Source organism: Lactuca virosa, chromosome 3 (genome assembly GCF_052849685.1).
Source record: "Lactuca virosa cultivar CGN04683 chromosome 3, Lactuca_virosa_CGN04683_v6, whole genome shotgun sequence".
Taxonomy (NCBI): domain Eukaryota; kingdom Viridiplantae; phylum Streptophyta; class Magnoliopsida; order Asterales; family Asteraceae; genus Lactuca; species Lactuca virosa.
This window is the reverse complement of record NC_136428.1, coordinates 90,344,065-90,416,153: the sequence shown is the minus strand read 5'-3', so window position 1 is coordinate 90,416,153 and position 72,089 is coordinate 90,344,065. Positions and strand designations below refer to the sequence as shown.

At 35.9% G+C, this 72,089-nt stretch overlaps 3 protein-coding genes and 1 pseudogene across 6 annotated transcripts; 2 read left to right on the top strand and 2 right to left on the bottom strand.

Annotated features, from left to right (window-relative positions):
• Window positions 1–26,352: 26,352 nt before the first annotated feature.
• On the bottom strand, window positions 26,353–37,121 carry LOC145166163 (frataxin, mitochondrial-like). Of its 4 annotated transcripts, none has more exons than XM_079085088.1 (6): window positions 37,020–37,121; window positions 27,638–27,948; window positions 27,258–27,330; window positions 27,097–27,144; window positions 26,908–27,002; window positions 26,353–26,671 (listed from the first exon to the last, which is right to left on the bottom strand). In XM_079085088.1, exons 2-6 carry the CDS (start codon window positions 27,886–27,888, stop codon window positions 26,542–26,544), a joined length of 597 nt encoding a protein of 198 aa, XP_078941214.1. In that variant the 5' UTR covers window positions 27,889–27,948; window positions 37,020–37,121; the 3' UTR covers window positions 26,353–26,541. The 4 variants fall into 4 exon arrangements, with proteins under 4 accessions (XP_078941214.1, XP_078941215.1, XP_078941212.1 ...); XM_079085089.1 differs by lacking the exon at window positions 37,020–37,121 and adding an exon at window positions 29,090–29,202; XM_079085086.1 differs by lacking the exon at window positions 37,020–37,121 and adding an exon at window positions 28,356–28,591.
• LOC145163812 (frataxin, mitochondrial-like) lies at window positions 35,091–36,531 on the bottom strand (annotated as a pseudogene).
• Window positions 37,122–39,065: 1,944 nt separating the features above from the next.
• LOC145166162 (uncharacterized) lies at window positions 39,066–43,176 on the top strand. Its single transcript, XM_079085085.1, has 5 exons — window positions 39,066–39,374; window positions 39,943–40,428; window positions 41,001–42,108; window positions 42,186–42,332; window positions 42,409–43,176. Exons 2-5 carry the CDS (start codon window positions 40,378–40,380, stop codon window positions 42,969–42,971), a joined length of 1,869 nt encoding a protein of 622 aa, XP_078941211.1. The 5' UTR covers window positions 39,066–39,374; window positions 39,943–40,377; the 3' UTR covers window positions 42,972–43,176.
• Window positions 43,177–48,723: 5,547 nt separating this feature from the next.
• LOC145162477 (DNA repair metallo-beta-lactamase family protein) lies at window positions 48,724–51,082 on the top strand. The gene is made up of 4 exons (XM_079081612.1): window positions 48,724–49,134; window positions 49,675–49,883; window positions 50,162–50,269; window positions 50,357–51,082. Exons 1-4 carry the CDS (start codon window positions 48,843–48,845, stop codon window positions 50,975–50,977), a joined length of 1,230 nt encoding a protein of 409 aa, XP_078937738.1. The 5' UTR covers window positions 48,724–48,842; the 3' UTR covers window positions 50,978–51,082.
• Window positions 51,083–72,089: the final 21,007 nt, after the last annotated feature.

The window sequence follows — 72,089 nt, the reverse complement described above, 5'->3', positions numbered from 1 at the left end:
CGATGCTCCAATAGCCCTGAAATTTTGCCCTCAACTCTTTTTAACCTCCTAAAGCAAGATCCAACCTCCAAAAGTCCCTGAAATATTACAAAAGTGTGTGAATGGAATTGCATCATGAAAAATCCCGAAAATATGCAAAATGCATGAGTTTAAACCTAAATGCAATGTACTTTTATGGATTAAAACTACAAAATGAATGCATGAAATGCATGTAACAGTGAACCATCCTTTTTCTTGACAAAAAGGATCGGCGCCCCCCACGGCGAGCTACTTGGCCGAATAAACCCCTTCCCCAACAGCTCCTGCAGCTGTGAGGATAACTCCTGCATCTCTGGTGGCGCAAGGCGATAGGGCGCCTTGGCGATAGGCGCTTGTTGGATTAATGTCTAAGTCCATAACTATAATTGGTAAGACTTGACCCGACCCGGCATGGTCCATTTGGGTTGCATGGCATCATGCATTTGGATAGACTATAATGAGAGAAATAACACTTAAGGTTGGTTAATATATTATAAGTTCTAATATATTAATAAGGTTATTTAATTAGTATTGATCAAGAATTAATTTGGAATTAATTAAGTGATCAAAAGGAGACTAATTAAATATATGGGTTGATTGTGTAAATCATTCATTCTTATATATGTGGGCTTATGATCCAAGATTCCTTATGTTGGACTAAGTCCATGGGGTGACCCATAGATACTCCATGGAGGTTAAAATCCATGGAGCATAAGGAATGGGTAAAGTTATGAGTTACATGGTGTAACCCTAATAGCCACCATATAAAAGAATCCCATGGCTCAAGAAATCGTGCACTAATGTGTGAATATGAGGGCTAGACGATTTCAAGGAGTGTTCCATTTTCTCTCAAGTCATTCCATGTGCATTTGGTGTTGTGTGAACCATTTGAGGTGTCACACTTGGGGCACTAGGCACTCAAGCTTCATGGAGACAAGCTACATCAAACAAAGGTATGTATTCTATCCATTTGATTACCCAAGTATCAAGTATTGTATGCTAGATAGGGTAATACCTTGGAAAGTTCATAATTGCATGTATAATAGAGAAAACATAGATCCAAGGTATTTAGGGTTGCATGTACACTTAGGAGTGTTAGAATGCTCAAAACCCATCAGTGGTATCATAGCCAAGGCTTGTTTTCTTGTTATACTTGCAAAATTAGCTGAAAAATCGAATTGTATTAGTTTAAAAGTTATGCTAATTACTTGAAAAAAAAATTGATGTGAATTATCTTTGTTCATATGAGTTTATTAGATTACTAGAAAAGTTAATTGATTATGTGTTTTCAATCCATTTTAATCTAAGAGTTGATTCTAAAATGTGTTTTTGTAACTTGTCCTCAAGTTATATGAAAAGTCACATTTAAGTTTCATAAAACTCATAAAAAGTTGGCAATGGTTACAAAAATGAAGAGTCTTGTCCTCATTAAATGGTTTTATGACTCCATAACTTATCCTCAAGTTATGGAGGTTCAAGAGTCACTTCATTAAATGATAAAATGTGTAACCTTAATTAGTTCCATAAGTTACAAAAATAAAGAAAAGTTACATTCTTTTATTAGGTTAAAGTCTTCCATAACTTGTCCTCAAGTTATGGAACTTGAAGAGTTTTTTTTTAATTAAAACTACTTTAAACGCATAAGTTATGGAATTAAGTAGTTTTGAATATTTTCAAAACTTGCCCTCAAGTTTTGGAATTTGTAAAGTTTTCCCCATGAATACTTTAATTCCAAGTTAGCCCTTAGAATTTTAAAAGTTAAAATTCAACCCTTATACTTTATAGTATTATAAGTTAATAATAAATATATGTATAAGAGCAAGTCAGTCTTACCGTTAGTAGGCCTCATTCACGAAGCCGGTCTATAAGGGGGGTATAAGGTTACTGCCGATAAAATGGCAGTTTAATGGGTGTCCACTCTCACCCACCGCTTCCTTGACTGGTGGAGGGTCGTTAGCCGAACGGGTAGGATGTTGGATTAATGTCTAAGTCCATAACTATAATTGGTAAGACTTGACCCGACCCGGCATGGTCCATTTGGGTTGCATGGCATCATGCATTTGGATAGACTATAATGAGAGAAATAACACTTAAGGTTGGTTAATATATTATAAGTTCTAATATATTAATAAGGTTATTTAATTAGTATTGATCAAGAATTAATTTGGAATTAATTAAGTGATCAAAAGGAGACTAATTAAATATATGGGTTGATTGTGTAAATCATTCATTCTTATATATGTGGGCTTGTGATCCAAGATTCCTTATGTTGGACTAAGTCCATGGGGTGACCCATGGATACTCCATGGGGGTTAAAATCCATGGAGCATAAGGAATGGGTAAAGTTATGAGTTACATGGTGTAACCCTAATAGCCACCATATAAAAGAATCCCATGGCTCAAGAAATCGTGCACTAATGTGTGAGTGTGAGGGCTAGACTATTTCAAGGACTGTTCAAGTTTCTCTCAAGTTATTCCAAGTGTATTTGGTGTTGTGTGAACCATTTGAGGTGTCACACTTGGGGCACTAGGCACTCAAGCTTCATGAAGACATTCTACATCAAAGAGGTATGTATTCTATCTTGTTATATTTATTATTTTGTATGCTAGATTAGGATAATACCTTGGATGTTCATAATTGTATGTATAATAGAGAAAAGATAGATCCAAGGTATTTAGGGTTGCATGTACACTTAGGAGTGTTAGAATGCTCATAACCCAACAGTGGTATCAGAGCCTAGGCTTGTTTTCTTATTATACTTGCAAAAGTAGCTGAAAAATCGAGTTGGATGCATATATTCGATTGTTTTGGCTGGAATTGGACTAGGAACATTACCCTAAGATGTTTTTGGACTTATAAAATTGTTTTTGATGTGGTAATGTTCATGCTAATCCAATTTCTAAGATAATTGTCATAATTTCAAGATTTCTATTAGTTTGTATGTTCATGCTAATTTCTTGAAGATTGATGATTTGAATTATCTTGTTCTTATGAGGTTCTTAGATTAATAGAAAAGTTGTGTGAAATAGTTGTTTTCAATCCATTTTAATCTAAGAGTTGATTCCAAAGTGTGTTTTTGTAACTTGTCCTCAAGTTATATGAAAAGTCACATTTAAGAATCATAAAACTCATAAAAGTTGGCAAAGGTTACAAAATGAAGTGTCTCTTCATTAAATTAAAAAAAAGTATAACCTTAATTAGTTCCATAAGTTACAATAAAAAAGGGTTATTTTTTGTATTAATTAGTTTAAAGTCTTCCATAACTTGTCCTCAAGTTATGGAACTTGAAGAGTTTTTTTTTGTTTTGTTTTTTTTTTAATTAAAACTACTTTAAACTCATAAGTTATGGAATTAATTAGTTTTGAATAGTTTCAAAACTTGCCCTCAAGTTTTGGAATTTGAAAAGTTTTCACTTATGAATACTTTAATTCCAAGTTAGCCCTTAGAATTTTAAAAGTTAAAATTCAACCCTTATACTTTATAATATTATAAGTTAATAATATTTATATATATGTATAAGAGTAAAGTCAGTCTTACCGTTAGTAGGCCTCATTCATGAAGCCGGTCTATAAAGGGGGTATAAGGTTACTGCCTATAAAATGACAGTTTAATGGGTGTCCACTCTCACCCACCGCTTCCTTGACTGGTGGAGGGTCGTTAGCCGAACGGGTAGGACAAGGACTATAATTCTCCTTTCATTAAAAGTATTAATGATAAATACTAAGTAACTAAACTCTTATTAATACCCAATCTTAGTTACTTAGGAAAATGTGAATTTGGTGCTAACCCATGAAATTACACTTTGCACTTTGCTTAAGTCGTTAGTGGAGCGTGTGTGGTTAACCGGCACACTAACCTGGACTTAACAAGGTAGGCAAAGGGTAACTTAATATTTATCATAGTATCGGTGGAGCGTGTGTGGTTAACCGGCACACTGATTAAGGGGTAAATATTAAGGGTACCAAGTATATTTGCATGGTTATTCACACCTTGTTTTGTGATCCTCGGCATCCCAGTCACAAAACCTGAAGGGCACACTCGAGATTGAAACATGCCTTTGAACAGTTCAATGAATCTCAAAGATCTAGGACTTTCAAATCCAATTAAAACCAAATAAATTATTTCGTTTTTCATGGTGGAAATTGGTGAATCGTCATTCACCTACCTTCAAATATTTTATAGCTTGGATTATGGCATCCCTCTTCTAAGTTATAAAATAGTTTGTTGGGTCCTAGCCTTCATATTTCATATTGGGTGTCATATTAAGGACTTTAAATCAACTATCTTGAATATCTCCCAAAAAGATGTCTGGTCTAGACATTTATGATCTTCCCAAATCTCTTGAAACAAGCTTTCCTAAATGAAGATGATGTCCCATGGATATCATACTTCTTTCACCTCCTCCAATTATTCTCCCTAACCCACAAGTTCCTAAAAAGTTTAAGGTCACTCAAGCCCTATTGGCAAGGCAAGGTCTAGGTGTGATCACATCTTGGAGATGTAGTCACATATTGACAAGCCGGGAGAGTTGGGTGTCAAAGTCTTGAGAAAGTTGGTGGCTCAGCTACTTTCTAAGTCACATAGTGAGTTCTTTTGGGAATCCTATGAAACAGACTAAGACAAGACCCTTAATGATCTTATCTATTTGCTAAGATCAACTTCCTAAAACGCTATGGACATTGACAATGATGTCATTGGATATCCAGTAAAGCTCTCTCTTCCCAATGGAAAGGGATCGGCCATAGTCAACTTTGTTGACCCAATGGTAAAGAGAGAGGCGAAGTCTGAGATAGTCCCATTATCAAGGATCCATAGGTAACTATTGCCAAAGGAAGGGGCATTGGTTACGAAGCTGCCAAATTTACCTAAGGATGTTAAAGTCAATAAGTTTGGCTCTACTTCAGGTAAAGTCCATTGTCTAACTCTATTAAGTACATGCTGATTCTGATCGCGAAGATGGATTTCAATCGCATGGTTCGGTGATCAGAATTTTGGGCTATTACTTAAGAGTTATGATATTTATATTGCTTAGGAATAGATAACAACAAGGTTTTCATATGGATTGTAAGGATAAGTTTTTCCGCAAAGTTTTAAAATAAAAGAAAAAAGGTTTTGATTTTATTTATTTTAAGTATCCTTACAATGGCATTTGTGAAAAGTTGTTGCTTATAAGATTTCATTGATAGCAATATTGGAAAAATGGATTTGATTCTTTCGGTTGTGGTAGTGTCTAATATTACCAAATAAGGAAAGATTCTCATCACCCAAGGTTCAATTGGACCGAAACTTGGAATCATGCAAGTTGTATAGTATGATGAATGAGAACTTTCAGCTTGGAAAATTAAGACTAATTCCTTATGTGAATAAGGAAAGGACTAAGGGATCGAGTACACATTCTTGTGCACTGGTCAAGTCCACCACAAAAGATCAAGAAGACTATTCGTCATGATTTACTTAAGTTCAGTAAATATGATTATACTTATAAGTTTAAGTATAAGTCTGTAGCATTGGAGAAGTTTCAATGTGAGACAGAACGAATAAGAAGAATCAAAGTATGGCAGAAAGATAAAAGTTTCTCAAATCTGAAAAGATGGGAGAGTACTTTAGTATCATGTTTATGATCATCTTAATGATTAAGATACCATATCACAATTGGTCCTCTAAAGTCAAGAAGAGGAGTCATGAATTGTTGAAATGGTTAAATCAAAAAGATGAGTCATACTTCGTTCCAAAACAATTCTTAGATTCATACTCCAAGATTGTAACTTGAGTGACATATCTTAAAGAGGGTTTGTTAACACTAGTCAAATGTAAGAGTAAAAGGTTATCTACTCTTGTACATTTGAAATTGGTAAGTTGTGATGTTTTGGATAAAACAGAGACCAACTTAGGCCAATTGTGTAAAGTGTTAGTCTTGATAAAGAATCTGCACTATCTCTTGAATATTTGACAAGGGAGTCTTATATGTCAAGAGGACAGTGGGAGTCTTAAAGCTCTTGAAAGTTTCAAGACTTAATCAAGAATAAAACCTAAAGTCCTTCAATAGCACACGACTTGAGGTTTATAACCTATCATGTTGAAATTTTTGTGCCTATTCAAGTTGGCTCTGCATAGGAGTTCTGAGAGTTCTCAATTGGTTGCACAACTACGTGGAAGCAATGGCAGGCACCTGAGCTGCCAAATGGCAAGAATTTAAGATTGCACAAGTTTAATCAATATGAGTTTGGATTTGTCACTAACCTTGTCTTGTGATTATGGTTTTGACAAATTCACATGGATAAGAACACATACACTATTAAATCTAAGTGTCATAAGGTTTCTCTCCGATTCATGAAAATGATGGTGAGGAAACACTTTCACTAAGTAGATTTTAGCTAGATAGCAATTGTGATATTTGCATTCTCAAAGTCGTTAGTGGAGTGTGTGTGGTTTACCGGCACACTAACATGGACTTGTGAGAAGTGGCAAAGGTCTAAACAATTGAGACTATGATTATGGCATCCCTTTTCATAGTTCTAAAATTGTTTAGACACACATGTGAGCTATCTAAGAGAGGTGTATGATTTTGATAAAGTTTTATCAAAACAATCTAGTATCAGAAATCTGAACTTTGGTAAGAAAGTCAGCTGATTTCTGAGTACATGTCAAAGCTAGTGGGAGCATAAGTGTTATGCTAATAATCATCATGTTAGTGGGAGCATGATAATTATGACAAAGGTTGCAAGTTAGCAATGTTAATTATAGAAAACAAAAGTTTCAATTCGTGAGGTTGCAGGGGTTGAAAAAGTTGTTTTGCTATAATTAAGGGAGAGGAAATTATACTTCATTTCAATTCTAAAAAGCTTAGATTGAGATTTTAATCATATTTAATCAAGGATATATATATGAATTTCATGTTGGAATGGCTCAACATAAGGAAATTCTATATATGGGTCCATTATTTGCGTTCTAAAATTCGATTATGATTACGGCATCCCTTTTCATAATCTGAATTTTGAGAACTTTGCAAATTGAAATGGAAATATTATAGCAAAAGACTGGTTTTGTCTTTATGTGAGACATCATGAATCGTGTCCCATATGCTTCGGATATAGGATCGATTACATGTGCTATATTCATCCTTTCTAAAATTTTCCAAATGCCTGGGGCATTATGAAGGGAAAAGGTCTAGAATTGGATATGACTAAAATGATTAAGCAATTGTCGAGGACAATCTAAGGTTTACCAAAGATTGGTTGCTCAAGGACAGTTGGAAGTATAATGTTAATTCTGGAAGGACCATATTGACATAATCTGTAAGGAAGCAACTCTTGTTCAGAAGTGATAGTCAAAATGGAATATGGAAATGTTTCAAAGTTAGAAATTATTCAATCTGTGTAAGATTAGGAAACTTAATGAAAGAATGATGTTTCCAAGGAGCTGATCTCCTTTGGAATGCTCTGTAATGATTGTTGTCAAGTCTTTCTGACTTTGTGCATAATCATTAAGAGGATCAATGCATATAAGTTTAGAATCTAACAGATTTCAGTAAATGGCATGAATTTGGAATTCTTGCATTTGCAGTAAGGATTTGGGACTGTGAAAAGAGGATCATTGGAGTGATGTTCAATTGATCTATTTTACAAAGTAAAGATCATAGACAAACATAGTATGCATACTTGGTGTATGGCATGACTAGTGTTTAGAAAACATAGTGTACATGCTTGGAGCATGGGACAACTATTGTTTTAAATTCAAGTATAAAGTTGATAAAACCGAAACAATGAATAATGAGTAATCAGTATGGTGATAAATAAAAGTGTTTATTTATATTCATAGGGTTTGATACCATATTTGATTCATTTATTCTTGTGTTTCACTTTGCATGTTTTGACATCCAGAATAACTAAGTCGCTCTTCCTGAATGATTAAGTTATTCAAACCATCCACAGTCGGTCATATGTTGGAAGTAGATATGAATCAAGACTGTCATGGGTTGGTTTGTAGAGGTCCAAGTTGGTGGACAAAGTGGTGCTACAACACTCATGAGTGCTCATAAGTTCTGAGTATTGGATTCAACCCGCGCTCATTTGAATCACTTCATGGATTTTATCACGAGTGATCATGAGACGATAATATCTTATATTCTTCAAACCTAGAGATATGAGTTGTTACTATGAGTTGGTTATACATTGATTGCACGAAAACGCATTTGGTAACTCGATGTTATAAAACGTGCCTTTGTGTATGATTCAACAAGTAGTAGAACAAGCCATATGAGTCGAAGTTTATCCATTCCTTTTACCTTCGGGATAAAAGCGATATTTGTGGGCCCCTCGATGATTTAAAGATGATACATGTGAGTGCTTGGCCAAGCCAGGACTGATTTGATTTGTTCAATCAGTCAGTCATCATGAATCGGAAATCGGGAAACAACAAATGGACAGAGAGAATGATTGATAATCCATGTCTCAGTCCATATGATATCTAGAATGGAGGAATATATGATCCCTTATCTAATGGACAAGTCATTAACAAAGGTCAGAGTTCATCGACAAGGTCAGAGTTCGACAGAAGCTTTTGAGAGCTACGATTGCTGATCGTTTCCTGAAGTCATACGCAATAATAGTTTTAGACTTATCCAAGTGGGAGACTGTTGGATTAATGTCTAAGTCCATAACTATAATTGGTAAGACTTGACCCGACCCGGCATGGTCCATTTGGGTTGCATGGCATCATGCATTTGGATAGACTATAATGAGAGAAATAACACTTAAGGTTGGTTAATATATTATAAGTTCTAATATATTAATAAGGTTATTTAATTAGTATTGATCAAGAATTAATTTGGAATTAATTAAGTGATCAAAAGGAGACTAATTAAATATATGGGTTGATTGTGTAAATCATTCATTCTTATATATATGGGCTTGTGATCCAAGATTCCTTATGTTGGACTAAGTCCATGGGGTGACCCATGGATACTCCATGGAGGTTAAAATCCATGGAGCATAAGGAATGGGTAAAGTTATGAGTTACATGGTGTAACCCTAATAGCCACCATATAAAAGAATCCCATGGCTCAAGAAATCGTGCACTAATGTGTGAGTGTGAGGGCTAGACGATTTCAAGGACTGTTCAAGTTTCTCTCAAGTTATTCCAAGTGTATTTGGTGTTGTGTGAACCATTTGAGGTGTCACACTTGGGGCACTAGGCACTCAAGCTTCATGAAGACATTCTACATCAAAGAGGTATGTATTCTATCTTGTTATATTTATTATTTTGTATGCTAGATTAGGATAATACCTTGGATGTTCATAATTGTATGTATAATAGAGAAAAGATAGATCCAAGGTATTTAGGGTTGCATGTACACTTAGGAGTGTTAGAATGCTCATAACCCAACATAGGACAAGGACTATAATTCTCCCTTCATTAAAAGTATTAATGATAAATACTAAGTAACTAAACACTTATAAATTCCCAATCTTAGTTACTTAGGAAAATGTGAATAAGGTGCTAATCCATGAAATTACACTTTGCACTTTGTTTAAACCGTTAGTGGAGCGTGTGTGGTTAACCGGCACACTAACCTGGATTTAACAAAGTAGGCAAAGGGTAACTTAATATTTATCATAGTATCGGTGGAGCTCGTGTGGTTAACCGGCACATCGATTGAGGGGTAAATATTAAGGGTACTAAGTATATTTGCATGGTTACTTCACACCTTGTTTTGTGATCCTCGGCATCCCAGTCACAAAACCCGAAGGGCACACTCGAGATTGAAACATGCCATTGAAAAGTTCAATGAATCTCAAAAGAATCTAGGAGTTTCAAAACCAATTAAAACCTAATAATACATTTCGTTTATCTTGGTGGAAATTGGTGAATCGTCATTCACCTACCTTCAAATATTTTATAGCTTGGATTACGATATCCCTCTTCCAAGTTATAAAATAGTTTGTTGGGTCCTAGCCTTAATATATCATATTGGGTGTTATATTAACGACTTAAATCAACTTTACATGAATTTCTCCCATTGTTGATGTCTGGTTTAGACAACAATGATCTTCCCAAACCAAGATTTCCTAATGAATATTACTTCCCGAGTTTGGCTCATGGAAGTCATACTTCTCTTACTCCACCTCCTCCAATTATTCTCCCTAACCCATAAGTTCAAGGTCACTCAAGCCCTAATGGCAAGCAAGGTCTATGTGTGATCACATCTTAGAGATGAAGTCACATATTGACAAGCCCGGAGAGTTGGGTGTTAAAGTCTTGAGAAAGTTGGATGTTCAATCACTTTCTAAGTCACATAGTGAATTCCTTTGGGACTACTATGAAACAGACTATGACATGAACCTTAATGATCATATCTATTTGCTTGGTGCTGCTGAATCAGCAATGATTTGGAACGATAGTAAAGCAAATTTGATTAGAAGATCAACTTCCCAAAAAATTTATGGACAGTGACAATGGTGATACTGGAAATCCTGAAAAAGCATTTTCTTCCCAATGGAAAGGGATTGGCCATAGTCAACCCGGTTGACCAAATGGTAAAGAGAAAGGCTAAGTCTGAGATAGTCCCATTACCAAAGGGTCCATATGTTTATTTTGCCAAAGGAAGGGGCGCTGATTGCAAAGCTGCCAAATTTACCTAAGGATGTTAAAGTCAATAAGTTTGACTCTACATCATGTAGAGCCCATTATCTAACTCTGTTAAGTTCTATTCTGAGATCCTAATTACATGATGTGACTGGGTCACATGTTGATGTTTTAAGAATCAAAGAATAGAGAGAAATCTTAAAGGAAGTATATGCTGATTCTGATCGCGAAGGTGGATTTCGATCGCATCGGAATTTTGAGCAGTTGCTTAAGAAGTTATGATATATTGCTAAGGAATAGATAACAACAATTTTCCATGTGGATTGTAAGGATAAGTTTTTCCGCAAAGTTTTAAAATAAAAGAAAATTGTTTAATTTTATTTATTTGAAGTATCCTTACAATGGCATTTATGGAAAACTGTTGCTTATATGATTCCACTGACAGCAATATTGGAAAATGGATTTGATTCTTTCATTTGTGGTAGTGTCTAAATTTACCAAATCAGGAAAGTTCCTCATTACCCAAGTTTCAATTGGACCGAAACTTGGAATCATGCAAGTTGAATAGTATGATGAATGAGAACTTTCAAGCATTGGAAAATCAAGACTAATTACTTGTTCACATGAATGTGTGAGTCAAGTGAAGGACTAAAGGGATCGAGTACACATTCTTGTGCACTGGTCATGTCCACCACAAAGCTCGTTAAGACTATTTGATTTACTAAAGTTTAGTAAATATGGTTATACTTACAAGTTTAAGTATAATTCTGAAACATTGGAAAAGTCTCAATGTATGGCAGAACGAATGGGAAGAATCAAATTAGGCAGAAAGATAAAAGTTTCTCAAATCTGAAAAGATGGGAGAGTAATTAGTATCATGTTTGTGATCATCTTAATGATTTAGAAATCATATCACAATTAGTCCTCTAAAGGTCATCTTAGTGCATTCTTATGACTAAGAAGAGGAGTCATGAATTGTTGAAATGGTTAGATCAGGAAGATGAGCCATACTTCATTCCAAAACAATTCTTAGAGTCATACTCCAAGATTGTAACTTGAGTGACATATCTTAAAGAAAGGTTTAAAACACTTGTCAAATGTAAGAGTAAAAGTGTCCTACTCTTGTACATTTGAAATTGGTAAGTTGTGATATTTTGGATAAAACAAAGACCAACTAAGGCCAATTGTGTGAAGTGTTTGTCTTGATAAAGAATCCGCACTATCTCTTGAATATTTGGCAAGATAGTCTTATATGTCAAGAGGATAGTGGGAGTCTTAAAGATCCTAAAAAGAATTTCAAGAACTAATCAAGAATAAAACCTGAGGTTCTTCACTAGCACACGACTTGAGGTTTATAGCCTATCGTGTTGACATATTCTGTGCCCATTCCAGTTTAAGTTGGCTTTGCATAGGAGTTCTGAAAGTTCTCAAATTGGTTACATAACAACTTGGAAGCAATGGCAGGCCCTGTACTGCCAGGTGGCAAGAAGTTAAGATTGCATAAGTTCAGTCCATATGAGTTTGGATTTGTCATTATCCTTGTCTTGTGACTATGGTTTTGACGATTCACATGGATAAGAACACATACACGATAAAATCTAAGGGTCATAAGGTTTCTCTCCGATTCATGAAAATGATGGTGAGGAAACACTTCCACCAAGTAGATTTGAAGCAGATGGCAAAAGGTCTAAACAATTGAGACTATGATTACGGCATCCCTTTTCATAGTTCTGAAATTGTTTAGACACACATGCATGCTATCTAAGGAAAGGTGTATGATTTTGATAAAGTTTTATCAAAGCATCTCGTATCAGAAATCTGAACTTTGGTAAGAAAGTCAATAAAGTATTGATTTCTAGAAGTCCAGCTGATTTCTGAGTACATGTCAAAGCTAGTGGGAGCATAAGTGTTATGCTAATAATCATCATGTTAGTGGGAGCATGATAATTATTGTTAGTGTTGCAAGTTAGCAATGTTAATTATAGAAAACAAAAGTTTTAATTCGTGAGGCTGCAGGGATTGAAAAAGTTGTTTTGCTATAATTAAGGGAGAGGATATACTTCATTTCAGTTCTAAAGGCTTAGATTGAGACCTTAATCATCCTTAGTCAAGAATATATATATGAATTTCATGTTGGATTGGTTCAAATTAAGGAAATTCTATATATTGCGTTCTCAAAATTCGATTATGATTACGGCATCCCTCTTCATAGTCAAATTTTGAAAACATGGCAAATAAAAAATATTGTAGCAAAAGACTGGTCTAGAATCATGTCTTTATGTGAGACATCATGAATCGTGTACCATTTGCTTTGGGTACAGGATCGATTGCATGTGCTATAATATTTGTCATTTCTAAATTTTTCCAAATGCCCAGAGGCATTAAGAAGGGACAAGGTCTAGAATTGGATATGACTAAAATGATTAACCAATTGTCGAGGACAATCTGAGGTTTACCAAAGATTGGTTGCTCAGGGACAGTTGGAAGTATAATGCTAATTTTGGAAGGACCATATTGACATATTCTGAAAAGAGGCATCTCTTATTCAGAAGTGATAGTCAAAATGAGAATATGGAGTTGTCTCCATAGGTGGAAGTTATATGTGTAAGATTAGAAAACTTAATGCAAGAAGCATGTCCAAAGCAATGTACTTTGAATATGAGACTTAGTTTCCATGGAGTTGATCTCCATTGGAATACCTTATAATGACTGTTGACAAGTCTTTGTAACTTTGTACATATTCATTATAGGAGGGTCAGTGCATATAAATTTAAAATCTAAACAGATTTCGATAAATGATAGGAATTTGAAATTCTCACATTTTTCGATAAGGATTTGGGAGTGTGAAATTAGAATCATTGAAATTATGTTCAATTGGTTTATTTCACAAAGTAAGGATCATAGAAAAACATAGAGTGCATACTTGGTGTATGGCAAAGCTATTGTTTAAGAAAAACATAGTGTACATGCTTGGAGCATGGGACAACTAGTGTTTTTAATTCAAGTATAAAGTTGATAAAACCGAAACAATGAATAATGAGTAATCAGTATGGTGATAAATAAAAGTGTTTATTTATATTCATAGGGTTTGATACCATATTTGATTCATTTATTCTTGTGTTTCACTTTGCATGTTTTGACTTCCAGAATAACTAAGTCGCTCTTCCTGAATGATTAAGTTATTCAAACCATCCACAGTCGGTCATATGTTGGAAGTAGATATGAATCAAGACTGTCATGGGTTGGTTTGTAGAGGTCCAAGTTGGTGGACAAAGTGGTGCTACAACACTCATGAGTGCTCATAAGTTCTGAGTATTGGATTCAACCCGCGCTCATTTGAATCACTTCATGGATTTTATCACGAGTGATCATGAGACGATAATATCTTATATTCTTCAAACCTAGAGATATGAGTTGTTACTATGAGTTGGTTATACATTGATTGCACGAAAACGCATTTGGTAACTCGATGTTATAAAACGTGCCTTTGTGTATGATTCAACAAGTAGTAGAACAAGCCATATGAGTCGAAGTTTATCCATTCCTTTTACCTTCAGGATAAAAGCGATATATGTGGGCCCCTCGATGATTTAAAGATGATACATGTGAGTGCTTGGCCAAGCCAGGACTGATTTGATTTGTTCAATCAGTCAGTCATCATGAATCGGAAATCGGGAAACAACAAATGGACAGAGAGAATGATTGATAATCCATGTCTCAGTCCATATGATATCTAGAATGGAGGAATATATGATCCCTTATCTAATGGACAAGTCATTGACAAAGGTCAGAGTTCATCGACAAGGTCAGAGTTCGACAGAAGCTTTTGAGAGCTACGATTGCTGATCGTTTCCTGAAGTCATACGCAATAATAGTTTTAGACTTATCCAAGTGGGAGACTGTTGGATTAATGTCTAAGTCCATAACTATAATTGGTAAGACTTGACCCGACCCGGCATGGTCCATTTGGGTTGCATGGCATCATGCATTTGGATAGACTATAATGAGAGAAATAACACTTAAGGTTGGTTAATATATTATAAGTTCTAATATATTAATAAGGTTATTTAATTAGTATTGATCAAGAATTAATTTGGAATTAATTAAGTGATCAAAAGGAGACTAATTAAATATATGGGTTGATTGTGTAAATCATTCATTCTTATATATGTGGGCTTATGATCCAAGATTCCTTATGTTGGACTAAGTCCATGGGGTGACCCATGGATACTCCATGGAGGTTAAAATCCATGGAGCATAAGGAATGGGTAAAGTTATGAGTTACATGGTGTAACCCTAATAGCCACCATATAAAAGAATCCCATGGCTCAAGAAATCGTGCACTAATGTGTGAATATGAGGGCTAGACGATTTCAAGGAGTGTTCCATTTTCTCTCAAGTCATTCCATGTGCATTTGGTGTTGTGTGAACCATTTGAGGTGTCACACTTGGGGCACTAGGCACTCAAGCTTCATGGAGACAAGCTACATCAAACAAAGGTATGTATTCTATCCATTTGATTACCCAAGTATCAAGTATTGTATGCTAGATAGGGTAATACCTTGGAAAGTTCATAATTGCATGTATAATAGAGAAAACATAGATCCAAGGTATTTAGGGTTGCATGTACACTTAGGAGTGTTAGAATGCTCAAAAACCATCAGCGCTGCCCCCGGAACCAAATCGATAGGGAACTCTACCTGCCTCTCGGGAGGCACTCTCGGCAACTCCTCAGGAAAAACGTTTGGGAACTCACGCACTATCGGGACCTCATCGACCGACCTCGGCCTCTCTGTATCTACTCTTGTATCCACCACATAAGCCACAAACCCACTACAGCCCTGCTGTAGGCTCTGCCTCGCTCTAGCGGCCGAACAGAATGCTGACCCAGAACGGGTACCCTCGCCATAAACCGTAAGAACTCCCCCACTAGGGTCTCGTATGGTCACCAGCTGTCGCTCGCAGTCAATAACCGCTCCAAACCTGCTCAACCAGTCCATGCCCACGATGACACAGACATCTCCCATCGCAATCGGGACCAAATCAAACGGAAACTCAATGCCGAAGATCTCGACTACACATCCTCGAATCACATCTGTGGCATACACCGATCTCTCGTCAGCTATGGAAACTCGCAGAGGTCGACTCAACGCCTCTCGACGGATACTGATGTGCTGACTAAAGGCTAATGATACAAAAGATCGACTCGCACCCGAGTCAAATAACACCAAGGCAGGTACAGAAATCACAAGAAATGTACCTAAGCATAACATAATATAAGCACAATATCTCAAACTCAAAATAAATACATGAAAGAATACATACCGGCCACGACATCGGGCGCTGCGCGGACCTCCTCCGCTGTCAACTGGAAGGCTCTCCCGCGAGCCTTTGGCGTTTCAGCCTTCACTGGCCTACTCTCAGCAGCTCGTACTGGAGCAGGGGCAGATCCCTGCGATGCTCCCTGTGCTGACCCCCGCAGCTGCGGACACTCGGCCTTCCGGTGTCCGGTCTGGTTGCAGTGGAAACAGACTGCAAACCCCTTGGGGCAATCATTGGCCATGTGCCCCTCCTTGCCACACTTGTAGCAAGACCCTGGTCTACAAATCCCCTCATGACCCTTGCCGCACTTGCCACAAGTGCGGACCTTCTGGTTCCCTGATCTCGTATCGGCGGGCTTGGCCCGCTTGGCTGCCAGCTGGGACTGTGCCGGTCGCCGATCCCTCCCCTAAGACTCCGCCTCCTCCCTAGCAGCAGTCTCAAGCTCTATCTCCCTCTTCCGAGCATTCGCCTGAAGCTCAGCAAATGTCTGGTACGACGAGTTCGCCACGAACTCGCGGATGTCTCTCCTCAAAATGCTCAGATACCGACTCATGCGTGCCTGCTCGGAAGACACGTGCTCAGGGCAGAACATCGCCCTCTCATGGAACATCCTGGTGATCACAGTAACAGTCTCAGTACCCTACTTGAGGGTCAAGAACTCTTGGGCCAACCGTTCCCTTTCCACCGGGGGAACGTACTCATCACGAAACATAGCGGTGAACCTCTCCCAGGTCACCGCGGAAAGCTCTGCAGAAGAATAGTGTGCTGTCACAAACTTCCACCACTCCTTCGCTCCCAAGCGAAGCTGGTTCAGCGTGAACCGAACTCTCAGATGCTCCGGACAAGAACACGTGTAGAAGCATCCCTCGATGTCAGAAACCCATCTCATCGCATCAATCGGATCCTGCGTCCCGTCAAACTCTGGTGGCTTTGTGTTGCTGAACTTCCGGAACAGCAACACATCACCACCCTGAGGTCTAGCAGCAGCAACAGCTGCGGTAGCTGCAGCGGCTGCAGCCTCAGTAACCGCTACGTATCTCTCATCAAAGGTCTCAATCAATGTGGTCTTAATAGACCCAAACATCTCCGGAATCTCTGCGCGGATAGCCGCAGCCACCTCCTCGTGGATCATCTGACGAAGCTCCTCGTCACTCACACCGCTGGTCTCTGGTCTGTGGCGTGTCCCAACCATGATGTCTCTCTGAAATACAACATAAAAATATCAGAGACCCGCTCGAGCATACTCGTACTCGATAACTCAACTCTACTTGCTCTTCAGTACCCTAAGGATTCTTACTTGGACTGCGCGCTGATCCGATGTCTTCAGTAGTACGGGCCCAATACTACTGTCCACACCGCATCAGTATTCACCTCATGTCCTCCTCCTAGGATCCCAAATCCCAAGTACTCTACTCTCACTATGCATAGGCTACTCTCTAGCAGACCTCTCATAAGCTCCTCGCTGCTATCTACTCAATCTCAAGCATCTCTCAGCAGCAAAACCCCTAGGCTAAGGCATCACGAATCAGGCCACTCTAGTCCTAATAAGAATACCTAGCCTACTCTAGCATGCATAACATATCATATCATATCTCATAACACATAATATAAGGGTATTTTGGGAAATCACCGTTCGGGCGCTGGCTGATCGTACACACTGTTCTGCTCTGCTCTTTTCAAAATCTTTTATTCCTTTAGAAAAATTTTGTTTTATTTCGAAAGATTTCTCAAATCCTCAGTTTGAGTGCAAAAGTCCCTGAAGGTGCATCCGAATCTCTCAAACCAAGGCTCTGATACCAATTTGTAACACCGTAAATTTTAAAACAATTTTTCACTTTTAAAAGTGTAATTTCATTCATAAATATTCTCAAATCTCAATGTATCACATATCAAATCCATAAAAACACATCCCAAGATCAAATGTATAAAAACTCCAATAGTGTGTACTAATCATGCCGGCGCCTTCCCGCGATCCTCACTGGTACCTGAAACACACAACACAAAACACTGTAAGCACAAATGCTTAGTGAGTTCCCCAAAATACCACATATAACACATATTAGCCACTCGAGGCTATAACTCTGTGGGCCTACTGGCCCTAACTCTGTGGACCCTCTGGTCCTAGCTCTGTGGACCTTCCGGTCCTAACTCTGTAAACTCTGGAATACACACAGCATAAATCACATAGAATAATGTAGTGCAACACATCACATACATAGCATACAAGATACTCTGTCACATAACTCTAATTACCACTCAAGGTAAAGTATAGTGAGAAGACTCACCTCGGGTAACTCGGTAAATCTCGGTCTCGGAAATATGGATCTAGCCTCCGCCTAATCACATAAAATAATTACTCTAATTAATACGACTCTCAAAGACTAGTCTATTCTCTCTCTAAGTTCTCTCAAGAGGGTAAAAGATCATTTTACCCCTCCAATGGCTCAATAGTCCAAACATTGACTAGACTCTAAAAGTCAACGAAAGTCAATGGTCAACTTTGACCAGACTCGTCGAGTGCACCTAGGCGACTCGGCGAGTCCAAGCGTGTCCTCTGGGTCTTTCTAAACCTCACTCGACTCGTCGAGCAAACCTTCCACTCGACGAGTTACCACTGGTCATGAATCGTGGGGTAACCCGACTCGACTCGTCGAGTCCCCTTATGGACTCGGCGAGTCTCTTCCACGGCAACACTCAAACGACCTTCTGAGGTCAGATCTGCTCCTCCAACTAGTAGATCTAACCTCCTAGCACTCAAAAGTCACGTAAAGGTTCAAACTTTACGTTCATGCAACACATACAAAGCCATGAATGGAGAAATATCCCTTAAAATGATAACCTACTCTCAAAACCCTCATGAAACAGCATAAAGCTGGAAGGTTAGGACTTTTTGGACCTCTCATGGTCCAGATCTAACATCTACACCACTTTGGGGCATCACATGCTTCAAGATTCAACTAAAAAAGGTGCAAGGAACCCTAGATTCAAGAAATACATCAAATACACGAAATGGGAAAGGGTTTGTACCTCCAGAAGCGAGTCTTAGTCTGAACAACACAGATCCAAGCTCCACAATCGATCTAGCTTGGTCTTTCCCACTCCTTCTTGCAAGATTACACCAAAAGGATGAAGAATTAGCCTTTCCCTTGCTCTCTAAGCTCTCTTCGCTCTCTAGGGTTTCTCAGGGGAGTAAGTGGCCGCAAATGGAGGCCATAAGGACCTTTAAATAGGGCACAGGCCCAAAGATTTAGGGTTTTTGTCCACAGCGTGGACTCGTCGAGTCCAGCCATCGACTCGTCGAGTCCCTTCATTTATCCAGTCAGCGAATCGCGACCCTACTCGACGAGTCTAGGCGTCAACTCGTCGAGTCCCTCCCTTTAACTAAAAATAAATGATTAAAATAAAATACCTGGGCATCCGGATGTTACAATAATGTCTCATGAGCTACGTGAGTTTGTGATCCAAAAACATTTATCACATTTTACTAAAAAAACCCTTTCATTCATACCATAAAACATTTTCAATCTTTTTCATATCATAAAGCATTTTCAATCATTTTCATACCTTAAAGCATTTTCAATCATTTTCATACATAACATATCATTTCATATCGTATGTGTCATTTCTTATCATAAAGCTTCTTTTTTCCATTTCCATTTCCAAGACCAATGTGGAAAGAACAAAAATCATTCCACCAAGGAATCATTTCCAAGACCAAGGTGGGAAGAACAAATCAACCCACCAAGGCATCATTTCCAAGACCAAGGTAAAAAGAACAAAATCAATCCACCATGGCATTATGCTTATTCGCGACAGGGAGGTACCAACCCAATAGATTCATCTAGACCTCTTTATGAGGCATCATGGCCCGGTCAGTTTTCTTTTCATTACTTTCCAATTCTTTTCATTACTTGCCATTTATTGTCATTACTTTACAAGCTTTACACATTCATATGTTAGTATCAAAGTACTCATATCAAAAGTAAAGCATCTATATTTCAAAATATTTCAAACACCTTTTCAAAACATTCGATCTTCCAAAATATTCTTTGCTTTCAAAAACATTCTTGCCTTCACGACATTCTTTTAAATTATCCTTTCTAAAAACATTTGAAACTTTCATTTCAAAATATTTCATATATCAAACATTAGTGTTTTATTATCATAAAATCATTTTTCCATGTAATCCAAAGTGGGAAAATGCCAACATGTACTCACCTCAATCACACGAAGGTTAGCTAGTCCTCTTCTAGTTCATTTCCTTAAAGCAACACTCTCAAATACCACTTATACGACAAGTAAGTAAAGGTCAATCAAAATGACCAAAATACCCTTCAAATGTTCCATTACTAAATTTTATTGGTTTATCTCATTCCTTATGTAAAAATATGAACGTAGTTGAAAACCGCACGTAAATCCGAGTCCATATGCAAAAGTTACGCAAAATTTATGTGTCACTGATCAAATAATTACACGGCCCGTGTAATGAGGTCTGTACAAACAAAAATCTCGAATTTTCTCAATATAACACTCTACTTTGCATAGTTCTTAAAGACTCTTTTCTCATTCACTTTGTACCATTTGTTTAGGTTCTCACACATGACTAAGAGGCGTTTTATCATCCTAAGACACCCCACTTAATTCATTAAGTGCTCACTGAAACCATTTAAGAACATATAAATCCTCAAGTTCCACAAGAAGGTTTACTAGTCTATTGTTTACTTGAACATTCCAAAGATCACAAAGCTTGTTACCAACTTATTGAACACTCTTATAAATGTGGTCAAGCATATAAAACAATAATAAATCCCATTGTGAGTGTTTAATTTAACCATGGAATCTGCAATTCCATCACTACACTTCAATGCTTATAAACACTCCATTGAAATGGTTAAGAGCTCAAATTTCCCAATAACATTCTTCAACCTGTATGACTTATTCCCAAATCATTTATTGCATCATTGGGTGTTGTCTAATGCATAAAACTTGTTATAACACAATCTACTCCTATATTAAGCTCATAACAACAAAGGGATTGTTCAATTCCGTAGTAAATTCCCAAAATGCCCTTATGGTCAAATACTCCATAAATTCAACTGCATATATTATTCAGGTCTTCATGTTTTTGCATTCAAATCATGTTTATGATTATCATATACTCATCAAATTCTCACATACAAAGGATTTCATTGTTGTCATCATATTTTCTCCCAAAATCCATACAAATCCATGTTTATACTTGATTCTACCATTATGGATGAATTTGAACATTTCAATTGGATTTGTTGCTACCAAATACCATCTAGGTCATAGAATCCAATCCCATTTCATCATCAGTTTCAATATCCTTAATTTTTGGGTTTTCAAGGGTTCAAACTTTTTACCCAAATCAGCAAAACTATCAATGAAACGATTAGTTTAAGATTGAAATCATTGAAATCACTCAAGGGAGGTTAGAAACCAAAACCCTAATCATTAGTTCAACCCAAATTTAACATTGGGGTTCAACCCCAATCATGAACTCGGAAATAGAGTTAGAGGATGAGAAGTTATACCTAAAAAGCCTTTGATTCCTCTTTCTTTTGCTTGGACATTCAAATCTCTAGTTGCATCGATCCTAGAAGCTCTTGAGGCTCAAAATTGCCATTAGCTCTCTCCCTTTCTCTTAATTACATTCTTCCCAATCAAATGGGAGAGAAGACCCATTAACTAGCTTTGAACTTTCCTAAATTGTCACTTTTGGTCCCTCCTTGCAAAAAGGTCTTTCAAAGTAACTCCAATCTAACTTAGAAGCTTCAACTAACTTCCAAAATGTTCCTTCTCCATCCTAATCTTCACAAAATTAGTTCAAGTTATTAATTTGGTCAAATCTCTAGTTAAACCTAAGTTTCACTTGATTGTCATAAATAGCCCTTTAACTTTTAATATGTTATTATTTTCACTTATAATTTTCTAAACTTCATATAAATTTATGATATAATTATTCCTTGGTGATTTATCTATATAAATCATCTTTCATTTATTTACTTTGTTAATTTAAGAACCCGGTCTTAAATTTTAGGATGTTACAAACGTTTTATATATAAAATTGTAAGTAAAAAGATATCACTTTTAATGGGAGTAATCTAAAAGAAAGTTGTAATATCTGGTCTGCCAACACTATTTCCACAATAGATGTGATATGCCATCTAAAACCCTACATATTTCTCTCATCTATCTTCTCTCGGTTAAACTGTCAACAACCGTCACCACCCATAAATTGATTTGTGTGTGTATGTATTTTTGTTTCTGGAAATCGATTTATGTATGGGTGATCATTCCCATAAATCAATTTGTTAGCGTGTTCACCGATGTCACCTTCACAACAGTTACGACAAGGACAAAATCAAGTATTTTGTGACATTTATCCAACTATTCTAACGACGAGAAAGAGGAGGCTAGTGATGAGGTGGTGGGGCGTTAGAGTTTTTGTAGGTGGGTCAATTTTTAATAACAAAAACATTAATTTAAATTAGTAAAAAGAAATAAAAACTAATAAAACAATCAAAAAGGAAAAAAAATAGTAATTTCAGATTATCTATGAAACAAATGAAACCACAAGAACCAACCACACAAGAAATAAATATATGTGGATTAAACATGTAGTAACTTTGATAGTTGTGTTAAATCAATCTGTTTTGGCAAAACCACATAGAACAACTGCATAATTTTGTCTATAAACAAAGTTCTAACAATTTCATTTAGAATTATATAAGTATTTATCTTTAAAAGTTTCTAAAATTAATAATTTTTTAGCTTTAATTCTACACATTATTAGTTGTTTTAAAATTAAATGTTCCATTTTATTTGCTAATAAAGTAGTTTTAATTCTTTAGAAATAGATCAACATTGATTTTTCACATTAACATTGCTCATTAGCTCGTTATTTGTTTTGACCTTGTAAGTTGGAGGGTGAATGGTTGAGACTCCATGATAGTTGATAGCTATGGTTTGGGTCCTTTGTATATGGTTTTTGGTGGTGTTGAAATGAAGCTCTAATGGTTAACTATAGAGTTGTAGACTAAGATTATATTTGTATTCACAATTTCACATTGAAAAATTAAACACCCTTTTATTTTCTTTCTACTTATCTTCCTATTTATGTTAAAATGGTAACAAATGTTTTAAAATATTATTAATTTTATTAAATATGACATTTGTCATCATTCAACAATGATAGGAACATGGATGAAAATATAAAAGATAAGAGGATATTTTATTTCTCTTTGACATTTACATGTCATGTCATCATCGATATGTATTTTTTTTACTACACTTATTTTCTAGCATTAAGATCGAACAATTTATCTCTTGGTTGCCGATTTTTGTCAAATGATGTTGGTGATTTTGTTTCACTAATTGTTTTTAGTTGTAATTGATTGACTTGTTGACCAAAATAAATCTTGAAGAACATTGGAGTACACAGCTGTTTAAGTTTATACAAGATTCAAATTAAGGACAAAATAATTTCGGAATTGAAAATAATTTCAGAGCTGAATATGATTTCGTAATGGAGATAGCTTCCAATTTTCGAAATGGAGATGGATTTCGATTTTCGGAATAGAAATAACTCTGATGAGCTCCAATGAATCAGAACTAGTTTGAACGGTAATGTTCACTTCCGATGAATCGAAACACATCGGAATAACACTATTCATTTCCAACGAGTTGCGATGATCAAAACGTGTTGGAATAAGCTTGTATCGGAATGCGTACAGTTCGTTGTTTTACCCGTCGGTTTGGTGTTTTATCTTGTAGTTAAAACAACTGTTTTGTGTCAGGTTTGACTGTTGGTGACAGTTTTGGGACACCCTTCGTTTATGCTTTTATCCGGTGATTAAATGCCCAGTTTTTTTGTGTCATTTATGAATGTAGCAACTGTCTTGTGACAGCTTTAGACATGAGGCATATTTAAGCTTTCTTTGGTCAAAATAAGGATACGAACGAAAAACATACTTCTCATTCTCTTTTCTTGTTCTCAAACTTCAGAGTATTATCCAATTGAGTATTTAGGAGTATCATCCAAATATTTCGATTTAAAAATGTATAACACGTTTCTCAAAGTTTTAAAGTGCTTTTAACCCCAAATATCTAAAAGATGATTGTCAAACCTACATCGTGGTAGGACAATTTGGATGCTACACATCTTGTAGCCATTCTTTTGTTTCGTCAGATGAGATACATTGAGATTGACACATCTTTTATATGTTTCTATACATTGAGATTGACATGTCTTCTAGCGTGTCCTAACCAAGGAACTTCCTATTCTCCGGTTCCAATATATTCATGTAAAGTTGTGTGTCTATATCGTGTTCAACTTTAACGAAAAACAACAAGCTTGGTTTCTTCGATAGGGTTTTGGCTCACTCAGTCAGTTAGGATTCGCTCAATGTGAGTTGACATGATCCAATATTAATTACAAGATATTACCATAGACTAAATCATATATGTTCTTATTTGGTTGGTAAAGTTATTCAAAAAAAAACATTGACATGAAAGGACTTACGACTTTTTTGTAAAGAAGGAGAAGTAGAAAAGAAAAAGAAGAATGAGTGGAGAAAGATTGGTTAGATGTATGTGTGGCCATAAAATCAACAGATTCTCTCACCTCTCAACAACTTCTATAAAGAAACAAAAAGAATTTAAGACTTTATTAATTGAAATTTTCCTTTCCTACATATAACGACAACTTGTGTTCAAACCCATCTACATCTTCCTCTTGATCCACAAATATATATTTTTTTTTAAAACATGCAATATAATATTTTAATATTAACAGAATATATATTATTAAATTGTATATCAAAATCAAAACTTGTCATTCTAAAATATATTTTATTTTTGTTAAGATAACCAATATTTTGCCAAAAAATGAATAATTAGCGATGACATATATTAAAAAAAAGGATAATTGGTTAAGGCGGATGGAGTCGTTCATTTTACGTAGCGGATAGGGACGCTATCGTTGGTATTAAATAAGGCGGATGGAGTCGTGCAACGGCTCTGTGTCTCAGGAATTTGCAGAGTTACATATCATTTTTTTAGTGATGTTTTTATTATTATTTTATATGTATAATTAAAATTTATAAAACATAAGAAAAACAATTTATAAGTTTATTGAATTTTGATATTAAATAAGTTAATTCAAATATTTTTCTAGTTTTTTGTGATGTTGCATAAGCTAAGAGCATAACTAATGATAATTTCTTTAAAATATTTTTACTATTTGAAAATCATTTTGTAGTTCTTGTCCATTCTGGTTTTTATATTTCATAACAATTTATTTTACACCATAGTTATAATTATATATTATTTTAATCTATTTGACTAAATATACAAACTAGTGTCTCAGGAATTTGCAGAGTTACATATCATTTTTTTAGTGATGTTTTTATTATTATTTTATATGTATAATTAAAATTTATAAAACATAAGAAAAACAATTTATAAGTTTATTGAATTTTGATATTAAATAAGTTAATTCAAATATTTTTCTTTTAGTTTTTTGTGATGTTGCATAAGCTAAGAGCATAACTAATGATAATTTCTTTAAAATATTTTTACTATTTGAAAATCATTTTGTAGTTCTTGTCCATTCTGGTTTTTATATTTCATAACAATTTATTTTACACCATAGTTATAATTATATATTATTTTAATCTATTTGACTAAATATACAAACTAGTTTGAATATTTTGTAGACATTTTATCATAAAATCTAATTGTTAACTTTTTTCAAAATGATAAAAAAAATAAAGATTAAAAAACATTATTACACATACTATTTAATCGTTTTCTTATATGTTATAATATTAATATTAATACGACCTAACATTATTTTCAAAAAAAGTATGTCGTAGACTAAAAAATTTAGAAAATCATATAAGGATAGTTTAAATAACATATGAAAAAGATAAAGATACGTTAATAAGTACCTTAATTTTTAACCATTGGCACAAATTTATAACAAAAAGTTTTTGATTAGTAAAAGGTTTGTGCACATCTGATGTGACAAAAATAAAGTTTTTGAAATGTTAACCATTGAAAATAACATAATAAAAACTTACATAAAAAAAAATCATAAAATGTTTTAAATAAGCAATCCCAAACACCTCCTAAATATTCATAATATTACAACCAGAGGAACAATCATATAACACCATGTTATCTAATGATTAGATAATGGTATCATGAATTCCAATTTCGTCAAACCATTTAAAAGTTGCTTACATTTATTCTTATTAATAAAATTTCACATTAATTATCAGCATATGAAATTAAATTATTTAAACTATGTAACTATTTTGACATTTTTCAAATCTAAAATAAAATTGATTTTCCCTTTCTTTGAATTGTCCACTCACTTCCAATTTTCAAAAGAATCCGTCTTGACCTAATGTCTCTTCAATGGTAGTAATACATTTCTTTCAAAGTATTTAACTTTAAGTATATAGTCAACAAATCCACAGCAATGTACAACTTTTATTGCATGCGATACAAATAGATACTAGGAACAATAGCAGAAGAAGATTGACTTCAAAACTGTAAACCTATAACATTAACATGCCACGTGGCATTCAAGAAAGTCTTATAGGCTCACCACATAATTGATGTATCTCATTTTCAAGTGTTTCTAGAAGTTTAGCCTTTGTCCTCCTGTATATCCAACCTTCATCATTTTGATCCCAGTCAAACCTCGAAGGACCACTGCATTCATATTAAGTCAACACATGTTAAAAGACAAAAAAACCCTGCCCAAAGGTAACCCTCATCTTCACTACTAGATATTCAATTATAATTATAGGAGAAACTCAAATATATATATAATCTATGTAGTATATGTTCCAACTTCCAACTAAATATTCAATTGTATGCCATTTCTTAAACCAAGGGTATTTTGGTCTTTTAATAAAACACAGAAGAATATGGGAGTTGGTAGGTACCTGACAGGTGAAGACATCCAAATCTGTCTATTTGGCGTCTGTTTGTTCAGCACATATGTTCCCAAATCACCAAACTTTACAGTTAAAACTTGGTTCTGTAAATTAAAATTCAAAACAATTTTTTTTTATCATAAATAATTGATCAACATATTAAAGAAAATTAATTTATTATCATAAGTCATAACTAACCCCATAGTCTATGTCAAAACCATCAATGTCAACAGAATCACCATATTCCTGTTATGTTAAATAAGGTTGAAAAACACTCAGATTATCAAAATGCATGATTTTTAATTCTTGCAAATTTGAACATGGGAATTTTTTTAATGACTTTACACCAAAAATATTACCTCTATCTTCTCTAATAAATCATGAATTGTTGCATCGGCTAGTTTGTGAAATTCATCCTCCTGTAGCAAAGAACTGCATGCATATAGGTATTATTATTAGCCTAATACAAATTTTTTAAATGTATCAGGTTACAAAATGCAAGTCATTTGATTGATTTGTTTAGTATATCTTCCCTATTAATTAGATGCATATAAAAAAAGTAAATTTTAAGTCAATGGTTTAAGATGTAGCAGTTTCATGAACTAAATATCACTTTTTTTTTCTAGTATACTCCATCCACACTAGGATTATATTAAGCAAGAAGTAGGATTACAATTACATTAAGAAGTTCAAATATATAGCTGATCACATGTATGTAAAATAAGCTAAAATTACGAACCTGTAATCAATGGCAGCAGGTCCTTGAGAAAGAACTTGGTTCAAATTAGAAGTCTGAGAGCAGAAATCTCTACTACCAATACGACTATGGTTATCATTATATGAAAGGGAAGAAGAAGGATGAAGAGCAAAACTCAAATGTTCAAGAACTATTCTAGAATTTGAAGAAGACGATAAGAAACGTGAGTGGTTCTGTATGGAATTGAGAGATGTGGATAACCTTCTCAGGAACTTTGAAGAAGAAGAAGCCATTTTTGCTTTTTGGTGGTTTTGAATTCAAGCCTCAAGGTGTATATGCACCAACACCTGATTCTGATAATGGAAGCAGATTAAACATATCAGAAGAGATGCATGTCTCATTAGAAAGAGGATTAAATTTGAGACACTAATGCGATAATGGATAAACAGAAGCCACAATAATCGACAATCAATTGCCATCCATGTTCAACATGGATAAACAGAAAATTTTGGTAAACCAAACATAAACATTCATGGAATTTAATTATTTTTATACCCACCAAAACAAAATATATCATAACAAAAAACCTTCAACTCATCCAAAAGGTCCAAAACCATAACTGATGTTCTTGGGTTCTAATATCCCATAGGGTTTTTAATCAACAACAACCTCTAGGGCTTTAAGCAACGTAACAACAAACTGGGAGCACGCTCGGAGCAACCTATCGATTTTCATGGGAAAAAAAGAAGAATCGATGTACCTACAACATAAGTCGGAGTCGTTGGCGGAGGCAAGAGGAAGTTGTCGGCGGCTCGTCTATGGCGGAGGATGTCGGTGGCTTCGTCTGTGGCGGAGGCTGTCGGCGAACCAGTGGAGCCGCTTGTTGCAGAAGAAATCGAGAGGTAGGAGAAGGAATGAGGATCGATGGAGTAGAAACTAGAAAGGGGAAAAAAGAAGCGGATGAAATATTGAGGAAGGGCACACGCGTACTTTTTTTTTTTATTCAGATCCATCTCAATGTCTGACCGAATAGGTGACAAAATTAAGGTTCAGATGTCAAAATAAAATTTAAACAAACGCTCTTAATCGGACAGATTCATATTTGCCTTTTGTTAAGAGGCGATAAGAGCTAAACAAACAGCCCTAAGTCTATTAAATGTATCAGAAGACTTTTCGGTTCTCTCCAGGGAGAAATTTGATGATATGAGAGTCACCTACAACAATAACTTTGAAAATCTAGATATTCTTGTCCTAATCCAATCTACTCAACAATGCAATATTGCTTAATAGAATCGAATGGCTTATCCAACTAATAGAAATGAGAGAGTAACATAAGCCATGAGGAAATACCAAGTAATTTTTCTGAACCTAAAGTCACTCGGTGATTTATGATGTAATGTTATGAGCCTCAAGTTTGTAATAAATTTGTTAGATTGAGATTCAGATGGATTTGCAAAGATAAAATAGTAACTGCTGGGGTTGGAATGTGTATACCTTAAAAGTTAAACCGGTGAATCCAACACCTCTCCAGTCGCTAGTGCCTTCATGCCGACGCCTAATAACGGAGCTGGTTCGCTGGAGAGTGGAGAAGGGAGACAAGAGCTACAGAAAGGTATTCGATTGTTGACAGTAAAGATTAAAGAATTAGGGCTGAACAATTTAGTTTTGGGGATTTTACTCATTTTAGAATATAAAATAGAAAATGAAATTAAAAGCTCCATAAGTTGGGCTTCTATTATGTAAAACTAAAAACAAAACAATCCGTTTTTATTTTATGCATTTTCACAAATATTTTTCTTACGATATTAATTCACTAGCTGTATAGTGTTTCATTAAAATAAAATGTTAAATACAAATAATTAAACGGAAAATTTTTTTGAATTTGAAATTTAAAATAAGTAAAAATTATGAGAAAAATAAAAAATTAGGGCTGAACAATTTGAAATTATTGACGGTAAAGATTAAAGAATTAGGGCTGAACAATTTAGTTTTGGGGATTTTACTCATTTTAGAATATAAAATAGAAAATGAAATTAAAAGCTCCATAAGTTGGGCTTCTATTATGTAAAACTAAAAACAAAACAATCCGTTTTTATTTTATGCATTTTCACAAACATTTTTCTTACGTATTAATTCACTAGCTGTATAGGGTTTCATTAAAATAAAATGTTAAATACAAATAATTAAACGGAAAATTTTTTTAAATTTGAAATTTAAGTAAAATTATGAGAAAAATAAAAAATTAGGGCTGAACAATTTGAAATTGTTGACGGTAAAGATTAAAGAATTAGGGCTGAACAATTTAGTTTTGAGGATTTTACTCATTTTAGAATATAAAATAGAAAATGAAATTAAAAGCTCCATAAGTTGGGCTTCTATTATGTAAAACTAAAAACAAAACAATCCGTTTTTATTTTATGCATTTTCACAAACATTTTTCTTACGATATTAATTCACTAGCTGTATAGGGTTTCATTAAAATAAAATGTTAAATACAAATAATTAAACGAAAATTTTTTTGAATTTGAAATTTGAAATAAGTAAAAATTATGAGAAAAATAAAAAATTAGGGCCGAACAATTTGAAATTGTTGACGGTAAAGATTAAAGAATTAGGGCTGAACAATTTAGTTTTGAGGATTTTACTCATTTTAGAATATAAAATAGAAAATGAAATTAAAAGCTCCATAAGTTGGGCTTCTATTATGTAAAACTAAAAACAAAACAATCCGTTTTTATTTTATGCATTTTCACAATCATTTTTCTTACGTATTAATTCACTAGCTGTATAGGGTTTCATTAAAATAAAATGTTAAACACAAATAATTAAATGGAAAATTTTTTTGAATTTGAAATTTAAGTAAAAATTATGAGAAAAATAAAAAATTAGGGCCGAACAATTTGAAATTGTTGACGGTAAAGATTAAAGAATTAGGGCTGAACAATTTAGTTTTGGGGATTTTACTCATTTTAGAATATAAAATAGAAAATGAAATTAAAAGCTCCATAAGTTGGGCTTCTATTATGTAAAACTAAAAACAAAACAATCCGTTTTTATTTTATGCATTTTCACAAACATTTTTCTTACGATATTAATTCACTAGTTGTATAGGGTTTCATTAAAATAAAATGTTAAATACAAATAATTAAACGGAAATTTTTATTGAATTTGAAATTTGAAATAAGTAAAAAATATGAGAAAAATAAAAAATTAGGGCTGAACAATTTGAAATTGTTGACGGTAAAGATTAAAGAATTAGGGCCGAACAATTTAGTTTTGGGGATTTTACTCATTTTAGAATATAAAATAGAAAAATGAAATTAAAAGCTCCGAGCTTCTATTATGTAAAACTAAAAACAAAACAATCCGTTTTTACTGCATTTTCACAAACATTTTTCTTACGTATTAATTCACTAGTTGTATAGGGTTTCATTAAAATAAAATGTTAAATACAAATAATTAAACGGAAATTTTTTTTGAATTTGAAATTTGAAATAAGTAAAAAGTATGAGAAAAATAAAAAGCATGCAAAAAATAAAATAAAATTATGTGTTTAGTTGTCAGACCCGTGTAATAAATATATTAATTACTAGGTTTAAACCCGTGGAAATCCACGGTTATAACAAAAAAAATACTATATGTAGTTTGCAACTGCTATAAAATAAAATAAACGAAAGGACTTATTGTAATGGGAGGAAATGAAAGACAAATGCTATAATAAGAAAAAACAACATACTTTCAATTTTTTTATTATTACAATATCGCACTTTCATTTCGATCTATAATACCCATTGCTAATAAGTAATAACAAATTTATAAACATCAAGCACCAATGGTCAATTTACAAATTATAACATTCCTAAATTCAGAAAGACAGAAATAAAGTAAGTTGATATTAACCTGCATATTTATCAAAAGTAGATTACTACTACTTGTAATTTCTTCCTTATCATACAACTTGAAAAAAAATCAGTGGGCGAAAAAGATCATCCTTGTCAAAAAATTTACATGGTTTTCAAATTACCAATTATACCATTTTTAAATACAAAAGGAAAGAAAGAAAGTAAGATGCTAATAACCTGCATATTAAAAAATAGGTTGCTATTAATAAACACCATTGTTATCTTTACGTTAATAAACAAATAGAAAAAACTTGGTAGAAATATGTTAAGATACTTCAAATTCATCTTGGATTACAACCCTTAATTTGAGGTCAGGAGGGAATATCTGGCAAATTGAAGACAAACAACCATCTGCTGCAACTAAATAATCACCAAGAATCTCAGCCATTTTTCCCATTTGAGGTTCTTTACATTGAACTTTAAAAGATTTATTGTCATCATATACATGTAATGATAGAAACAAATGACTCCAGAGGAATATATCTACAGGGAGTGCCTTGTATAAGAGACCATGAAGATCAGACCAATATGAAACCATGCAATTGAAGCTCTCATCTCTTGTCAACATTCGACTGATTTTCTGTTCTATATCGGTAGCTTAGTTCTGTAATAAAATAGTATCAAAAGAGGTAGAAATTACCAGCTTTATTTTACCCAATATCAAAGATTGATGTTGATTTTGAAGTTACATATTGGTATATTTCACTTCAATGGTAACTCATGTGTGCAACAATCAACTCTTTAAAAGCAATATAGATTAATTTAAAACTTATGTGTTCTTAACTTGTAATCAATTTAAATTAGAAACAAATTTGGGAGGAATATATACATACCTCATCGATTATGAGGTGTAAGGTATGATTGTTGAGAAGATAATCAGATTATTGTTGTGGAGGCCTTCACCTTTTGTAGTCTCTGACTTATTGACTTTATATTCTTCCATTCTTCATTGGAACTCTTCTTTGATTTAGGAGAGGACACAAGTTTCTTTTTATTGGTTTTATTTTCTTTATTAATATATTTAGATTTTTCTCCACAATCCTTCTTGAAACTCTTTTTTAAAGAACTTTTTTCACTTGTGGGTTGTTTTTTTATTCATCTTTATGTTCTTCATGTTCTATCTGTTCATCTTGTTCTTCATTAGTTACAGTAACATCAACCTACTTTTTTTTAATAAAAAGAGAGAAAAAGAAAGAAAAAAGAGTATCTGATCACCTTTTGTCACACCCCAAAACAGGAACGACGGAAACGTTCGGGGGTGGAGGACGTCATGTTTAGTATCACAAGACATGTATCATAGTAAGCAAGTAATGAACAACCATTTTATTTAGAAAGAAAGTGTTTACAAAGTATGTGTTCACAAAACATAGAGTACATAAGCACATAACAAAACAAGACTTGAAGCTAAACTGCTCCATCTTCTGAATTCCCAGCGCGAGTACCTGTCTACTAGTTTCCTGAGAATACAAGTTATTTGAAAGAGTTTATCAGCAATTAAGCTGGTGAGTTCATAAGATTTTAGTGATGTAAGTAAGTTGTAGAAAGTTGTTGAAAAGTGAAGTTGAAATGTAGTAAGTTATACGTTTTTTAGAAAAGTTCGTCTGTTCCTCTAGAAAATCCTATATTTCCTAATTTGATGAAAGATACATAAAAATGATTCTACAATCCTTTCTATGAGTACTAAATGGATACAAGTTATATAAAACTCAGAGTAAACAAACAATTGATTGTGTGCATCTGCCCTAAGTCCACAACCAAACAAGGAACAGGAGGTAAGGCGGATAACACACATCCCATTGTTTGTTAGGTCCTCGTTGTATATAACCTTGGTGTATTCACTTGTTACTCATGGAGTTAATTGTAATAGTTCCTTTATATTTAATGAAAAGATCCTTTAAGAAAACCCTTATTTCTTATAATAAAATAGTGACTACTTCTATAATCACTTAGTTTATACTGACTATATATAATCTAATATCGAATAGATAGTTGATTGGATGAATCTGCCCTAAGCCCGCAACCAAACAAGGAACAGGAAATAAGGCGGAAAGCACACATCCAACTACCTGTTGTGTATTAATGATATATAACCGTGATGTATAAACTAAGGTATTATAGAGTCAAACACCTAAAGTCCTTTAAGTCTACACTGGTTTAATAAAATGGATTAAACCCTTTACTGGTGAGTTTCTAGCTTTGAGTACCAAAAGTTCTGTTTTGAAAAGTATGCTTTGTATTAGAAGACTGTGCATTGAATTAGTGTCCTATGACTTGACCCATACCTGGTACCCTTTATGATGACTTAATGTGTACGGAACATATATATAATTAAAATCGAATAGATAATAGGTTGGGTGAATCTGTTGTAAGCCCACAACCAAACAAGGAACATGAAATGAAGCGGAAAGCACACATCCTATTACCTGTTGGATCCTATTTATATATATCTCTTGATGTATACATTAAGGAATCATAAGGTTAGCATTATGGTCCTTTTCTACTGAATGTACTAGACCCGACTGCTCTATTTGTCGTTTGTAAAATGTAAGTACTGTAGTATTGTATAAAGTGACTACTATTGTACTAATTGCCTTAAATTGAGTATTAAGGTATAATGTGATGGCTAGATCCCATACTAAACGCTCTCCCTGTCAAAAGATTATGGGATCCACATGCGACCTCTGCAATCAATTGCAAGCCGTGAACATCCACATTAAAATTATATGTATACCCAATATAACTATCACCTTTTGTTTAGAACAACGCGTTAGTGATTCATTGGTATAATTAGATCCTGTAAGTGTTCCATGCTATAGCATCTTAGTATGTTCGTTCTGTTATAGTATCTTAGTACTTTCTCTTGTTATAGTATCTTAGTACTTTCTCTTGTTATAGTATCTTAGTATGTTCTTTCTGTTATCGTGTATTGTATCTAGTATGAAATGAACCTCTAAACTATACCTATTATAGTTTACTAGTATTCTACTTGAACTGTTATTGAAAAGACTCATTTTACTACTCAGTTATGTGTGTACTTTAAAAACGGAGTTTTGTTAAACTATAAAGCAACATAACTGTAAAATAGCTTTTGAAATGTTTTGACCACTTATTGAAGACATAAGTAACATTTTGAAAGATGTTTATAACAAACAATTACACAATTAACATTCTGTTCAACTTGTATTCCCCCCTCCCCCCCCCCCCCTTAAAAGCATTTAAAACAGTTAAAAGATTCATTACGGGGTATGAACTCACCTGATGTGGGTGATTCAAACGGGTATGCGTGTAAGGATGAGAAGTTGCACGAATGAAGTCCCGAGACACAACAAGTCCTAAATGACATATAATGACACATAATAACATAATAAAAACTTACAGAAAAAAATCATAAATTGTTTTAAATATGAAATTAAATTATTTAAACTATGTAACTATTTTGACAATTTTCTAATCTAAAAACCAAATTTATTTTCTCTTCTTTGAATTGTCCACTCACTTCCAATTTTCAAAAGAATCCGTCTTGACCTAATGTCTCTTCAATGGTAGTAATACATTTCTTTCAAAGTATTTAACTTTAAGTATATAGTCAACAAAACCACAACAATGTACAACTTTTATTGCATGCGATACAATTGGATACTAGGAACAATAGCAGAAGAAGATTGACTTCAAAACTGTAAACCTATAACATTAACATACCACGTGGCATTCAAGAAAGTCTTATGGGCTCACCACATAATTGATGTATTTCATTTTCAAGTGTTTCTAGAAGTTTAGCCTTTGTCCTCCTGTATATCCAACCTTCACCATTTTGATCCCAGTCAAACCTCGAAGGACCACTGCATTCATATTAAGTCAACACATGTTAAAAGACAAAAAAGACCCTGCCCAAAAGTAACCCTCATCTTCACTACTAGATATTCAATTATAATTATAGGAGAAACTCAAACATATATATAATCTATGTAGTATATGTTCCAACTTCCAACTAAATATTCAATTGTATACCATTTCTTAAACCAAGGGTATTTTGGTCTTTTAATAAAACACAGATGAATATGGGAGTTGGTAGGTACCTGACAGGTGAAGACATCCAAATCTATCTATTTGGCGTCTGTTTGTTCAACACATATGTTCCCAAATCACCAAATTTCACAGTTAAAACTTGGTTCTGTAAATTAAAATTCAAAACAATTTTTTTTAATCATAAATAATTGATCAACATATTAAAGAAAATTAATTTATTATCATAAGTCATATCTAACCCCATGGTCTATGTCAAAACCATCAATGTCAACAGAATCACCATATTCATGTTATGTTAAATAAGGTTGAAAAACACTCGATTATCAAAATGCATGATTTTTAATTCTTGCAAATTTGAACATGAGAATTTTTTTAAGGACTTTACACCAAAAATATTACCTCTATCTTCTCTAATAAATCATGAATTGTTGCATCGGCTAGTTTGTGAACTGCATGCACATAGCTATTATTATTAGCCTATTACTAATTTTTTAAATGTATCAGGTTACAAAATGCAAGTCATTTGATTGATTTGTTTATTATATCTTCCCTATTAATTAGATGCATATAAAAAAAGTAAATTTTAAATAAATGGTTTAAGATGTAGCAGTTTCATGAACTAAATATCACTTTTTTTTTCTAGTATTACTCCATCCACACTAGGATTATATTAAGCAAGAAGTAGGATTACAATTACATTAAGAAGTTCAAATATATAGCTGATCACACGTATGTAAAATAAGCTAAAATTACGAACATGTAATCAATGGCAGCAGGTCCTTGAGAAAGAACTTGGTTCAAATTAGAAGTCTGAGAGCAAAAATCTCTACTACCAATACGACTATGGTTATCATTATATGAAAGGGAAGAAGAAGGATGAAGATCAAAACTCAAATGTTCAAGAACTATTCTAGAATTTGAAGAAGACGATAAGAAACGTGAGTGGTTCTGTATGGAATTGAGAGATGTGGATAACCTTCTCAGGAACTTTGAAGAAGAAGAAGTCATTTTTGCTTTTTGGTGGTTTTGAACTCAAGCCTCAAGGTGTATATGCACCAACACCTGATGATTCTGATAATGGAAGCAGATTAAACATATCAGAAGAGATGCATGTCTCATTAGAAAGAGGATTAAATTTGAGACACTAATGCGATAATGGGAACAGATTAAGTCTATTAAACATAACAGAAGACTTTTCGGTTCTCTCCAGGGAGAAATTTGATGATATGAGAGTCACCTACAACAATAATTTTGAAAATCTAGATATTCTTGTCATAATCCAATCTACTCAACAATGCAATATTGCTTAATAGAATCGAATGGCTTATCCAACTAATAGAAAGGAGAGAGTAACATAAGCCATGAGGAAATACCAAGTAATTTTTCTGAACCTAAAGTTACTCAATGATCTAATGTTATGAGCCTCAAGTTTAGATTGAGATTCAGATGGATTTGCAAAGATAAAATAGTAACTACTGGGTTTGGAATGTGTATACCTTAAAAGTTAAACCGGTGAATCCAACGCCTCTCCAGTCGCTAGTGCCTTCCTGCCGACGCCTAATAACGTAGCTGGTTCGCCGGAGAGTGGAGAAGGGAGACAAGAGCTATAGAAAGGTATTCGATTGTTGACAATAAAGATTAAAGAATTAGGGCAGAACAATTTAGTTTTGGGGATTTTACTCATTTTAGAATATAAAATAGAAAATGAAATTAAAAGCTCCATAAGTTGGGCTTCTATTATGTAAAACTAAAAACGAAACAATCCGTTTTTAAAACTAAAAACAAAACAATCCGTTTTTATTTTATGCATTTTCACAAACATTTTTCTTATCTTATTAATCCACTAGCTGTATAGGGTTTCATTAAAATAAAATGTTAAATACAAATGATCAAACGAAAAATTTATTTGAATTATAAATTTGAAATAAGTAAAAATTGTGAGAAAAATAAAAAAACATGCAAAAAATAAAATAAAATTATGTGTTTAGTTGTCAGTTAAATATATTAATTATAACAAAATGTTAAATATGAAGGTTTAAACTGTAAATTTATTTAAAATTGAAATTGAAGTTTGAAATTTAAAATTTAAAATTTGAAATTAATAATCATTATGGTATGTAATTTATAGAAACTAAATTAATGATATACTGAAAAATGAAAAATGAAATAAATGACAAGTAAAAAATAAATATCTCTAAATTATGACAAAATAACATGTGACATAATGCATAAGAGAATGAAATGTGGCAATACCGGAGGATTATACTTTTATATTTCTTTATTAAGCAATAGTAAAACGTATTCTTCTTTCTTTATTTCCTCTTTCTGTTTTCTGCACACTACTTCTTTATCTTTTGTTTTCTCTTCAAGAACTTTATGTGAACGGATTACAATTTTAAAATTAAAAAAAATAATATTTTTTAATTTTATTTTTTAGGTATTCATTAAAATGATCATATTTGGTTAGTGTTAGTATACCAATATGACCAATTGATCTAATCCAATTAGTTATGATTAATCGAATCGAACCGATTAATTTAACATAATATTGGTTCAATTTAAATCACCAAATAATTATTACTGGTTGTCTAACACGTATCTAGTTGGATTCATCCAATTCCATCCAAATATAAATTTAATTATAACTAACAAACATACCGTAAATATTTTAAAAAATTACAAATTTCAAAATTTACTATTCAAAGATTCAAAATAAGCAAAAACAAAAAATGCTCGAAAAAAAAGTAAATTTGTTTGGCAACAAAAGTTTTAACTTTTAGTTTTAAAAAAAAGGCTCTCAAATTCAAAAACTACTTTAGTGTTTAACAAACACATTTTTTAATTTTTTTGCAAATTGAATTGATTAACTTTTTTTTTTAAATTATGTTTCATTTTATATTTTACAAATATATTTTTTTTACATGTATTAAAAGTTTACAGTTATTTTTGTCGATCTATCAACTACCACATTTCAACTAGTTTTATCTCGTATCCTTATTCATAGCATTTTTGGGTTAAATATGGGTATGCAAAAATCAAACCCAAACAAAGGAAAAAATATTATATGACCGAAAAAACAATCTAGAAAATATACATATAGAAAACAAATTAATGATTAAATGTATTTAAAGAAAAAAAATTAGTAACTCAATATATACATAAAAACTTTCACCAACTGATTATAATAATGTTTTTTGAACGAAGTCCAATGATAATTTTTTATCGATTATATTTTTATTTTCATTTTAAAATCTCAAACAAACTTTATTTTATCATTCATATATTTATTTGTAAAAAGTAATAACATTCTTCAGTTATTTATAAATAATGAAATAAATATTTTATGACATACACGAAGACCTTTAGATAAAAGTTATTCCAAAGTTTTTATTAATATGAAAAATAATGAACATGTTTTAAATATATTTAATCAACGATCTACAAGAAAATGGGCATGGAAGCATCCTAGATTTTTGACTTTGGTAACAAATTTAATGAATTTCTATCGTAATCACATTGCGTCGAATCTGATGCTCTTATTCTAACAAACTCACTCATCGCCGTACATCTTCCCTGCAAATCTCAGCCAACCATTGCCAAACCCTTTTTCCTCTCATAATCAAAACTCTATCTTTCCTTCAGCCTTCACCGCTGCTATTTATTTTTTCATATTCGTATTCCATTCTTTATCTGCAAAAAGCTTAATCACATATCTTCAAAATCATCGATCTAACACCCTTCTCCCATAATCTTTCACCTTTTTCTATCACCCAGCCTTTTTATAAGAACACCAGACCAACTTTAGAGGAAAAAAGAACTTGAGCTTTTACGACAAATCTGGCTATAAAGAGGTTAGATCTTCAAATATAATTTCTCGGTTTTCTTCAAATTCTAGATTGCTACATGCTTTTTTATTACGTTATAATTGTATTCGAATTCGACGCGGTTTCCCCAAATTCTGGATTGTTCATGGATTTATTTCAATTGATTCTATTTCAAAATTGTGTGTTTAGGTCATGTTGTTATTGTATATATCCTATGTTTTCTTCATATTTTAGATTGTTTTTAAGTTTCCTTCAAATTTTGTAATCCAAAACTGTGTGCTCTGATTACGTTGTTATCTTATATAAACATCATCTCCAAAATTCCATCTTTCTTTATTCCGATTATCAGGGTTTCTTACTTTTTAATCATACATGTGGATAACGTATCCAAATTGTGTTTTTAATTACCAAAAAAGATCGATAACATGTTGATGAATCATGTACCTAACATGATTTTGCTTGCATAGGGAGATTCTCTAATTTTTACGAAATGCATGTTTTGTTTCTATATGGTATGTTTCACATTTTGATTACATGATTCATGGAATTAGATGGTTATGGTTCATATATCGGTATTAACCATCGTTTTTGTCAGGCATTTGTTGTCTCTTACGCATGTCAAAAAGTGGGATCCAATAGGACCCAAAGGAGTCATTTCAGTCTGGCAGCTACAACAAGTTCAAACAGTTCTCGCACCACTAAACAGGTGTGGGTTGAAAATAACAATGAAGGAGGAGTGATTCCACTTTGCGTTTTGAGAAGATCAAGATCATCACACATCTGGAGATTGAGGCGTGTTTCAGTTGGCTTATCACTTGACTACGGCTAACACCACTCACTATTTCTCAATCTCAACTCAACTACTTATATAAACCATCTTACCTTTGTTTCAGCCTTTTCATTCCATCTTCATCTTCTAGATGTAGTTGATCACTGAGTTCGTTGTCTGTGGCTATACATTTGACATATAACTCAGTATAATCCAAATCAACCCAACCCAACCCAATCTAACCTAACCAGTTCCAACAAGATGTTTCGGTTTTCATGCTTTCATTCTCCCACTCATGCTCAGAAACCCAAGGTGAGCTTCCCAATCTTTTTGTAACTCTAATTACTTCAATTAGAGGCCCCATGACATAACATAACAGATTGTACTGTGTTGTGTTTGGCGTGCATTGGACTGGGACTGGAACTGATGTCAGTAGGACAAAATTTGCAGCCTTTTGTCCTACCCAAAAAAGTGGGACATGGACTCGCTCTCCATCTCTCGTTTGTGCAAAAGACGAAAACACCCTCATCATCCTCATTATCAAAAATAGCCTTAGAAAGTTTGTCCAGTCCAATAGCATCCTGTCTGGTCCCGTGTAACAAACGCAGTCTTTGGCTGCGTTTGTTACAATAGACGGGACCAGACAGTATGGGATAGGACATGACTCGACAAGCTTTTTAAGATTATTTTCGACAATGAGGGCAATGAGGGCGTTTTCGTCTTTTGCACAGACGGGAGATGGAGAGCGGGTCCATGTCCCACCTTTTTGGGTAGGACAAAAAGCTGCAAATTTTTTCCTATTGACATCAGTTCCACTCCCAGTCTAATGCATGCCAAACATAGTACAGTTTGTATTGACCATTGTATCTTTATATATTATGTAGAAAACGGTTCAATTGCCTACGGAAGCAATGCAAAAAACATTGGAAGATTACCATGTAAAGCAACCCAAGAAAGATCCTGTCTCTTTAAAAGAATCTCCCGAAGGCAAAAATGCTACTTCATCTCCCTCTTCCATGGTTCAAGATTGGAAATCCGAAGGACTTAAAAGCACAAATGACAACTACAGTGAAGATGGACACCAAATAAAAACAATGAGGAAGAGTGTGTCTCTAGGAACCGGCCTAGCACACTATCAAGACATGCCACCTGGCGATGAGTCATCATCTTCTCATAACAATCATAGTGATTCCGGAGGTCAAAATGACGAAAAAGAAGAGTATCATAATGCTCAGGCTTCAATTTCTCCTCAGATAAGTTCAAATTTGGTTAACCACACATCGGAACTTTCGCCGGAAAATTCCGAGATTCGGTTTTCCGGCGAAGGTACCGCCGGTTCTGGCAGCCAGACACCACCGTGTACTACTCCACATGCTATTGTGAAATCAAATTCATTGCCATATTTGCATTCGGATCACTCAAATGTTGTTCATCAATCTCAATCTTCTGAGGACTTGAAGGCATTCGATTCAAGACCAGATAATTCCGATAACAATTCCGGCGAAATCTCGCCGGAAAATGACAGTGAAGGTCATGATGATAAAATTGATGGCGATGATGGTTATGACTATGTGGATTCTGCAAAAGACTGGATTGTCCCTGCGGTGGATGAACTAGGGAAGGGTAAAAGCGTCCAAGAAGATTATTCAGATTGTCGGTGGGAGGAATTGCCTAATGAGGATTTCAAGATTAAACGTATTGAGAAATGGGTTTTGGATCTTCAACATTGTTCTTCTTTGGAAGAAACAAATGTTGTTTCCGACATTATTGATCAACATGGGCAAAATGGTAAAAGTGTCGTCTTGGATCCCATGGCAGCTTCGAAAAATGACGCAAAAGCCCTTTTGGGTATGGATGCTGCTAAGAGATATATTTCTAGTTTGGGTGCTTCGGCCACATCAGCACAGCTTTCAAACCATGGATTAGTTGTTATCCCTTTTCTCAGTGCTTTCACAAGCCTTCGCGCGCTTAATTTGTCAGGAAATTCAATAGGTTTGAATCCCATCATTTTCTTTTTGATAATATGTTGTCTAATTTCATTAATTAATGATATTATTTGTTTTTTTTAGTGAGGATAACTTCAGGTGCACTTCCTCGTGGACTCCATATTTTAAATATTTCAAAGAACAGTATTTCCACCATTGAAGGTCTTCGAGAACTCACTAGACTACGTGTACTTGATCTTAGCTACAATCGTATTCTTAGAATTGGACATGGTATGTACTTTTAAATTATTTTTATTAGAATATTATAAGACAATGGCCTAATTGTGTAAGTATGTGTGTTTGGAAGGTCTTGCATCATGTTCTTCATTAAAAGAACTGTACTTAGCTGGAAACAAGATAAGTGAGGTGGAGGGTCTACATCGTCTCCTAAAACTGAACGTCTTGGATCTTCGTTTCAACAAGCTGTCCACCACAAAAAGCCTGGGCCAGCTTGCAGCCAATTACAACTCCTTACAAGCAATCAGTCTAGAAGGCAACCCTGCTCAGAAAAACATAGGAGATGAACAGCTGAAGAAGTTTCTACTTGGTCTTCTTCCTCATCTTGCTTACTTCAACAGACAATCAATCAAATCTGGTACCATGAAAGACTCGGCTGACCGAGCTGCCCGGCTTGGGATTTCTGCTCATCAGATTGAGCGTGGGGTAAGGGCGGAATCGAAAAAGTCAACACATGGAAGGAAAAGTCAACCGGCGGCTGGTCGTGGGCGGCATGGGCGGTTGCCGCCTAGTGGGGTGAAGGTGACGGGTGATAGGCAGCAGTTTCATGATGCGAGTACGAGTCTTTTGAGCTTTATGCCGGATCTTGCGATGAGAAGAGCTCATAGTGAAGGGTTGTTGAGAGCTGTTTGAGATTGGAGAATAATGGAAGTTTGATGATTTGAGTGTGTTTTTTTGTTTTGGATTTGGAGTTTGGAGTTTGCATTTGTGGTTGTTTATTGTGATATGATTGTTTTCATTCTGTTAGTTTGGGAAAACATTGTTGTTTTATTTGGATTGGATGATTGTTTATTTATTTGATACTTCTGATTGGAAATCAAGCATTGAAAATTCTAAATATATTTGTTTAGAGATATTATGACTAATTAGGGATATTTAAAAAAAATGAATATATTATATTTTGAAATAAAAGTATTTGATCCACTTTTCATGTGTTTATTGAAATGACTGTTGGGTCCAGATTAGATTAGATTTATGTGTTCTGGACTACAATTTAGGGCATGTTCGGCAAAACTAGCGGGTAGCTTGTAGCGTTTTGTTAAACGCTATATGAAATAGCATTTGGATTTGAAGCGTTTTGATTAAACTAACGCTAGAAGCTTGTAGTGCCAAACGAGGCTTTCTGTTTTAAACAGAGTGTTTTGTCAAACGCTAGAAGCTAGAAGCTCTCAAACGCTCTAAAACGCTACGTGCCGAACACGCCCTCAATCATGTTGGAGGCAACATATTATATGACAAGATGCGACAAAATGATTTTGGAGTTCTGGACTGAGAAGTGTATTTCAGGACCGTTGCTATTTTGTAGTCCTATTTGTGTCCACATAAATGTTGGTTAAGGTTTACACATGCTATATTTACCACCATGAATAGAAATGATCTAAAACTAAAAATGAATTCATCCAAGCAAATCCATGAAGAAAGTTTTGTTAACTTTCTTTTCTAGTGTTGTAATCTTGAAAAAACCAATCCTGAAACATGTACACATATCAAGAAAGACAACCCCGTCCGGTTTAAGTTATTTGTTGTCATAGGGTGTGTGGTAAGATTCAACTTTCTAAATTGCTTGTAATTCAAGTTTCATTAATATTGTTATGATTGATTATCAAATAATTTGTAGATTCACACATTTCTAAATTGCATGTGACCATTGAATTTCATAGTCAGTCCCTTTGTCCTCTTAAAGGGAACTACTTAGGCAAAATCTCTTTAGCGGTTTTCATGAAAGGAAACAACTAAATTCTGCCCCTAGAGCCTAGATTACAACAGACTGGACATAATATAGTGTATGAAATCATGGTTCTAGATTTTAATGAGGCCAAGGAATGTATTGGCGTGCTGGAATGAAAATAGTGTTCTCAATCTACAATATTTTATGTGAAAAACAGTAACATTCTGATATACTATGTGGTCATACAATAAAGGCAGTGCAATCGTAAAATTTTAGGCAGTCACCATTTCGTTTATATTTTTTTTCATGTATACCGAATAGAAATAATGCATCATATACCAACTCCCGGAAACATCAAATGAAGCGAAGGTCGTTAAACCCCCTCCGATGGAGTGTGAGAACATAAGAACCATTATTAACTATTGGATTAAGGATTTAGATGGCCAAGATTATTCTATCGTGTGTGTGTGTGTATATATATATATATATATATATATATATATATATATATATATATATATATATATATATATATATATACACACACATAAAATCAAAACATATACAAAAGGGTATATTCGTCTTATTGGGTTGTATAAACTTTGAAAATAATGATATGTCTAACCCGTAAGCCAGATTCTTCATCGTTGTCATCTCAAACTACCACGCAAGCGGTTAACGAAAAACTTTAGGAATATTTCAAGAATCTTCAAGCATTACAACGCATGATATTTATTTCAAAATACATGTTATACTATTACTCAATTATATTGAAGAACTTGAATACATATAAAAAATAAAATAACATAATTATAATTTTATATCAAATATATCAAGTTAAAAAAATATTTTATCAATAACTAATAATAAAAAGTTATCAGTCTCATGCTCGATGAAAAAAAAACGCATTGAAAAAAATAACCCATATCATAACGCCCATGGCACGTCTTTACCAACTTTTGCACCCACCACTCCTAACATCATCACCATAGTTGTTTTCGAGATTTCAGAGTCGAATCTTTCCTCAATGGCACGCTTGATGCGTTTTTTTTTCGAACCGTGATTATATGCCAGCTATGTTTAATCTTAATTAAGTTTTCTTATATTAACGTCTAGTTCACGTGTTTTAGCAAAGAAAAGAAAAGAAGGAGAAAGAAAGTAAAGAAAGAAAAAAAGAGAAAAAAAAAAGAAAAAAAAATTATATTTTATGTTTCCGAGTTAAAAAGAAATAAAAGAAAAGTTAAACATTTTGTTCATTTTCTTCAAATCCTTCCAAATTAGAAAGAAAATTAGGAGATAATTTTTTCTTTCAATTTCTTTCCACTTCCATCTTTTAATAAAACTCCATCAATTTTTGTTTTTATTTTTTCTTACTTCCATCTATTCTTTTATTTCATATGGTTAAATTGAGCTCGGGAACAAGATACATGAGATTTGATTAAAACGAAATAAAATGTTAATAATTATAAGACTTAAGAGTATTAATTACAACATTCAAGGATAATTTTGTTTTACTTTTATTAAGAAACTAGTTGTGAGACCCATGTATTACATGAGTTAATTTAAAAAAAAAATTAAATATAAATGTCAAATATTTGAGAACTTTGAATTTATAAGAAAATCAGAAAAACAATGAATTATTATAATGAAAATGTTTTTATCTTTTAAGTTTAAACAGATAATTTAAATAAATAAACAAAAGAAACTAATGAACTTTAATTTTGAGAATTTTGAAATTAAAAGGTAAGTTGATTAATGAATTTGATATTCATTTATTACTACATTTATTGCAATTATTACATTAAAATATTATGTGATATTTAATAAAATAGAAAAACTAATAAAATGACATGTGGAAAAAAATTTAATTCAAAACAACCACAAAATGATATTTGACATATTCAATGAGAATGTGACAAATGGTAAAAAAACCTTCATTTTGGGAATAATCTTACATCAAATATATCAAGTTAAAATACATTTTATCAAAAACTAATAATAAAAAGTTATCAGTCTCATGCTCGATGAAAGAAGCAAAAAAAAAAAAAAAAAAAAAAAAAACACACGTTGAAAAAAAACTCATGTCATAACGACCATGACACGTGTTTACCAACTTTTGCACCCACCACTCCTAACATCATCACCATAGCAGTTTTCGAGATTTCAGAGTCGAATCTTGCCTCAATGGCACGCTTGATGCACTTTTTTTCGAACCGTGATTATATGTCATGTATGTTTAATCTTAATTGAGTTTTCTTTTATTAACGTCTAGTTCACGAGTTTTAGCAAACCGTGCTTATTTTGTTCATTTTCTTCAAATCATTCCAAATTAGAAAGAAAATTAGGAGATAATTTTTTTCTTTCAATTTATTTCCACTTTTGTCTTTTAATAAAACTCCATCAAATTTTTATTTTTATTTTTTCTTACTTCCATCTATTCTTTTATTTCATATGGTTAAATTGAACTCGTAAACAAGATACATGAGATTTGATTAAAAAGAAATAAAATATTAATAATTATAAGACTTAAGAGTATTAATTACAACATTCATGGATAATTTTGTTTTACTTTTATGAAGATAGTAGTTGTAAGACCAATGTATTATATGAGTTAATTTAAAAAAAATTAAATATAAAGGTCAAAATATTTGAGAACTTTGAATTTATAATAAAATAAAAAAAATAATAAATTATTATAATGGAAATATTTTTTATCTTTTAAATTTAAACCGATAATTTAAATAAATAGAAAAAAGAAACTAATAAGCTTTAATTTTGGGAATTTTGAAATTAAAAGGTAAGTTGATTAATGAAATTGATATTTATTTATTATTATATTTATTGTAATTATTACATTAAAATATTATACGAAATCTAATAAAATAGAAGAACCGATAAAATGATATGTGGTAAAAAAAATTAATTCAAAATAACCACAAAATGATATTTGAAAAAACATCATAAATGGTCCCTGTAGTTACCCAAAATCAGAAGTTTAATCCCCATGGTTTAAAAACCTCATAGATGGTCCCTGTGTTTTCAAAACTTTTGACGATTGGTCCTTATTACTAACTCCGTTAACTTTTGTCCGTTAATTGAGGGGCATTTTCGTCATTTCACACCACAGGGACCATTTATGATCTTTTCAGTTATTTTTTTAAAAAAAGAAAAAACTAAATATAATTATTTAATATATAAAATCTCTCTCTCTCTCTCTCTCTCTCTCTCTAAAATTTGGTTACGTCTGCACAAGAAAAAATCACCTCAAAAATAAGATCTTTCACTTCTTCAATTCAATAACCTATTTACAAAATTAACAAAAAATAAATGCAGAAGATTCACGCTCATTCCACCATTGACCATCTTTATCTCGAGCTCCTCTCTCAAGATTCAAAGGTTTCACCATCTCTGTTACTTACTCTCTCAGGTTATTCAACTCACAAGATTTGTCTCCATATTATTTATTAACCCCAATTCAGATTATAATCATTCATCACCGCCTTATATTTTTCCAAACAATTTAGGGTTCAACAGTTAGGTATGGTCCAGAGAGGTATCATGATTACTGTTTTTGGCTCTGTTCTTCATAGATCTTGTTCCAGCGACAACATTTTCAAGCAACAGTTGGATGTGGGTCTATAACCACTATGTTTGGCCTCCAACAACATCAAGATAAAAGAGAATGAGAGGTGTTGTGATCGAGTTTTTATTCCAACCGGTGACCAATGTAAGAAATTTGGAGAGGTAGAGAGCGAGAGAGGGATGAACCTGGGAAATCCTTGGCCAGTTGTGGTAAGTACATGGCCAAATATCTTTGCTCTTTCTTCATTTACTCCTCTAATTGCTGCTTTAGCCAACATACTTCTTAAGCTATCTTTCTGCTACAAATCATGGGATAAAATAGTTAGTTTATGGCAGGATCTCATGGTTTGGCACATATTATCAAACAGTTGGTGTGCATTCCTTTTGTGTGACAAATACTGCATACCGTATGTTTATACAGCTTACACTTGGCCGTATCAAACTACCTAGAATGTGGTCGTAACAAATACTGAAAGAATCGGCTTTATCTCCTAATCGATTTAGAATCGATATCAAACCTTTGAGACTTTATCTCCTAATCTGAAACTTTAAGCCTTTGATCAGAACCAAGGATGAGAAACAAAAGAAAATCAGAGGCTTTCATCAAACCTTTATCTCCTAGTGGATTCAGAAATTAGTTTCAGAATACTTTGCAAGAGAATCGAGCGTGAGAAGCATCTGTGAAGCAACGAAGGTTGAAAATCAAAATTGGGTGTAGATGGCGTCTGAAGATGAGATTTTAGCTTTGATTTAGAGGAATCAAGGGCTATTATTGATGGTTGTAACATTTAGATGTTGACGGGAGGGAAAGAAAGGCGATGATCGGAGAAGAGACCAAGTCGCCACTTGAGAGAGAGAGAGAGAGATTTTATATATTAAATAATTATATTTACTTTTGAAAATATCATAAATGGTCCCTGTGGTGTGAAATGACGAAAATGCCCTTCAATTAACGGACAAAAGTTAACGGAGTTAGCAATAAGGACCAATTGTCAAAAGTTTTAAAAACACATGGACCATCTATAAGGTTTTTAAACCATGGGGATTAAACTTCAGATTTTGGGTAACCATAGGACCATTTATAATGTTTTTTCTTAAATAAAACTCGGTGGAGAATGGAGGTGCCAACTCGGAAACACAATTCCTTCGAAATTTGGATGTCCAAAACCCGCCAAAGTGAACTTTAAGCATCTCAACGACTCAACCTTTAAACCCTAGTTTTCGCAGAAAAAATTAATTCTAAACATTCTTGAATGGTGAGGGGAATGATATCAGTCGATCGTTGGGCTGAAGGCAGTCAGGTTTATTTCTTAACTCATCTTCACGCCGATCATACCGCTGGCTTGTCGTCTCGTTGGAAGAAAGGTCCACTATTCTGTTCTTCCATCACTGCTAAGCTTTTCTCTCCCAAATTCCCCGGTTTCGACCTTTCATTGCTTCGAGTTCTCGAAATTGGACAATGGTACTCGTTATCTTTGGTTTCATTGTGGTCTGGCTTGGAAACTAGGGTTGAAGTTATAGCCATTGATGCCAATCATTGCCCCGGTTAGTCTGATTTGGATTTGATTTCGTCACTTGTTTGATTTCAATTTCTCAATACATTCTGTTCGTTATTGAATGAGTGCTTGATTTATACTTTGACTTCCAATTAAAACTTATCAGTGGTGAACTATGCAACTGAATAACATGGTAATGTATTCTGGAGTCTGGACCATTTTGTTTGGGCAGGATGATTTACTAGTTGAGGTATAATTGATTTTGATTTTTTCGTCTCAAAGCTCTTGTTTAATATGCTTAAACTTTTGACAGTTTTCATTTTGAGGTTTCTTTGACAGATAAATTGAAAAGCTTTGCTTGGTGATAGATTGAAGTTCTTTTTTGAATAAACTGTAACTGGAACTGCTTCAAGCACTACTTGAATCCAAAAATTTAGCCACTTCATCCTTTCCCTCCATATCTCCCTGCATATATAAAATATGTAACTGATGCAAGTTCTTGAGTTTCTTGTATAGATTGATATGTAACATTTATATTCAAAAGTTTTGTTGTTTCTTTGATTTGAGCTATTCTTTTTGTATGTGGCAGGTGCAGTTATGTATCTATTCCGAGGTGATTTTGGGAACATGCTTTACACTGGTGATTTTCGTTGGGAAGTATCAAGTAAAATTACAGAGATGGGAAAGAACATGCTTCTTAGTGCTCTCAACAATCATAAAGTGGATACCCTTTACATAGATAACACTTACTGCAACCCATCATATTCATTTCCATCTAGGGAAGTTGCTGCTCAGCAGGTGATATTCTGTATTTCTGTTATTATTATTAGAGTAAATTACAAAAATGGTCCCTTAGTTTAGCTGATTTCTTGCAATTTTGATTCCAAAAAGTTTTCTCTTGCAATTTTGATCCTTACTTGAGTTTTTTATTAACTTTTTTGCCCTTGTTCCAAGTAAAATGATTATATTACTCTTTTCAGATTAAAAAAAAATATTTGTTATTGTATTTAACTTCAAATTATAATATAGGATGCTTTTCAGGACCATAATCTGATTGAAAAATCTTATATCTGCAGGTGGTGAATATCATCAACTCTTATCCTGAGCATGACATCATCATTGGCATAGACTCATTAGGGAAGGAGGATTTATTACTCTACATCTCAAACACACTGAATGTAAAGGTAATATTCACTATTAATCATATAGTTGTGTTATCATGTCAACAACATATGTTAGGATCAGGATCAAATTGAGTGCATATTATGCAGATTTGGGTGTGGCCAGAGAGATTACAGACAATGCATATTCTAGGATTACATGACAACTTCACAACCAAAACCACTTTAACAAGAATACGAGCTGTCCCTCGTTACAGTTTTAGCATTGAAACCCTAGAAGGACTAAATACCATGCGTCCCACCATTGGCATCATGCCATCTGGCCTTCCATGGGTACTAAACAAAAACAAATCTTCTTGTGGTCTTCCCTCTATGAAGACAGAGACAATTGATTTAGATACTGGAAATAGATATAGAAATAAAATTGAAAAACAGCATGAGTACATGTACACAGTTGCGTATTCTGATCACTCATGTTTCACAGAGATAGTGGAGTTTGTTAAGTTCATATGCCCAACTCACATGAAAGGTATTGTGTCTTCATCATCTTCTTATGTTGATCCTTGTTACCATCTTCGCCACATCTATGGAACATCAAGTTTATATAAGAAACATGTGGGTGAGGAAGAAAGGGAATGTAAGTCTGATGAAAAGTTAAAGAGAAAAAGGATCAAACAGTATCATTCAAGCTTTTGTAAAAGTAGGGTCAGTTTGTTAAGAAGGTTTAAATGTGGTGTGAAGTTAAGTAATCAAGAGTGTTGTGATGATTGAACTACGTACTGTTTGTGCTTAAATAGGTTAGTGGCTGTAAATTTGTACTGTATATGTGCAACTTGAAAAGAGCGTATGGAAATAAATAAATGATTGTATTTGGACTTAAAATTTTTTTAGCAGTTATTTACGTTCTTAGAAATGGAATGGTTGGAGAATGGACAACATAATCATTGTAGTTGTGTGTTATCAGATATTTTATTCTAGTTCTGAATAATGTATTTGTTAATCAAAAGAATTGTTGCTTCATCTTTAGGTTTCCAAGTATTAGTTTATCCTTACTGAGTGATTCTTATTTGAGAATGAATGTAATCATAGGTTCCATTTACTTTAGAAATGAAATGAATGAAGAATGTAATCATAGGTTCCATTTACTTTAGAAATGAATGGAGAATGAAATAGTTATTGTTAATCTTGAAAATGTTATATGAACCATTGCCAAGAAAATTAACAAAGCTGGGGAATTTTGGCCATTCATTTGTTAATTTCATGGGATCATATCCATTGTGGATCCTTCTACATGGGCTTATGACATGGTTGATTGGGCTTTTCTTTCAGTCCATTTGGCTTCCAAGCTGTTATGATCCGGTGGACATTTGTGACATGTGTTACATGGACATCTTTCTGTATTAGCATTAACGGCGAGCTTTATGGCTTCTTCAAAGGGAAGAGGGGTTAGAGATTGTGTTAGATTGTAACATCCTAAAATTCAAGGCCAAAAATTACATTTTTAAATAAGTTATTATAAAACCATAAATATAAAAACATCCATAATAACATCCCATGTCAAAACCAAAGTGTCAATAGTCAAACATGTTATCATAAAATAATATCAGAGTGTAATCCAAAAGATCTCATGTGCGGAAAAACACAGTGTGATGCGCTGCGATCGAGCCGACTCCTTTCCTTTGAAAACGAAGTACCTGAAACCAAAACTAAAAACCGTAAGCACAAAGCTTAGTGAGTTCCCCCATCATACCACACACCATACAATAACATACTGCCAGACAATTCTGGGTGCCTAACCTACCCATGTCAAGCCATTCTGGGGTGCTTGACTTACCCAGGTCAAGCCATTCTGGGGTGCTTGACTTACCCGTCGATCTATCTCAATCGACTACTGGGGACTATTTCACCCCTACCATTACCACATAATAACATAATATAAACATACTGCCAGACAATTCTGGGGTGCCTGACCTACCCATGTCAAGCCATTATGGGGTGCTTGACTTACCCGTCGGTTTATCTCAACCGACTAGTGGGGACTATTTCACCCCCTACTACCACTATCACATATAACATATCATGCTAGCACATAAACATACTAGGTGGTAGCAAACCAGACAATTATCACAAAGACAATCATCTCAACTATAATCAACTACTAGTGGGCCAGCCTTGGTGCCTTAGACCCACTTCTACAGGAAGGTAACTCACCTTACACTGCTGAAGTCCCGTAGACACAATCCCAACTGCTGGATGACATATTCCCGAACTGTCAATATCAAAACATCACCCAGTTAATAATTGGGTCCCAACACATAACCATAAGTTCTTGGAGTAACAGGCTACATTACCCCATCTTGGCTTGATTCAAGCCCAAGGCCCAATCCAAAGGCCCATAAGTCAAATTAGGTATCAAAGCCCAACATAGGCCCAAACCTCTACATGGTCTTCCCCCTAAGGCCCAACCATTTAATCCAGTCCAAACAATTGGCATTCAAAAATGCCCAATGTCTCATAATCATCAAGGCTCAAATAATGGCCCATCTATGACCCAATTTTCCAAATTGTGCCAAACCCCTCATATGGGCCTTACCCTCAAGCCCATCCAATTATTCTAGTCCATATGATTGTTCTCGAATGGCCCATTATTGGCCCAATCACCAAAGCCCAATAGAAAGGCCCAACATAAAGCCCAAGTGAAATTAGGGTTTCACATAAAATGACAATTAGGGTTAAGTGTTTCTCACTTAACCCATTAAGGACTTAATCCATTAAGTCCATCACTCTTCTAAATAAATCATATGGTGTGATTGGGTGTAATTTACAATTCAATTCCAATGGCCAAATGTGGGTCCCGATAAATCCAAGCCCATATATCCAAAATTAGGGTCTTCTAAACCCTAGTTAGGGTTTCCAACCCCATCTTAGCCCAATAGGCCCGATATCTAGGTCTTTTGATCAATTAGGGTTCATTAGGCCCATTAGGGTTTCACTAGGCCCATTAGTTACATGTTTGGGCTTTTAGGTCAATTAGGGCATCATTGGGCCCATTAGGTTTTCATTGGGCCCACTAGGGTTTTAGTCCCTTTGTCCAAACATCCTAAACGAGTCACAATACAAACGAGGCACACCGCCACCCGACAAGGCGGCTGGTGGCGGCAGCCACCACCCTACGGTGGTGGTTTTGAGTTTCATTTTATTATTCTAGCTTCGGTTACAATATTACAATGAAAATACCAAAAGGACACACACACGCACTCACTAAAATAAACACACACGACCACCCTTGCGGTGGCCGACGATGGCATATGGTGGCAGCCACCACCTCACGGTGGTGGTGGTTTTCCGGCCAAACAAAGGCCATACAACATCAAACCAATCAAAATACATTCACACACCATAACTCACACATATAGCCACCACCACACGGCGGCTGGTGGTGGCAGAAAAGGGAACAATGGCAACAGCCACCATGGTTGGTGGCCATGGTAGTTTTCTTCGACTTCCGGCCGACCAAAGCACCGACACACACCAACATATTCTGCAATACGCATCCATACACGAGCATAAACGACCCACCCCGCTTGTACTTCAGTCTCAGAGGAGGAGGACGGTGGCGGAGGGACGACAAAGGGTTGGCAGCACGAAACAGCGGTATCAGCAGGAGAAGAAGACGTCTGTTTGCGTCCTCGTCGGCAACTGGAGCAACAACGGCTCTGATAGCGGCTTAGACATCGGCAGTCGCTCGAAGATTCAACAGATAGGAGAACGAGAGGGAGTCGGGTGGTGGTAGTGCTTCACGTATGGCGGTCCTCTCTCGGCGTCCGACGATGTTTCAATGGCGAAGAGGAAGGCAGGCGGCGACTGGAGATTTTACATGGCGCCTGAAGAGGTTCCCTTAGGTTTAGGGTTTGATAACCGGTGGAGTAAGGTTATATACCCGGTGCTACTAAACATCATGCCATAACGACATAAACAGTCCCTCCCCATGACATTTTTTTTTTCAACCCTCAACATCAAAATCCATTACAATTTAGGTACAATATTTACCTAACAGCCCTCCACTTTGAGAATCTTTGCAAAACTAATCCAGGATTTACCTTTTTAACCCCTGATTCCATAAATCTTTACAATATAAATCCAGAATTTACATTTTATCCCTTGCTTCCATAATTCCTTTCATATTGAGTCCTACTTGTTACCAAGCAGCCCCTGTCTTCAATATTACTTACAAATTAAGTCTGGATTTTACACTTTAATCCCCGCCTTCTAAAATTATGATAGTTAACTCCTCGAGACCAACACCTTGCTATATAATTATTAATTTTAGGGCTACTATTCATTCATTAATTTGTTTATTTATTTATTAAATAAACAGGGTGTTACAGCTCTCCCCCACTTAAATTAGATTTCGTCCTCGAAATCATTACTTACCATTTCTTATGCGCCAAACCACTCAAGTAACATGGTCACCATCCTGGGCACACCCTAGCCTTCCCAGGGTAGCCATGCCCAATCTTCGCAAAGCCCTAAAATCCGCGGGTGAACGAATTCTTCGCAACAAGTTCACATCTACTCCGTCTGAAATATGCTGTCTTGAGATGGTCTGATTCCCTGACAGACCACTCAAACTGAATCATTATCATTGAAACCAGTCCGCTTATCCCTCAACTGACTACTCAACTTCTAATAACTCAAGGTTCCCACTATAAACAAGATCACCAACCCAAGTATCCCTGCTGGTCACTTATACTTGGCCATAACTCAGCTAATCCCACTGTGAGTGACTTGTCACTTCCCAATCAACCAGCTATTCTGTCCGTACTTTCAACCTAAAACACGAATACTAACACTGCCCAAACGCTAAAACTGTTCGAACAATGAACTGCCTGAAGCAGTATGTTGCCACATGGATACTTTCCAGAATCTACCGAGACTTTCCTGGTCTTAATTTGTTCGCCAACCATCTGAAATATCGGGTTCCGGCCAGAATGCGGAGCCAAAGTGTGACATCCCCATTTTCACGGCCAGAAAAGACTGATTTTGTTTATGCTTTATAAAATCAGAGTATCTCTTTTTAATAAAAATGTTGCGGAATTTGTTCCCATAAAAACATGATAAATACATTATCAAAAGCATTTCCGAAGAAATGTATTTTTATTCCTTTTAAAACCTTGGGATGTTATCGTCAATACAGAAACAGAAGCATAAACAGAACTTACATTCATTTACACTAGTGATCTACATCTCTTTTAAATCTCTCAGTGTAAAGTAGCTTCGTATCGACACCTGTGATACAAATAAGCTTGAGTGGGTCAGGTTGGGAAACCTGGTGAGTACATAGGGTTTTCAACCCACAATAATATAATTATAATGTTTAAACATCAAACAATCAACCCAATTACCCATCCCCATTATCTTCTTTACTCTTAAGGATCTACCCTAAGAATTAGCTATTCCTCGTTCATTCATTCCTAATGATCATCTTAAGGAATCGACACGAAATCCATCGTTGCCAGGGTTTACTCAACAGGCACTAAGTCGCATAGTCGCCTGGGTTTAGGCACTAAGTCTCATAGTCGCCAGGGTTTATACAACATGGTACATCTGGTGAACACATAGTTCAAAACATCTGGTGAACACTTAGTTCAAAACATATGGTGAACACTTATTTCAAAAATACCTAGTGAATACGTAGTTCAAAAACACCTACAAGTTACGAGTCTGCTAGTGTTCCACTGGACTGTCTAGAATAGTCCGTGATTATCATCCATACTCTGCTGAATGACGGGGCCAACACATGGGTAAAAGGCTTCACTCATGGTTTACCTCTCACCCTTATCTCTCGGTCTATATCACCCCTCATTTCATCATCCAACTCATATTTCATCTACCCATGTTTTACCCAACATATTTTGTAGATATAAAATACATATACAGTTTAGATCTGAATAAATGGTTTAGATCTGTAAAGAAAATACATATACGGTTCAGATCTGAAAAAAAAGGTCTAGATCTGAAAAGCGAAGTCTAAATCTTTCATCATACTTTCAAAGCATAAAATACATATACAGTCTAGATCTGAAGAAAAGGTCAGATCTGGAAAGACAGAAGCTTAGATCTTTCATCCAGTACAGATCTCAAGTATAAATCATCCATATATCAGGTTTAGATCTGAAAAGTTCAGATTTGTAGTGAGAAAGTCCAGATCTGAAGGAAAAAGTTCAGATCTGTAAAAAAAGGGTTAGATCTGACAAAAATACATATACTATTCAGATCTGAAGAAAAGTCTTAGATCTAAAAAGAAAAAGTTTAGATCCGAAGGAAAATCTAGATCTGATGGAGAAAGTTCAGATTTGGAAGAAAATGTTTAGATCTAAAGGAAGAAGTTCATATATGAAAAGAAAGAGGTTCAGATCTTTCATCCAGCAAACATCTCAGGTAAAGAGACAACATATAATTATACACATAGCACATAATTTATATAAGATACTTCATATCTATGTGTAAGATGAAAGTGACTATGCACTCACCTGATAAGGAGTGATTCGGACAGCACTTCGCTTCTTAAAATAATCTTCTTTGACGAAACCGGAAAGTTTGCTTGAAAAACCGGGCTCTGCGCGGGCAGAGTTTCAAACCGAAAAAGTCTTTTTCTTGGAGCCTTCGGGCTCTCCGGGACTCGCTTCTAGCACTTAGGAAGTACTAGGGAATGGAAGAGAGGTTTTGGGGGTAATGAGAGAGAAAGGGTATGAAAGGTGTGTGTTTTGGGGGTGATTTATGCCTCTATTTATAGGCTGTCTGGGCCGATTCACGTCGTGAGAAAGGGTGCTCACGTCGTGAGCCAGCTGGCTACAGCCAGGCACAGCCTGGTGCTGACACGTGGCATCGCACACAGGGTGGAAAAAATTCGTAACTTTCGCATACGAGCTCCGTTTTCGACGTTATTTATATCCACGCGTAGGTAAAAACAAGATCTACAACTTTTATTTTGACTCCATCGGCTAATTCTCGACCGATCTTAAATTTAACAATAGGAGGAGATTATACTGTTAAATGACCGCGTAAAATTCGTAACTTCTTCATACGGACTCCGTTTTCGTCTGTCTTTTTATCGGTGAGTTCCTATTAATGAGATCTTCAATTCTCATTTTGGTCGCGTAGGCCAAAAACCGCTCGAACTAAAATTCGAGTTTCGGGCCTTGCACTGCTATGCCAAATCTTAGAAAAATCATAACTTCCTCATACAAAATCAGATTTGGGCGTTCTTTTTATGGACGCTCTCGGTTTAACGTATACTACAACTTTTTTTTAGATTACTAAGGCTAAAAAGTCTTCCATCGTAAATTCACTATTTACGTCTCCTGGTGCCGTGCCGGTTTTGCCGAAAAACTTCGACAGGTCATAACGTCTTCGTTATAACTCGGATTTCGGCGTTCTTTATATGTACAGAACCCTTGAGACATATTCTACAACTTGGTTAAGATTATTTATTCTAACTAATCTTCCATCAAAAACTCATTTTTGACGCTCATTGTCTCTAAATTGACTAGCCCGGATCTACGGGCGTTACAATTATCTCCCCCTTAGGATGATTACGTCCCGTAGTCATCAACGAGACAGGACTTGTATAATGACTCCATACGTTATCTCTTCATCCTAGGTAATAACCGTAACTTCTATGTTGCTTTGAACGAGTATCTAACTCTTGGACTTCTTGACTGCAGGCGGTGCTCGATCTTGCACCCGCTCTTTACCTCATGTTAGACTTTCAATCATGACCTTCATGTCACATTCTCGATCCTTACTGGAGACTCCTTATTCTTCTTAATGCACCCGATTGGTCATGTTCTAATGACCTCTCATCGTATGTTGTAACGCTTAGACTCAGGTCTTTTAGAGTCAAATTCCAGAACAGACTATACCTTCCTTCATCAGAGCCGGCCCAACACATGGGCGAGTTGGGCGGAGTCCCAGGGCATCAATGAGAAGAGGGGCATAACGTTAGTCCATCATTTTAATATCTTGGGTATTTGGCCCTCAGCAATTCCAATTAACTGTGTCGTTTACTTGCTTCGACTCTCGAGTCTGGTTCCCGTCTTCCTAATCGTCTCCTAGAAAGACTAAAGGTCCTGATGTAGAAGACGAGGAATTCATTGATTTTCCTAATCGCCAATTGGTCAAGAGGCTCTTATTCGGATACACAACAGATACCATCTCCTGATTTCTTTCTAGAACACAAGAACATTAATTTCTATAAACTCTATCTGCTGCCTCTAGATTTCTCTAAACGCTCCTCTCTTGTCTCCTGATTTCTGTCAAGAACGCAAGAATACATTTTTTTGGATACCCTTTCCTCTTTCGATTTATGTGACTCTGCTAATATTTCTCTTCTCTGCCATCTGGAACTCTTCAGAATTGTAATGGAAGTATTCTCCTGCTTGGGACGATTGTGCCCTTATTGCTACTGAATTGCCATGTTCTAAATTTGTTTGTTAGCTTTTCTAGATGCCATGCTTTCTCATACGATGTTACTTTTCTAGCTTGGAGTTTCATACAGGTGCAGGATAACGTTTTCCTTGTTTTGGTCGATTTGGCTTTTAAAGATGTCGCCCCTGTACATATTGAATTTTGCCAAATTGGACGATTATGCCCTTGTTGCTCTTCTAGCCCCTTCTTATAGATGTGTATCTAGTTTATATTGTTGATTTCAAGTTATATGAAGTTTGGTTTCAAAGCTTATTAAGGGATAGCTATGTTAGACGATTATGCCCTTGGAGTTGAAGCCCATGTTAGGTTGATTGCCTTAATTAGGTTCTGCTACAATTCTAAAATGTTTTGGGGTTACTGTCGAAATTCCTTAAATTCCTTCCCAATGTATTTGTTTCAGTTTTGAGATTATAGTACAAATAATGAAGAGAATGACATTTTTGTTTTCTAATTTTCTATATTTACATTTTACATAGGGATTTTTTGGCACTGCAGTTTTTACTTTTTTGCAAATCAATTACAGGAGGAGCAATGTAAATCTAATGAGCTTGTTGAAAGTACTAATGCTAACTATGATATTGTAATTATTATTTTTGATTCAAAGAATGCTTGAAGACAATGTTTTATTTATTTTTGCAACTTTTAGTTGTATGAAGATGAATTTGTTTGAAAAAAGACACTAGTTGTGGGAAATACTAACAGTTAAGTATGAAGATACTAGTATTGGGGCATTATTAAGTTTTTCGCCCAGGGCAGTAAAATCCTATGGACCGGCCCTGTCCTTCATGTTCTAATGTGATACAATCACATTTCAACATGTAGCATTTCTAGCTACCAACTTCTTTAACAACGAGCGCGATCCTTCTATTAATCGCTTTGATTCACTTCAATCTTCTGGCTGAAGTTAGACGCTACATCGAACTTGGTTCTCTGAACCACTTAACATACTCATCGGAGTCAGACTCAATTTGATATGACCACTAGGGTCGGAATAACAATCATCTTGTTAGTCATTACCGAAACGATGGTAACGACATACTTGAATAAAACGAAATCGATTACTAGTTTCTTGGTAACCTTGTGACTTTCCCTGATCTAAGCGTGAGTCCTATGCTTCCGGTAGCATAGGCCTCTACTACCATTCACACATACTCATACTCGTCCCAAGTATTGTCTCGCAGTTTTCCAAGTCACCATACATGAAAATCACATAACAACTTGACACATCAGTTAACAAAACGAAGGTTTTATATTATTCCTTGAAACGATTACATATGTGTTCAAGTTCACCCTAGACTATGCCTCTAATAGGCTACATCATAAGATACTATCTACATGACCACTTCTTAGATCCTCATTCCTGATCCCTTTCATTGCCATCTGCTTCGTCAAGGATCATATGGAACGCTCTTGCCTTCGGTTTCGGTGGAATGTTTGGTCTTGCCGCATCTTTCTTCTCCGGGCAATCCTTAGCAACGTGCCCTTCTTCACGGTATTCATAACACACCCTTTTGTTGGCGGTGCACTCGTTGGCGTAATGCCGGTCTTCCCACACTTGTAGCAGGTCACTTCCTCGCTACATTTCCCGAAGTGCTTCTTCTTACACTTCTCGCACCATTTCGCTTCGTTTCCCCCTCCGCTAAACTCCTTTGAACTGAACTTGCTCTTCTTATTGGGTTTAGCAGACCCCTCTAACTTCCTTTTCTCGCCAACCTCAACCTTGCTGACAGCTCTTCCCTTGATCATCTCCTCTACAGACTTGGCAGCCCAGATAGCCGCCTCCAGAGTAGGTGCTTGACGTACCGGCACCGCATACTCCCATGGGAGTCCCTTGGCGTACTTGTCGATTTTTGTTAGTTCATCTGGGACAAGACGCAAGGCAAACTCCATCTTCTCTGCGAAGTTGTTGGTGTATTCATCAATCGACATGCTTCCCTTCTTCAGGGTCAGGAATTGGTTCTCTATCTCAAGCAAGTTTTGGGCTGAGCAGTACTTGCGTTTGAACTGTACCAAAAATTCTGCCCATGTCAGTTGCAGAGGCTCATTGGGGCTTAAAGTCTTCCCCAGGGTGTTCCACCAACGCACTGCGCCTCCTCTGAACGGGCGTACTGCAAACGTGGTCTGCAACTTGCCTCTGCAACCACACGTCATGAAGGCTAGTTCCATCTCCGAGATCCAGTCCATAACTCCAATCTGATCCTCCTTTCCAGTGAAAGTCGATGGCTTGCAAGTCAGAAAATCCTTGTACTTGCATCCGTTTCTTTCGACTCCGTCGTCTTGGTTGTTCCTCCTATTCACTAGCGGATCAGCTTGACCAACGGTCCTGCTGTAGTTCCCCTCCTCAGATTGCCCTTCGTTCAACTCGGGCTGTTCGATCGGTATGGTAGCTTCCTCTCGATTCTGTTGGAGCAAACGTCTGGTTTCCTCCATTTGACGATCCAACATCATCTGGATCATCACTTGCATTCCGACCATCGTTATTGGCTACCACAACCGGTATTTGCTCAATCACTGGAGGTTGGTTTCTGTTTCTATTTGCATTCCCGGCTCCACTGCGGGTTCTTGCCATTTGATCTATACACCGAATGAGGTGAATTTAGATCTTTATTTAGGATAGTCGTTTAAACCGTCCTTATCACTCCGAAACGCTTACATGTTAGTTCTAATATCGTAGCCGTAAGTTTAGAATCCTAAACATATAAGGTTTCCAGATCCGGTCGACAACATACCATAGATCCGAACAAATAACAACATATCAGACACAAAGCACTTAGCACATATAAGCATTTTATGCATAATTCCTAGAATAAACTAGTGCTCGCGTCTAATTAGGTGTACTACCTAAAATATATTAGACACACTCCTTATAATCATCGCTTAGCATTCTAAGTTTAAATCTAGAAATAAATCCTTATTCTTAGTTCGCTTAAACTAATGCTCTGATACCAACTGTGACATCCCCATTTTCACGACCTGAAAAGACTGATTTTGTTTATGCTTTATAAAATCAGACTATCTCTTTTTAATAAAAATGTTGCGGAATTTGTTCCCAGAAAAACATGATAAATACATTATCAAAAGCATTTCCGAAGAAATGTATTTTTATTCCTTTTAAAACCTTGGGATGTCATCGTCAATACAGAAACATAAGCATAAACAGAACTTACATTCATTTACACTAGTGATCTACATCTCTTTTAAATCTCTCAGTGTAAAGTAGCTTCGTGTCGACACCTGTGATACAAATAAGCTTGAGTGGGTCAGTTTGGGAAACCTGGTGAGTACATAGGGTTTTCAACCCACAATAATATAATTATTATGTTTAAACATCATACAATCAACCCAATTACCCATCCCCATTATCTTCTTTACTCTTAAGGATCTACCCTAAGAATTAGCTATTCCTCGTTCATTCATTCCTAATGATCATCCTAAGGAATCGACACGAAATCCATCGTTGCCAGGGTTTACTCAACATGCACTAAGTCGCATAGTCGCCAGGGTTTAGGCACTAAGTCTCATAGTCGCCAGGGTTTATACAACATGGTACATCTGGTGAACACGCAGTTCAAAACATCTGGTGAACACTTAGTTCAAAACATATGGTGAACACTTAGTTCAAAACATATCGTGAACACTTAGTTCAAAAATACCTAGTGAATACGTAGTTCAAAAACACCTACAAGTTACGAGTCTGCTAGTGTTCCACTGGACTGTCTAGAATAGTCCGTGATTGTCATCCATACTCTGCTGAATGACGGGGCCAACACATGGGTAAAAGGCTTCACTCATGGTTTATCTCTCACCCTTATCTCTCGGTCTATATCACCCCTCATTTCATCATCCAACTCATATTTCATCTACCCATGTTTTACCCAACATATTTGTAGATATAAAATACATATACAGTTTAGATCTGAATAAATAGTTTAGATCTGTAAAAAAAATACATATACGGTTCTGATATGAAGAAAAAGGTCTAGATCTGAAAAGCAAAGTGTAATGCCCCGTTCGGACTGGGGTGAGGTCGGTTAGCGAGTCATGGGGAGTACAGAGGTGGTACTCAAGACTACAGAGCGGATTCAACAAGTCCGGAGTAGGCTCCAGACTGCTCAGAGTCGGCAGAAGAGTTACGCCGACAAGCGGCGTTTGGACTTGGAGTTTCAGGTGGGTGATATGGTCCTCCTGAAGGTGTCACCCTGGAAGGGTGTTATCAGATTTCGGAAGCGGGGCAAGCTGGGCCCCAGGTTCATTGGTCCGTTTAGGGTTTTGGCCTAAGTGGGTCGGGTTGCTTATCGACTAGATCTTCCAGCAGTGCTCAGCCAGATCCACACCACTTTCATGTTTCTCAGTTGCGGAAGTGCTTGGCGGATGAGTCAGTAGTCGTACCATTGGAGGATATTCAGGTTGATGATAGCCTGAATTACATCGAGAGACCCATTGCGGTCTTGGATCGGAAGACGAAGACCTTGAGGAACAAGGTGGTCCAGCTAGTGAAGGTGCAGTGGTAGCACCGGAAAGGTTCGGAGTGGACATGGGAGCCTGAGGAGGAGATGAGGGAGCACTATCCAGAGATGTTTTCAGAGGCAGCAGACTTCGAGGACGAAGTCTAAGATAAGTGGGGGAGAATTGTAACGCCCCGTTCCTGGTACGCATTTTTAATTATTATTCTTCTTGTTTTAGAAGCTACTCGACGAGTCTGTAGCCCTAACTCGTCGAGTAGCAGCGGGTCTGCACGTGGATTGAGCGTGGCGACTCGACGAGTCTGTTATTCCTGACTCCGCGAGTCTGCCAGTCTGGATAAAACCCAAATTCTAAGGGTTTGTACCCTATTTAAACGTCCTTATAGCCCCCATCCCAGCCCCCAGCACCTCTAGAACGTTCCCCCTCAAAACCCTAACCCTCCATTGGTGATTTTGAGTGATTCCATCCTATTTTGAGTAATTTTTGTGCTTCTTGAAGTGGTAGAGAAGAAGCAGGAGACAAGGTTCAAAGGAGAAGAAGTAGATCCAGAAGCTAGCCCTCTTTTGCTACACTTTCTGGTAATCAAGCTTAACACTTGACTTATAGTTCTATAGATCTCCTTTTTGTCACTTTTATGGAGTTTTGGGTCCAACAAGCTTAATCCTTAAGACCTGGTCGTCCCAAGTCGATTCACCTTCAGATCTAGGTTCTGGAATCGAGAACATGGCATGAGAATGCAAGCTTTATGGACATGATAGCCCATGCACCCCTTTAGACCCCATTTTTGGGTCCTTTAAGCATATACTCCCATGCATGCACGTAAAGTTCGTAACTTTACGTGCTAGATCGATCTTAGAAGCCCAGATCTACCTTTTGGATAAGTGTTGTTCGTCAGAAATCGAAATATAAGGCATGGACATTATCGACTCGGCGAGTCGTTCTTGGGACTCGGCGAGTCCAGGGTATTGAGTCCCCTTTCTGTTGTGGTTCAAAGGAACCCCAGTCGAGTGTTACCAAGGTCGGACAAGTCCTGAGGAGTGCTTCGATGTAAGATATAGCTATAATCTAGGAATCATGGGACTCGACGAGTGCAAGAACACACTCGGCGAGTCCAAGACAATCTCCTTACCCGCAAGAACAGACTCGACGAGTTGTTCATACAACTCGGCGAGTCGTAGACTGGACATGTTCATATGATGGAGGTGGACTCGGCGAGTTGTTCATACAACTCGGCGAGTTGGATGAAGATTGACTCGATGTTATTAAAGAAGGGGAACTCGCCGAGTCTTTGCTCAACTCGGCGAGTAGAATCGGGTAGGAAGCAGAAGAAGAAGATAGGGACTCGGCGAGTTGGCGGCCCAACTCGGCGAGTCAGGTCAACTGAAGTTGACTTTGATCAGGAGTAAATAGTCGCTTTACTCTAAGATTAGTTATCAGTTCTGACTAAGTGCCTTTGTGGGAATTGTAGCCGGGGAGTTACCAGAGCAGCTGTCAGACGTTTCCCGCTCAGTTTTTCAGCAGTCAGCTTCACGAGGTGAGTTTACTTCCAGTAGGAATGGGTCTACGACCACAATGCAGGCCCGTTTAGATTGTAGTAGTTCTGGACTACTATCCGATGCCGGGGGTTAGCCCGATGCAGTTTATATGCTTTCGGACTTCGGTCCGATGCCGGGGTGGTCCGAGAAGTAGTTCAGTATGCCTGATGTCTTTGTGATTCAGACATGTCTATATGTTGTGAGTTCCAGACTGCGGTCCGATGCAGTATGCAATATATGTGTTTATGTTATATGTTATGATTATATTATGCCATTTCCAGTCAGTTCCGGGCTGCGGGCCGATGCAGTGGGCAAGGCCCAGTAGTTGTTTTACGTGTTATTGTATGGTATGTGGTAGTATGGGGGAACTCACTAAGCTTTGTGATTACAGTTTCAGTTTTGGTTTCAGGTACTTCAGCTAGCAAGGGGAAGGGCTCAGGATGATAGCATGGCATACACCACAGTTTTAGCCTGGGAGTTAGGCTCTGATATTCTTGGCATGTTCCTGACACCAGTTTGGATATGAGACATATTTTATGACATTTTGTGACACGCCACTTATGGTTTACTTATATGATATTTGGATATTATGGTTTTAGTAATGTTTTCAAATGAAATTTTAGGCTTGTATTTTTGGGATGTTTCACAAAGTCTAAATCTTTCATCATACTTTCAAAGCATAAAATACATATACAGTCTAGATCTGAAGAAAAGCTCAGATCTTGAAAGACAGAAGCTTAGATCTTTCATCCAGTACAGATCTCAAGTATAAATCATCCATATATCAGGTTTAGTTCTGAAAAGTTCAGATCTGCAGTGAGAAAGTCCAGATCTGAAGGAAAAAGTTCAGATCTGTAAGAAAAGGGTTAGATCTGACAAAAATACATATACTATTCAGATCTGAAGAAAAGTCTTAGATCTAAAAAGAAAAAGTTTAGATCCGAAGGAAAATCTAGATCTGATGGAGAAAGTTCAGATTTGGAAGAATATGTTTAGATCTAAAGGAAGAAGTTCAGATCTGAAAAGAAAGAGGTTCAGATCTTTCATCCAGCAAACATCTCAGGTAAAGAGACAACATATAATTATACACATAGCACATAATTTATATAAGATACTTCATATCTATGTGTAAGATGAAAGTGACTATGCACTCACCTGATAAGAAGTGATTCGGACAACACTTCGCTTCTTAAAATAATCTTCTTTGACGAAACCGGGAATTTTGCTTGAAAACCGGGCTCTGCGCGAGCAGAGTTTCAAACTGAAAAACTCTTTTTCTTGGAGCCTTCGGGCTCTCCGGGACTCGCTTCTAGCACTTAGGAAGTACTAGGGAATGGAAGAGAGGTTTTGGGGGTAATGGGAGAGAAAAGGTATGAAAGGTGTGTGTTTTGGGGGTGATTTACGCCTCTATTTATAGGCTGTCTGGGCCGATTCACGTCGTGAGCCAGCTGGCTTTAGCCAGGCACAGCCTTGTGCTGACACGTGGCATCGCACACAGGGTGGAAATTAACTGTTTTCAAAAATTTGTAACTTTCGCATACCAGCTCCGTTTTCGACGTTCTTTATATCCACACGTAGGTAAAAACAAGATCTACAACTTTCCTTTTGACTCCATCGGCAAATTCTCGACCGATCTTAAATTTAACAATAGGAGGAGATTATACTGTTAAATGACCGCGTAAAATTCGTAACTTCTTCATACAGACTCCGTTTTCGTCTGTCTTTTTATCGTTGAGTTTCTATTAATGATATCTTCAATTCTCATTTAGGTCGCGTAGGCCAAAAACCACTCGAACTAAAATTCGAGTTTCGGGCCTTGCACTGCTATGCCAAATCTTAGAAAAATCACAACTTCCTCATACGAAGTCAGATTTGGGCGTTCTTTTTATGGACGCTCTCGGTTTAACGTATACTACAACTTTTGTTTAAATTACTAAGGCTAAAAAGTCCTCCATCGTAAATTCACTATTTACGTCTCCCGGTGCCGTGCCGGTTTTGCCGAAAAACTTCGACAAGTCATAACTTCTTCGTTATAACTCGGATTTCGGCGTTCTTTATATGTACGGAACCCTTGAGACATATTCTACAACTTGGTTAAGATTATTTATTCTAAGTAATCTTCCATAAAAAACTCATTTTTGACGCTCATTATCTCTAAATTGACTAGCCCAGATCTACGGGCGTTACACAAAGGACCCACACGCAGTCGCTCCATGCGACTTCTGAACGAAATCCTTGTTTGTCAATAGTTGCCATTAGTTATCTTACCACTATGGCTCTAACAACCTCCTAATCCAACCGATCGGGTCCATGCGTTGAATCCTGACGTCACCTAATCCAAGGCTAAAAGTGATTGCTACCTGACCAATGGTAGCCTTATATCTCAGACGACCTTACACAGTCCATTGCTTCCTTGATCTCATAACTATAGTGGCGTCCATACAGTCTTATCACTGGCTCCACCAGATCTAATCCATCTGGGAAATCCCGAAATCCAATTCGTGGATTTGCCACGTCCTCACTGCTACACCCGAAATGGTGGGTACTACTGTTCCTTTTGCGTTCTAATAACACGCTCATGCCATCTACCAACCTAGTGAATGTTACAGCTACATCCGTAGTCTCACAACACTCTATCACTATCTGCCAACCTCATGAATGCTACGACTACACCCGCAGACTTACAACATTCTATCACTATCTGACCACTAGTGAATGCTACGGCTACCCCCGCAGTCTTACAACACTTTCCATGCTAACTGACTGCTACGGCTACCCTCGCAGTCTTACAACACTTTCCATGCTAACTGACCGCTAGTGAATGCTACGGCTACCCCCGTAGTCTTACAATACTTTCTATACTATCTGACTATTAGTGAATGCTACGGCTACAGCCGCAGTCTTACAACACTTTCCATAGTATCTGACTGTTAGCGAATGCTACGGCTACCCCCGTAGTCTTACAACACTTGTCCAAACCGGGTCTAACACGCACCCGACCTAACACTCAACTGAACTTGAGTCCTAACTGAAGCTCTAACTTGGTTCCCAAAACCTGCTGTCTGAGAGTCTCGAAGGCTGCCTGCTGCTCAGGCCCCCAACGAAAGGCCACCGACTTCTTGGTCAGTTGGGTCAAAGGAACCGTAATCTCGGAGAAGTCCCGTATAAATCTCCGGTAATAACCCGCTAGACCCAGGAAAACTCTGAATCTCAGTTGGAGACCTCATCTCCCACTGCATCACGACCTCTATCTTGGCCGGATCGACCAGAATACCCTTCTGGTTGACAAGGTGCCCAAGAGATTGCACCTCGCGCAACCAGAACTCACATTTGGAGAACTTTACAAAAAGTATCTCCCCCACTTAGATTCGACTAAGTCTTCACGGTATGTGAGAATTGAAGGATTCCCAATCCTTCTTACTTCCTAATAGTCCACTGTCGACAATCTGAGCTTACCAATGCTAACGATTAATTACCAGTCAAACCTTAAGATCGCCCATCCTCTGAAATCTTGAATAGTACTCTTGAAATCTGCTATAGTCTGACACCTCAGTCCATCTCCCATGCTGTCAACTGAAGGCCTTAATCTTCACTCTGACTGACGAATCCTCGTTCCCACTTTCATTCTTGCGGTATCACTGAACTCTAACCGAAAATGACCCATGCGATAAATGCAATTCTCTTGAACATCCAATGACAGAACACCCATGCGTCTAACACTCGCAATTGACTCCACTATCTTCATGCTACTAGTCCTTCCCTAGCAACGGTAGTGCCTTGAACTCCAAAGTTCATCCATAGAAAATTTTCGACCATACCTGAACCATGTTAGAACCACTGGACGCTGACTTCACTGGAGAACTATCGCTCCAACCCTAACCAACTATCCTCTAAATAATACTCCTGCACAGATCCTGACAAATATCCGGAATGATAACGGTACACGCGGAACCCACTCCGCAAGATGCGTTCCTCTGTGGGTTCATCAAGGACTTTTTGGCATGCAGGATGGCATATGTGATCCCTGATAACCAAGACACTAGCAGAAATCGACCCGAGATCTGACTTACCCAAACTCACTCACAATTCCAAAGCAATATGTATTCCTAACATCCACCTAATAGTAGTAGAAGATGACATACTCACAACATCTGGAGGAATCCTGATCACATTCTGCTGACATGACCAACCCCGCTACCCTTGTAGCAGCCTAAACCCTTGGAATGTCAAACTCCCTTGTGAACTTTCTCGTACGTGTTGCACTGAATCCGACCCTACTGGCCTTTCACCCGATGATCAGAAGTCATGGGTCTCTTCCCGGGACCCTCTACTATATGCACCTGGCACGAACCTCCCTTCTCAAAGTGCTCCAAATCGATCTCGCATCTACAACCTCTTGGAAATCATATCCTTCAGGGCCTGACACCATGTCACGCTCACTAGCTCACTTGCCAATGGCTAAGCTGCAACAACTGGAACATCCTTTGTCCCCAAACCGAGTCACAAACTCTTCCCCGAAGCTTCTCAAATTCTCCAAGACTCTCACCGATTCGAGTATGGATCCTGTGCTTTTAATAGTACGGACCCAATACTACTTTCCATACCTATCCATACTTTCCTCAACAATCCTCTCGAATCCTCCAAGTCACTTCCTCAAACTGGTGCACCCAAGTCTCACTAAACCTCACTACTAACCTTTTGAAACATATCCTAGGCTTTCCTAGGTTCCCGAACTCACCCATTCCTCAGCTGCTGAAAGATTCCTAGTAATGTCAACTAGCTACCTTATGAATATAGCCACATGCAATAAAGATCAAATAATCCTTCGAGTAAAATACTCATCCCTAGAACGGTTAGACTCAAACGAGAGCTGTGCAATAGGGTCAAACCTATCACTCTGAGATTATCCAGCCTGTGCCACATGTGACTTAGCATATTCGCTTAATAGCTAGCTCACATTACTAAGAGTCCCACAAAGCACAAAGCAAGCAGCATTCAGACAATGGAAAATCTAACCATCATATTCCAATCAAACCTTTCTATCCTCTAATCAGGAATCTGTACATGCATTTCAAAGGCTCATATAATCAGGGATAACCTAAACATGCCATCCTATTACTGACTGATCAGTACTAGCATGCAAGTCTACAAGCACATACAATAGACATATAAGGCATCCTTCCAAGATCCTTAGCCCTAATCTAGCATGTAGTTCTCATAATCATATCATAACATAACATATCATAACATGTATGGGTATCTTGGGGAAAACTTACTTGAGCTCGGCTGATTGCACGCATCACACACCTTGTTCTTTTCAAAGTCCCTTTCTCATTTCAAATTCTTTTCAAACTTCTTTTTTATAAAATGATTTTACTTTTGAAAATTTTCATATCAAGTCCTTAGTTTGAGTCCAGACACACCAGAGAGTGTGCCCGAATCCCTTAGTTTGAGTCCAGACACACCAAAGAGTGTGCCCGAATCCCGAATCACGAACCGCTGACCGTTTCTAGTTAGATTCAATCAACTCACGCTACTAAGGTAAGTGCATATTATTTTCATCTTACACATAGATATGAAGTATTTTATATAAAATTACGTGCTATGTGTGCATATTATCTGAATACTTGTTGTCTATGCTGGATGATCGATTTTATATATGTTTTAAATGATTTAAACTGTATATGTATTTTATATCTACAAAAATGTTGGGGTAAAAGATGGGTAGATGAAATAGTTGGTGTGTGATGAAATAAAATGATGATAGGTCTCAATGTTTAAGATGATCTAGTCATCTAAGACAACGACCACAGACTATTCTAAACAGTCCATTAGAACGTTACCAGGTTCGTAACCTGTAGGTGTTTTTGAACTGAGTGTGTTCACTAGGTATTTTTGAACTGAGTGTGTTCACTAGGTATTTTTGAACTGAGTGTGTTCACTAGGTATTTTAGAACTAAGTGTTCACTAGATGTTTTGAATTATGTGGTCACTAGGTATAATCTATAAACCCTGGCGACTATGAGACTTAGTGCCTAAACCCTGGCGACTATGCGACTTAGTGCCTGTTGAGTAAACCCTGGAAACGATGGATTTCATGCCGATTCCTTAGGATGATCCTTAGGAATGAATGAACGAGGAATAGCTAATTCTTAGGGTAGATCCTTAAGAGTAAAGAAGATAATGGGGATGAGTAATTGGGTTGATTTTTTGATGTTTAAACATAATAATTATATTATTGTGGGTTGAAACCCCTATGTACTCACCGGGTTTCCCAACCTGACCCACTCAAGCTTATTTGAATCACACGTGCCGATACGAAGTTACATTACACTGAGAGATTAAAGAGGTGTAGATCACTAGTGTAAATGAATGTAAATTCTGTTTATGATTATGTTTCTGTATTGACAATGACATCCCAAATGTTTTAAAATGAATAAAAATACATTTCTTCGGAAATGCTTTGATAACGTATTTATCAAGTTTTACTGGGAACAAATTCCGCAACATTTTTATTAAAAGAAGTACTCTGATTTTTATAAAGCATAAACAAAATCGGTCTTTTCTGGCCGTGAAAATGGGGATGTCACAGTTGGTATCAGAGCATTAGTTTAAGCGAACTAGGAATCTGTAGGAAATTTCTAGACTTAAACTTAGAATGCTAAGCAATGATTGTGAGATGAGTGTCTAATATATTTTAGGTAGTACACCTGAATTGACACAAGCACTAGCTTACTTTAGGATTAGATACCTAAATTACTTTAATATGCTAAATGATTTATGTTATAGCATTATATGCCTTATATGCTATTATTTGTTTGGATCTATGGTCTACCACATAATAACATAATATAAACATACTGCCAGACAATTCTGGGGTGCCTGACCTACCCCTGTCAAGCCATTTTGGGGTGCTTGACTTACCCGTCGGTTTATCTCAACCGACTAGTGGGGACTATTTCACCCCCTACTATCACTATCACATATAACATATCATGCTAGCACATAAACATACTAGGTAGTAGCAAACCAGACAATTATCACAAAGACAATCATCTCAACTATAATCAATTACTAGTGGGCCGGCCTTGGTGCCTTAGACCCACTTCGACATGAAGGTAACTCACCTCACACTGCTGAAGTCCCGTAGACACAATCCCAGCTGCTGGATGACATATTCCCGAACTGTCAATATCAAAACATCACCCAATTAATAATTGGGTCCCAACACATAACCATAAGTTCTTGGAGTAACATGCTACATTACCCCATCTTGGCTTGATTCAAGCCCAAGGCCCAATCCAAAGGCCCATAAGTCAAACTAGGTATCAAAGACCAACATATGGCCCAATTTTCCAAATTGGGCCCAAACCTCTACATGGTCTTCCCCCTAA

Excerpts from the sequence above, each read along its gene's own strand:
- LOC145166163 (XM_079085088.1), bottom strand. The coding sequence starts at position 27,888 with ATGGCTTCTTCTTCTTCAAAGTTCCTGAGAAGGTTATCCACATCTCTC. Across the intron at positions 27,145-27,257 it reads ATTTATTAGAGAAGATAGAG|GAATATGGTGATTCTGTTGA; the intron begins GTAATATTTTTG and ends TTAACATAACAG. Across the intron at positions 26,672-26,907 it reads TGGATGTCTTCACCTGTCAG|TGGTCCTTCGAGGTTTGACT; the intron begins GTACCTACCAAC and ends ATATGAATGCAG.
- LOC145166162 (XM_079085085.1), top strand. The coding sequence starts at position 40,378 with ATGTTTCGGTTTTCATGCTTTCATTCTCCCACTCATGCTCAGAAACCC. Across the intron at positions 40,429-41,000 it reads CTCATGCTCAGAAACCCAAG|AAAACGGTTCAATTGCCTAC; the intron begins GTGAGCTTCCCA and ends TATATTATGTAG. Across the intron at positions 42,109-42,185 it reads TTTGTCAGGAAATTCAATAG|TGAGGATAACTTCAGGTGCA; the intron begins GTTTGAATCCCA and ends TGTTTTTTTTAG.
- LOC145162477 (XM_079081612.1), top strand. The coding sequence starts at position 48,843 with ATGGTGAGGGGAATGATATCAGTCGATCGTTGGGCTGAAGGCAGTCAG. Across the intron at positions 49,135-49,674 it reads TGATGCCAATCATTGCCCCG|GTGCAGTTATGTATCTATTC; the intron begins GTTAGTCTGATT and ends TGTATGTGGCAG. Across the intron at positions 50,270-50,356 it reads CAAACACACTGAATGTAAAG|ATTTGGGTGTGGCCAGAGAG; the intron begins GTAATATTCACT and ends CATATTATGCAG.